Genomic DNA, 68,209 nt, shown 5'->3' with positions numbered 1-68,209 from the left:
GACTACACTCCATGGGGTCGCAGAGTTGGACACGACTGAGTGACTTACCCTTTCACACACACAACAGCATTCTTGACCTTTGTCTTTTCTTCTCCTCCTCTTCCTCTTCCTCGTTCTTTTCATTCAACAAATATTAATCAAGTGCTGCTGCTGATCTGGCCATCCGCTAGGCCTGGGGACACATACATGAATGACACAGTCTCTGGGCTCCAGGAACTCCAAGGCTGTGGTGGGACAGACACGCACGACCCACTTCAGTGAGGTTGGCTCTGCAGTACAAGTGTGTCCGCAAGGTGGATGTGGAGGGTGGGGGAGGGCATGGGTGGGGGAAAATTAGGAGGAGAAGTGACTGGGTCTTGAAGGTCACTGGGCGAGCATCCCAGGCACAGAAGCAGGGGAAGCTGCCTGGCAGCCAGGGCAACATATGTGAAGGGCAACCTTTCCAGTGTCTGACTGTGTAAAGCCGGTGGGTCTTTTGAGTAGTGGGAGCCAGTGTTGGAGGGTGGAGGCTGGGAGGATGGGATGAGCCTGGTGGGGAAGGATCTCTCTGGAGCTTCATCTATAGGGGAGTCGTGGAGAGATTGGCATTTCATGGTGTTCTAGAAAGAATTCTGGACGGTGGCAGAGCAGGGGATGAACTGGCAAGGGAGAGATGAATTCCAGGAGAGCATTCAAAATGCCAGTGGTCCCAGAAGTGGGGAGAGCCAAGGGCCCAGCTCCTGGAGGTACTTTGATGGTGGCCTGGGCTGACCCCTCAGGACTGCATGATTCTCAGAATGGAGCAGAGAAGCATCTGCAGTGAGGCTGAGGGCCCCATTCTGGTCATGCTGGTCTTGCTGCTGTTGCTGGCGACAGGGTTTGGGAAGAGAAGAGTCTAGGGACAAGCAGCAGTGAAGGGCGTCAGTCTGGGACACTTCTTATGTGTGGGGCTTAGGGAATCTTTGTGGAGACTTCTGCTGGGGGGTGGGGGCAGGGTTTCCTCTGAGAGTCTAGGACTTGTTTAGTTGCTGAGTCGTGTTCAACTCTTGTGCACCCCCACATGAACTGAAGCCCGCCAGGCTCCTCTGTCCATGGGATTTCCCAGGCGAGAATACTGTTCCCCCGGAGAATCTGAGTCTCCTGCATTGGCAGATGGATTATTTACCACTGAGCCACGAGGGAAGCCCCTAGAGCTTGTAGGTAGCTGAGTTTAGGGCATAGAGATCCCTTTCCTGGATTGTCTGTGGTTTGAAAATAGGAGCGGAGTGAAACAAGGGGCTCACCCTTTGATGAGAGGGCTGTGCCACCTGCAAGATGGTGCTGCCACAACCGAACTGCTGCAAGCGGAGAGCACGGTGCAGTGCAGTATGACGCCGGGAGGTGGCAGCATGGAGCTGCTGCTCCCCGGGATCCTCAGGAGCCCGTTTCCTAATGTCAGGTTGTAAACAGGACCGTAGCGTCTCCAGCTGCTGCAGCTCCCAGGAATCCCACAACGTTTGGCTGAGCCCTCTCGTTTGCAAACAAGTCAGCTTAACACAGTGTCTTCCAGAATCCAGGAGGTCAGAGTTCCAAGTTAAGTGAAGTGAAATGAAGTGAAATTCGCTCAGTTGCGTCCAACTCTTTGCGAACCCATGGACTATAGAGTCCATGGAATTCTCCAGGCCAGAATCCTGGAGTGGGTAGCCTTTCCCTTCTCCAGGGAATCTTTCCAACCCAGGGATCGAACCCAGGTCTCCCGCATTGCAGGCAGATTCTGTACAGTCCGAGCGACCAGGGAAGCCCTAGAAACGTGAAGGGGAGGTTCATTCAAGGGCTGCCATGTCACGCCATCCAGAGACCCCTCCTAGAGGCACCAGATTTCTCCCATGAAGCCTCCATCTTGCCGGGCCCTCAAGTTACTGCTGCTTTTGTTATCGTTATTTCCATGACAGTCACTGTAGTTCACGGAGGGCAGGGGCTCTTTCTGAAACTTCACCGAGGATCTCAGAGTTCACCAAGAGCCAGTGCAGCACAGCTGGGAGAAAGATGTGGCTTCCCAGATGGCGCTAGTGGTAAGGAATCCACCTGCCAGTGCAGGAGACGCCAGAGACGCAGGTTCAGTCCCTGCATCTGGAAGATCCCCTGGAGAAGGAAATGGCAAGCCACTCTAGTATGCTTGCCTGGGGACTTTCACGGACAGAGGAGCCTGGCGGGCTACAGTCCATGGGGTCGCAAAGAGTCGACACGACTGAGCACAGCAAGGGTGCAGCATATAAGTTGAGAACAGCGAGTCAGGCAGCTCAGACCCTCTAGCAGGAGGCGAGAGAAGAGTTCCTGGCTCTGAGAGCTCCTGGCTTTCACAGTGATGTCTTTACTCCCTTAGGGATGAAGAAGAGCATGAAAAATACGGCCCCAGGCAGGACGAGGAAGCCCCTGCTTCTCGGTGCCTCCGCTGCTGTGACCCTGGTACTCCCGTGTACCAGGCCATCCCGGTGCCGCAGATCAACATCACCATCCTGAAAGGTCGGGCACAGAGACCAGCCGAGGGCACCTTCCCCTGGGGAGCAGAGGGGGCGCTGCCCTGTCCTGATCGGAGGGCAGGGCAGAAGATGGAGTTAGGGAGGAGGAGGGGCAGGGGCAGATGGCTCCCTTGGGGCACTGAGCAGAAGCATGCTGTCATCCAGGGGGGAGGAAGGAATTCCGTTTCTGAGGCTCTGGTCCCCTTCCAAGAGGAGAGGTTGGGGAGGGGACCACGGGAGAAGGAGCCTCAGGGCAGCTCTGGGTCTCACCCCACCTGCATTTGCACCGAAAGCCTCGGGGTCATGGTCCTGCGGGCAGCACATCACCTCGCACAGCCCGGCACAACAGAGTTGGGAAGCCAAGTGGCCCGGGTCCTACATCCCTGGGGCCCTGTGTCTGCAGTTCGTCTGCTTCGATAGCGCCGTGGGCCTGGCCGCTGCTCCTGTTGCTTTTGGATAAATGCTTTACGTTGCAGGGATTTTCCAGAAGGAAGAAAAAAATTTTTTTGGTTGCTTCTGGATGAAAACAGAATAATCCTTGAGGTTGCTTGACACTGTGTGTTTTCCCGTCCTGTTCAGGTGAGAAGGGCGACCGGGGAGACCGGGGCCTGCAAGGCAAATATGGTAAAACAGGGTCCGTGGGTGCCAGGGGCCACACGGGACCAAAAGGGCAGAAGGGGTCCATGGGGGCCCCTGGGGACCGCTGCAAGAACCACTACGCTGCCTTCTCCGTGGGCCGGAAGAAGCCCCTGCACAGCAACGACTACTACCAGACGGTGATCTTCGACACGGAGTTCGTGAACCTCTACAGCCACTTCAACATGTTCACGGGGAAATTCTACTGCTACGTGCCCGGCATCTACTTCTTCAGCCTCAACGTGCATACCTGGAACCAGAAGGAGACGTACCTGCACATCATGAAGAACGCAGAGGAGGTGGTGATCCTGTACGCGCAGGTGAGCGACCGCAGTATCATGCAGAGTCAGAGTCTGATGCTGGAGCTGCAGGAGCAGGACGAGGTGTGGGTGCGCCTCTTCAAGGGCGAGCGGGAGAACGCCATCTTCAGCGACGAGTTTGACACCTACATCACCTTCAGCGGCTACCTGGTCAAGCCGGCCAACGAGCCCTAGCCACCTGCCAGCCTCCATCACCACAGGCTTACCTCCCCTTCTCCCCGTGCCCCGCCCTGCTCCGCTGGACCTTCCCTACCCACTCCGCCATCTGGAACCCCCCTCACCCACTCCTGATCAGCCCCTCCTGCACCCAGGTTTCCCAGGCACCCCACACCCCCCTGCTTTGGCATTCGACATGACGCCCCTCACGGGAGCGGGAAGCAACGTTGGCTGGGTGGTCCCAAGCCTTGCTGTGTCCGCACGTGCCATCATCACCAGGCAGGTGTGCCTACGGGAGTTCCCCTCTGTGTACACGTCCTTGAGTGAGACCCTCCCCCGACGTGCCCCACGACAACGACGCACCAGGGTGTCCCAGAGCAAGCCACCCTTGCTCCTGCTGCTGGGAATAATTAAGCCAGCTCTAAAGGTTGTGAAAGGAGCAAAGTAAACCATGAAAAGAGAGGGAGGCAGTTGTTATTTCTGTCTTCCGCCGGCCCCGCTGGCTCCCAGGAGGGCCCTCTCTGCTTGAGGCGGCGGAAGGCTCCTGGTAAGACAAGATCTAAAGCGGATGCCGAGGGTATCCACTAGAGAGGAAACCACTGGCTTGATATTTTAGGCCACATACAAACCTTCTTGGGGGACAGCTGGACTGATGTCCACGTCCTGTGGACATTCCTGTGGCTTGCCCAGGGGCTCAGCTGGTCTTTCTGAGCCACAGTGGTGAAGGGATTTGAACTGGGTGGCAAGTGTCAGCTCCTCAGAGGGGGCAACCATGCCCTCGGCTTCGGCCTCTGATTGGGGGAACAGTCGGCTCACTAGAAACTGTGGGCTTCTGGCAGCAGGTAGTTCTCCGAGCAGCAAAGGTCAGTACAGCCCAGACAAGCCGCGCATCCTTGCGTGGCTCTGCTCGCTGGCGCCCCCCACGCCCCACCCTGGCATCCTGGGCAGGGCTTCCACGCCTGTCACCCTAGCACAGGCTGTCTGTCCCTCTCCTCCAAAGGGTCAGCTAAGGAAGGCTCAAGGGTCTTTGGTTTTGTAGCAGCTGTCATGATTGCACAGTATTTTCAATAAAACCTGCTCATACACCATCTCAGAGTCCTACACCCCAGAGGGTTCAGCATTCAGCCTGCCAGGACCCTCCCCTGGGACCTCTTTGACCATCAGCCTAAGACCATGCAGGAGGGGGCTTTCCTGGGCCCCAGAGCAGGGGAGAGCGAGCTCCTGCACAGCTTAGCCTCTGAAAGAGGGCGTGTCCCCACCACCAGTGTCAGAGCCTCTGCTCTGAGTGGGGTGTGGGGGCGCTGCCCGGATCGGTGCTCTAGTTCTTGGCTGACTTTGGCCAGGCAGCCCTCCCCCACTTCCCTACATCAACCCCCCGGGGCGGGGTCACCCTGCCTGCTTGGGCCCTAGGCCCGACAAGAGGCCTCCTGTTCACGATCTGGTAATGCCCGATCTTGACCGATCCCTCTGCCCTCGCCGGGCCTGGCTGTGGGGTCTGGGGTCCCCACATCCCTCCCTCTGCTGGTCAGACTTTAAAAACTGTGTTTCTGCTCCTGCTGGTGAGCAGGGTGCCCGCCTGCTGCTTTGTGCTGCCTCGGTGCTCTTCCAGAAAACATTAAACTCGGAATTGTGTGTTTCAGCATCACAGCCTCATAATTTTTGGTCCTTGAGCTAAATCCTCCTCCTTTCTTTCTTTCTTTTTTTAAAAAAAATATTTAGTTATTTGGCGACATCATGTCTTGTTTGGACACATGGGATCCTGTGTTGCAGCGTACAGACTCTCTAGTTGTAGCCCTGAGCCTAGTTGCTCTGCAACATGTGGGGTCCTAGTTCCCTGACCAGGGATGGAACCTGAATTACAAGGCAGATTCTTAGCCATTGGACCACCAGGGAAGTCTCAAATCCTCCTCTTTTCTATCCCCTCCCTTCCCCCTCCGGAACCCCACCTACTGTCCATTGGTGGCCTGGGAGCCTTTAGTTTGGAACCTGGGAACATGAGTACCCAGTGGCCATAGGCTGGGCCATGAACTGCCTCATTTCTCACAGGAATGCATTTCACAGCTGGATGAGGCCCCATCGGACGCCCGGTAGGGGAACAGCCTTCCTTGCTTTTTCCAGCTTCCAGTGGCCCTACATGTTCCATGGTTTGTGGCCACCTTGCTCCAGTTCCTGCCTACCTCTGTCTTCACGTGGCCTTCTTTCCCGAATCTCTTAAATCTCCCCCTCCCTTCTCTCCCAGTTGTTGGAATTAGGGCCCAGCCTAAATCCAGGACCATCTCCTTCCTCTTGAGATCCTTGCCTTGATTACATCTGCAAAGATCCTATTTCCAAATAAGGTCACGTTCACAGGTTTCGGGGGTCAGGACCTGGATCTATCTTTTGGAAGGATGCAGTTCAACCTACGACAGCAGCTTGCAGGCTTGAATACACCCACTGACAGCACCTTTTATGCCTGAGTGGTGAAGAGCAGACGTTTCTTTTTCTCTCTCCATTGCTTGCCAACTGGGTTAGTGGCCAGTGCCCTTATCAGACTGCCAGCAGGCAGTGCCGAAGCTGCCTTGGTCCCGCTGGTGCCAGCATGCTGGCAAGCAGCTGCTGTCCTCCCTTTGCCTGGTTCTGGAGCGGGCCTGTGTGGCCATAATCAGTCTTGGGCTGGGGCCGGACCAGAGCAGGTGGACACTGCAATCTTGCTCCCTGAAGGACAAAGAGTGGGCCCCACCTCCACACAGCTGAGGCCCCCGGACAGAGGATGCAGCTGGGAGCAGGGGCTGAGCGCATTTCCCAAAGGTGCAAATGGAAAGAACAAGTCGGCTTGAGGCAGGTGCTCACTGCCCGCCCTCTCTCCAGGGACAGTCGCATGGAGCGTGTAATGCCCGATCCACAGCCGGCCATGCCGATATGGGAGAGGAGGCAGGCTTTGCTCTGGAGCTCACCCGATCCCCTTTGGCTGTCCCTCAGTCTTTAAGCTCGTCCGCACCCAATCTTCCAGTCCGTTCCTGCTGGCATTCCCATCCTGCTTGTTCTCTCTCCACTCCAGATATATCTCTGCTCTGTGCTAGCCCAGGTGCCAAGTGCTGGGGCGTGGCGACAAACAAGACACGGTGCTTGCTTCTAGAGGACTCTTCTAGGACTTTAACTGCAGGGTGACATGGATGCCACCTCCTCAGAAGAGCAGCATGCATGGCACCTAGTTACCGACCTCGCCTGACTCCCATCCCATGCGGTCTACCTTGCAGGGGTGCCTTTCACCATGTCTTGACCCTGGCTACTGAGAAATTGGCTAACCTTCCCCGGAAAAGGTCTGATAAACTCAGTTGCAATGCAAATATTAGTGTTTTCCCAAAAGGACTTAGAAACAGCTGATGACTCAGCCAAAGGAAAGAACTGCTTGTGTTAGGGCTTTCAGGAGTCTTTGTAGCCAGGGATGGGGGAAGTGAGGAGGGCACACCCAATCCTATGGGGGTTTAGAGAGGGAGAGACAGAGAGAGAGTGTGTGTGTGTGTACGTGCGTGCTCAAGGATAATTTTCAGCGGAGTTCACTATGGGAACACAATGGCATGATGGCAAGTTAGTTTTATTGGGCCATAGTAATAAGACTGGGATAAAATGATTTTCTTGGCCAAATCATGAAAAAAGCAGCAGGTTACAGAAAATATTAAATAAAACAAGATACCTCCATATGCAAAACAGTTGAGTTGTCTCTCAACCTCATACTGTATACAAACATTAACTCAAAATGGATCCATCACCTAAATATAAGAACTAAAAGATTCTTAGAGAAAAAAAAAACAACAACAAACCTAGGTGTTAATCATTATGACCTATGTTAGGCAATAATTTCCTACCTATGACACCAAAACACAAGTAACACAAAGAAAAATAGACAAATTGGATATCATTGAAATCTAGAATTCTATGAATTAGGGACTTTTCTGGTGTCCCAGTGGTTGAGACTCTGTGCTTCCACTTCAGGGGGCGTGGGTTCGAACTGGTTCATGAGCTAGGATCCTGCATGTTGCACAGTGCTGCCAAATAAAATAATGGAAAATCAAACAAAATAAAATTTTGTGCATCAAAGGACTCTGTTAAGAAAATGAAAAACAACACAAAATAGAAGAAAATATTTGGAAACGGTGTATCTGATAAGGAACTTATATCTAGAACATATAACGGACTCTCGCAACCCAGTAATAAAACGACCAGTTAAAAATGGGCAAGAGGTCTCAGTAAACACTTCTCTAAAGAAGATATACAAATGACCAGGAAGCACACGAAAAGATGCTCAGCATCATTAATTACCAGGAAAATGCAAGTCAAAACCACAGTGAGTTACAACCTCACAACCCACGGGACTGTTATTCAGTCACCAAGTCATGGCTGACTCTTTGTCACACCATGGACTGCAGCATGCCGGGCTTAAACTGGCCTTCACTATCTCCTGAAGTTTGCTCAGACTCATGTCCGTTGAGTCAGTGATGTCATCCAACCATTTTATCCTCTGTTGCCCCCCTTCTCCTCCTGCCCTCAATCTTTCCCAGCATCAGGGTCTTTTCCAGTGAGCTGACTCTTTGCATCAGGTGGCTCTTCGCATCAGCTTCAGTGTCAGTCCTTCCAATGAATATTCAGGGTTGATTTCCTTTAGGACTGACTGGTTTGATCTCTTTACTGTCCAAGGGATTCTCTAGAGTCTTCACCACAATTTGAAAAATCAATTCTTCAGTGCTCAGCCTTCTTTATGGTCCAGCTCTCACATCTGTACATGACAACTGGAAAAACCATAGCTTTGACTATATGGATCTTTGTTGGCAAAGTGATGTCTCTTACCAGTAGGATGGTTGCAATCAAAATGACAAAAGTTGGCAAGAATATAGAGAAACTGTGGCTCTTGTACATCGAAAGGAATGTAAAATGGTGCAGCTGCTTTGGAAAGTGGTCAGGTGCTTTCTCAAACATAGAGTTACAGGTAACCCAGCAGTTCCCCAAAAGAAATGAAAAAGTATATCTACACACCAAAAGTGGACGGATGTTCTTAACAGTATCGCTTTGTAGTAAAAAAGTGGAAACAACCCAAATGTTCATCAGCGGATGAATGGATAAATAAAATGCAGTATATCCATACAATGGAATATTACTCAGTCGTACAAAGAAAGCACTGACATGGGCCACAGCGTGGATGAACCTTTAAAACATCATGCTGAATGAAATAAGCTAGTCATGAAAGATTACATATTGTATGAGCCCATTTATGTGAAATTCCCAGAACAGGCAAGTCCAGAGACAGAAAGCAGGTTAGAGGTCTCCAGGGGCGGGGGCTGAGGGGATGGGGAATGACTTTTGACAAGTATGACACTTCTTTCTGGAGTGATGAAAATGTTCTAACATTGATAGCAGTTGTGGCTGCCCAGCTCTATGAATTTACTGAAAACACATGAATTGCACGCTTTAAATGGGTGAATTGAATGGCACATATATTACATTTTCAATATAGTCATAAAAACAAACAAATACACATATCAGAATACCTTGCTTTTCTCTTTTGAGCTGCAGAAACTCACATTACCCCAGGCCTGACTTAGCCTGGGGCTAGGGTCCAGGGTCCAGTGAGGTGGGATGGGAGTGTCAGGGTTAGTTCTTCCAAGAGCATCATTGAACAAACATTTTGGAATCAACTCATGGATGAGATCAGGCAAACACAGGAGACTGACTCAGGTGCCAAGGGAAGCATTCCAGAAGGAGCAGTTAATTGAAGACCATGCCTTTCTTTCTGAAGTCCCTACACAGCTGGAGTAAGGACTGGAAAGGCATAGTGACCTCAAATGCCCCTACCTCAACTGGCTCTGGTAACCGGCTCCTCCTAAGGAAGAAGAGAGCAGAGTCCTTTTCTCCTTAGGTAGATAACCAGGCAAGGACAAGAAATTTCCACCTTAGAGGTTTTTACAAGTAAGATTAGAATTCCACACACTCTAGATAATTTGAAAACATCCCTGCCTAAAGACAGAGGTCCAACTGTTTAATAGAGATGTCCACTAAGTTGTCCATTCAGTTTGACAGCCTACCTATGAAAAATATCTAATAAGCATGTATTAAATTCTTATCGAATGGGGGTAAGGGCTTCTCAGGTGGTTCAGTGGTAAAGAATCCACCTGCCAAGTAGGAGACATAGGTTCGATTCTTGGGTCAGGAAGATCCCCTGAAGAAGGAAAGTGCAACCCACTCTAGTATTCTTGCCTGAGAAATCCCCTGGACAGAGGAGCCTGGCGGGCAACAGTACATGGGATTGCAAAAGAGTTGGACTAAACAACAACAATATGGGGGAAATATTCATGGAATTATCGCAATCAGAAATGAAAATATCTATGCTTGCTATATTTGAGGAAATAAAAAACAAGACTGAGAATTGTGGCAAAGAATTTGAAACTAATGAGAAAAAGAAAAAGCCATACGGAAAGTCTAGAAGTGGAAAATAAAACAAGAGAAATGAATTCAGTGGGTGAGCATGACAGCATGTTATATAGAGCTGTAGAGAAAAATCAGTGAATTAGAAGATAAATCAGAAGAAAATATCCAGTAAGCAGCAAGGAAAGATAAAAGACTGAAAGGACAGAATAGAGGTTATATCTGTACAGAAGTGACACTGAGAAAGGCCTCCTGAGACCTAGGCTCAGAAGTCACCCCACAGGGACTTTCCTGGTGGTCCAGTGGCTAAGAATCCACATTCCCAATGCAGAGGGCTTGGGTTTGATTCAGGATCAGGGAACCAGACCCCATAGGAAATTAAGAGCCTGCAAGCCACAACTGAGACCTGGGATAGCCAAATAAATAAATAAAAATAAATTATTTAATTAAAAAAGGACAGTCTTTCCAAAAATCATGAATGACTGAGGGTCTGTGTGATAAAAAAAAACAAACTGTATATACAAAATAGATCAATAGCCATGTCCTACTGTATAGCACAGGTAACTATATTTAATATCTTGTTATAACCTATAATAGAAAAGGATCTGAAAAAGAATATCTATATATATATATATATATATATAATGAAAATTAAACATGTTAATCGCTCAGTTGTGTTCCACTCTTTGTGAGCCCATGGACTATAGCCCACCAGGTTCCTCTGTCTGTGGAATCTCCAGGCAAGAATACTGGAGTGGGTTGCTATGCCCTCCTCCAGGGGATCTTCCTGACCCATGAATGCTAGAGAATCTGTGTCTCTAGCATTGCAGGCAGATTCTTTACCATCTGAACCAGCAGGGAAGTATCAGTTCAGTTCAGTTCAGTCTCTCAGTTGTGTCCGACTCTTTGCGATCCCATGAATTGCAGCACGCCAGGCCTCCCTGTCCATCACCAACTCCCGGAGTTCACTCAGACTCATATATATAAAACTGAATCACTTTGCTGTATACCTGAAACTAACACAACACTGTACATCAACTATACTTCAATTAAAAAATGAAATAAAATAAAGCGTGACCTCCTCCCTACAGATTGTAAACAAAAATAATTCTGGATGGCCTGTGGATCTGAAAGGGGAGGGCAAGAAAATAAAAGTTCTAGAAAGTAACAGAGGGTGGAGTGTTCCATATTCTCATTAGTTTAGGGTATTGAAATACATTTTGAAAAAGACACAAAGCTACTAATCATAACAGAAAAGGCTGATTAATTCTACCGCAGCAAAATTAAGGATTGTTTTGGATGAGTTAGTGGGGGCCCTAACAGAAATGACAAGGCGTCTAGAACTTACTGGAAGTGAAAGTTGCTGCTATCAAAAACTGGGAGACAGTGAGTGAGAGTCATTCTCAGAGGGAAATGCATTCCTTCAACTGCATTCACAGAAAAACAAGAAAGATTTAAAAATAAGTGAACCGCACAGTCTACTTTTGAAACCAGAAAAAGAATAACAAATCCAAAGAAAATACCAGGAAAGAAAATAAAAGCAGAGATGAGTGAAATAGAAAACAAACAAAAACTAGAGCAAAATGAAGAGTTTGTGTTTTGAAAGGACTAATAAAATAGACAGCCCTTCAGGAAAAAAAAAAAAATAACATCAAGACAAAAAGGAAAAAGACACAAATAAGCAGCATCGGAACTGAAGAGAGGGCATAATCAAGAGATTTAAAAAATATGATGAGAAATGACTTACTCTCCTACATTTTGAAAACCTCAATGAAGTGCATACTTTTATAAGAAAACACTTATTGTGGTAAAATTGGCCCAGGAAGAAAGAGGAAAATCTGTATGGGCAATAACCAGACAGGAAGATGAAATATTAAAGGCCTGTCCTCAAAAGGCATCTGAAAGTTGTAGACATAAACAGCAAAGAACGAAACTCGATGATTATTAACTAAAAATGCAGGAAAGCATCTTCATGACCTTCAAGTCAGGACAGCCCTCCGAAACAGCAAAGCCACGGAAGACAGTAGCAATAAACTCGAGCATACGGGAATCTGAAAGACCTGTAGTAAAAATAGACAGACATACATTTGCTCCATTTATGTATGTACGGGGCAAAACATTAGTGTTTAGCATGTATGTGACTCTTACATCAGAAAGAAAAGACAACGCAGTAGAAATGGGCAAAGACCCCCCACCAGGACTGACATGGAAGAAAACTCGTTTCCAAATGGCTGACCAACACGAAAAGCTGCAACTTCAATTTAACGCAACAGCCAGACCCCTGTGGTTACCCACCAGGGGAGCAAAAATCTTCGAGTTTGATAATATCAGTATTTGAGAGGTTGTGGAGCAACCTGTATTTACCCCATGCTGCGGAGGATGTCGGCTGGTAGTTTGTTAGTGACTTAAAACTGAAAACGTGCATGCTGTTACTCTTAGCAACTCTAATCCTGTTTTATCTGAAAAAGGAAAAAAACGTTAAGTATGACCAAAACAGTCTACACAAAGATGTTCGTTTTAACATTTAAAAAAAAACAGCAAGCAAATATTTACTATTTACATGTCCACCTGTAGGTAGATAGCTAAGTAGACTGATGTGTCAGAATGATAGCATAGTAATAACAGTCAAAACAAATTAGAGTTATTTAAAACGAAGTGGCTTTAACATTTTATTTGTTTATTTGGCTGTGCTGGGTCTTAGTTGTGGCACGTGGGATTCTCAATCTTCACTGGGGGGCCTGCAGGATCTAGTTCGCTGACCAGGTTCCCACTCAGGCTCCCTGCAGCGGGAGCATGGAGCCTTAGCCACTGGACCATCAGGGAAGTCCCTTCAATGTGGCTTCATTTAAAAACTATTGCTAAGTGAAAAAAGCAAGATATAGAATAATGTGTGCAACTGATACCAGTTTTATAAAATGCAAACAATGTTATATAGTTCCAGATACATATAGATGTGTAAAAAAGTATTTTAAGACATCTGAGAGGATACAGGTCAAACTGATAGAATTGGGGGGGATGTTAAGGGGTCTCAGTAGGACAGGGGAGGCAAAGAAATCAAGAGGGAGGTGGATTAAAAGGAACATTAATTCTATCTGCAGGGCTTTAAATTTTTAAAAAGAGAAAATGAATGTAACCATTGTGCGAGTATAATAATACAGGGACCCAGCAAAGGCAGGTGCCCCAGGTTTGCTATGATTGTTGCGGAGTGTGTGTTCACAGATAGGCATCGGTGAGGCGCACAGGCAGGCATGAACCAGAAGGGGCTTGATATTCACCGTGCAGGACATTCAAGCAGGTGCCTGGGCACAGACTCAAGTGGGTGTAAAGGTGAGGCCAGGCCCAGCATCCTTTCATTCCTTGGCCTTTGCTGAGCACCTGGGAGAACTCTGTAAAAGGGAGTGAGAGTCCTGGGCTGCACCACACAGGCCTGCAAACCCTGGGCAGGCCTAGCTTCAAGACCAGAAAAAGAACCCAGCGTCAGCAACAGACACCTCAGTGATTTAATGGATAGAGGAGCTTCCATGTTGGAAAGAAGGTCCTGGAGCACAGCCCATGCTGTGCGTGCAGCTGATGGCTGGTAGGACCTGGATGCACCCTCACTTCCCGGGGGGAGGGGGAGGAGGAGGTTCCCAGTCATAGGGATTTGACACTGATGGACTCATTAGTTACTGGGGAAACCAGCAGAGGGGCATGCGCCTCAGTGTCCCTTAGACAAGCTGTCTGGTCTAGAATAATCTAGCTCAGGCTGGAGGGGAGAATACGTAGAAAGGTCAGTCAGTTGAGTAGGATGTGGGTGAAGTGGGCACTGGTCAAGCAGTGGATGTACAGAGAACAACATAACAGCCACCACGGGAGGCCTGCCCACACAGAGCTATAGTTTAGGAGTCTTTAATGTGATTTTTGCTCCCACCCCAGCTGGTCTGAGGCAGCTCTCTGAATGAAGGGAAAGTAGGATTTATTGCAGAAGGAATGCAGAAAGAATAAGCTAACAAGATCTTGCAAAAAACGGTGACGGCCTTGTAAGGCAGGCTATTATTTTGAGAAATTTTTCTAAACTCCTGTGTTCTCCCTCGGTTGTAGTTAGATTCAGCTACTATAAAAAATACCAAAATAGTATTGGCTTACATCAGACAGAAGTTTATTTTCCTTACACAGGAATCCAAACACCAGCATCCCAGGGCGATTCTGTGGTCTGTGCCGTCGGGAAAGTCAAGCCCCTTCTCTCTGGTTGCTCTGGGCCCTCTCCATGTGCCTTTTGTCTTACAGTCCCAGAAGGCTGCTGCAGCTCCTACCATCACATCTCACACCCATCTGGCCAGCAGCAGGAAGCAGGGAAGAAAAAGTGTGTGTGTGTTGGGGGGGGGAGTGGGTGGGGGGGTGTTCCTTTTTTTGCAGGCACAGCCAGAATTGCAAGTGTGACTTCCATTCTCATCCAGAAAATAGGACATGCTCGCCAGGCCCTTCTAAACTGTCAGGCCTGCTGGAGAAGCTGTCTTCATCCAGGCAGCCAGCAGTCAGCTAAGAGTGGGCTTTTCTCCCTAAAGTACAAGGGGGAGGAAGGGATACTGGGGACAATTAGCTGTTGCCTTTAGCTTATGAATAACCAAGCCTGTGGACCAGGTGATGTCCACTCATCTGGTTCTAGCTTCTGGCCCAGCGACGTTGTGGAGGCCAGAAGAGAGACAGTGGAGGAAGGAAAAGCAGGCAGATGTGAGTCCAGGTCTCCCCCAGGTCCAGCTGAGGGTCAGATGTGGCAGCCAGTCCAGGAAACACAAGGCCGGTGCAACACCACACCAGTGGCACCGTCAGTCGGGCAGGCAGGGAGGCCTCCAGGCTCAGGTCCCTGAGCCATCCTGGCTTCCTGTGCTGGCAGAGCCAGGAAGGTGCACAGAGCCAGGACACGTCAGCAGGGGCCCCCATGGCAGGGCAAGGCTGCAGTGAAAATTCACAGATGGGGCTGCCAGATTTAGCAAACTCAGCATCAAGTTCACTTTGCATTTCCGATAAATGAGAAATAATCGCTTAGTATAGTCATGTCCCATTTCCATTCCTTGTTTATCTGGCGTTCATGTTTAATTGGGCATTCTGTACTTTATCTGGAAACTCTACAAGGTAAGGACTTTAGGTGGCCAATCCAGGCTTTGGAGGGTCTGGAGCCTCAGGGGGACCAGCGTGAGCTTAAGGCAAATGTGGGGACCTCTAGGCTCATCCTGATCCAGGACGAGGACACTGAGACCGGAAACCACAGGGCCCTACAGAGCAGGCAGCGCAGCAGGGGCCGATGCAGAGGCTGCAAACCGGCTCTTCCTGGCCCTGCAGAGGGTGTGCAGGGCGACTTGAAGTTCCCTGACCCTGAGACCAGAGGCCAACACTGCGGAAAGGAGCAGAGAAGGGAGGTCTGAATATATTTTTTCCCCAGAGACTGAGAATTACCCTCAAGAATCTCTAAGAACTTTTAGTTCAGAGGATGAAAATTTATTTATCTTCACCACTAAGCTGCAGGTAAGTGGTTTAAATGCAGACTAAATATAGACCCCACATCTTCTGTGCTCACTCGAGCACAGCCAGAGGGGAATCGAGACCCTGCAACCGCCCCCTCTCCCCGGCCCCTGCCCCGGGGTCAAGGCAGACTTCCTAGGGTGCTGCAGTCCCGGTCCTCCCTGGGATCACTGTCGCCTGCTCTCCAGGGCCCCATCTTTCCCCGAGGCACAGCCAGGATCCATATTTCACAACTGAGTCATCTTCCCTACTCTATGGGTTTATGGACGCTTGGGACCTCATAAAGTTCAAAGTCTGCAGCCGTAAAAAAGAGGCCCACTCAGCTTGGCTCGCGCAGCAGGCCATTCCCAGGCAGCACAAATGGGTGTTGGGAACTGGTTGAGCAGAACTTCAGGCGGGCCCACACTCAGTCCTGTGGGGCCCAGCCTTGGGTCCAGGCCCTTCTCCACACTCCACACTCTGGGGACCCCTCTGTGCCTAAGATTCTGGGGACCTGCTATCTCTGAGATACCTCCTCGCACTGTGTGCTTTTCAGGGCCTTGCAGATTTGGGGGTGCAGAAAAAACTTGTGCTTCAATGGAAACGATGCATTCTCTACATGTTGCATATCCTGGTGTTATCTCATTCTAGCTTTTTTTTAAATTGAGGTATAAAAATATGGAGGCATAGTTGATGTACAATATAAGTTTCCATACAACATAGTGATACACAACTTTTAAAGGTTGTACTCCATTTATAGTTATTATAAAATACTGGCTATATTCCCTGTGTTGTACAATATATCCTTGCAGCTTATTTATTTTATACCTAGTGAAGGAGGAAACAGACAGAACAGGCTCCATGTTGAAAGCAGGATTCCATCTTGGGCCAGACTGTGGACTTTGAGCTCTATGCCCAGTATCTATGGAAATGACATACCAACTGGAAAACCAGGCCCCCTGGATGGAAGAGCCCCGGGGCTCGTACCTAGACTCTCTGTTGCCTAAAAGAAAACCCTAATTATCTGTGTAACCGAATAGAATCATACATTCTATTATGCTTATTGGGGTATGACCACAGGCCTGTTGATAATTGTCCACTGTTAACTACCTAGGCTTAAGGCATGTGAATAATGGGTTAACTTTGATTGTATCTTTCTTTTCCTTTGTTCAGACTAGTTTCAGGGAATTTGGGGAGGTGGGTTGGGCACATACACCTAGGGTATATAAGGTTTTCAGAAAAACTGGTCAGGGTCCTTGGCTAAGAGGAGACTCTGCCTTGGGCCCGCCGGTGTAATAAACTGCATTCCACTATCTGCATTGTCCTTCTGAGTGAGTTTGTTTCCTGGAACGAGTGGCTACAACAATAGTAGTTTGTACCTCATCTGATTATAGTTTTATTTTTTGTCATCTTTTTACGTGTAAATTGTGTTGTCCAGAGGCTCAGTGATCTCACTCACCCCCCACCCACCCAGCGGAAAAATTCTTTATGCCTCTATTTACGTACTCATTTCAATATTCCTGATCTATACACGATCTCTTTTTTGATTCGCTTTTGAACTGGTTATAACACCTGTCTGAATAACGAGTAGGACAGTCTTTAACACTTGTCCATATTTATACTTGAATGAGAATTATGATTTCACTTTTTCCAGAAAATTATCTTTGAAACGGGTTAAGCAAACTGAGTTCAGATATCACTTTCACAGTTCACTGACTTTGGGTTCTTCAGGAGATTGCTCACCTGAAAAAGAACTCACACAAAGGGGTTTTCCGGAGCCCTGGGCTAGGACCCCGCCCATCCCCACGCCCACCGTGTCACCCCCGCCCCAGGCCCCGCCCCCAGGCCTTCCTCCTCTACAAAGGCCGGGCGGCAGGTGCGCCAGCCCACAGAGCGAGCCGGGTGTCCAGCCTGAGCCTAGTAGGGGCGGGGCAATCACGCAGAGAAGTCCTCATTGGCCGGCGGGCGGTGCCGGTGGCGGGTCTCGGCCTGCGATTGGCCGGTGGCCGGCGGGTGGCGCGGGCAGGGCAACATCATGGAAGCGGCAGGGACAGGGACCCGGACGGCGGCGCGGCGGCAGCAGCGGCGGATGCGGGCCCCCACGACCTTGGAGAAGCAGAGGGATCAGCGGCCGGCAGGGCGGCTGACCCGGAGGAGGTGGGTAAGAGGTCGGCGGGAGAATTCTGCGGATCGATTCGGCGGCCGGGCAGTGGGCCGCAGTCGTTGGGCGCCTGGCCTTGGCCAAGGGAGGCCCTGGGCGCAGGGCAGCGATCTCCGGCCCCCACGCTCACTGTTCGCGGCGGGTTCTGTCCATCGTCCCGCCCGCCCCGCACAGCAGCAGGCACGGACAGAGTCTCGGAGCCTGGGGGCGACCCCAGCAGCGGGCGCGTCTGGGAATCCTGGAGCCCTGACTAGAAGCTCCGACATCCTCATCTAAGAAATGGGTTGACTATGCCTCCCTCCCCTGGCTTTGGGTCTACAGAGAGATTTTAATTGCTCAGTGCAGACCAGTGGGTGTAATTAGAATTATTAGTGTCCATGCTGGGGAGGACAGGCAGGATGCCTGGCGTCAGACATCTGAACTGGTCTTTGAGGAGGTGGAGGACTTCCGTAGGTGGAGACTGGAGAGAAGGGTGTTCTAGTGTGAGGGAACAGAATGGGCAAAGGCACGTTTCCATAGTTTGCATTAAAAAATGTAAACCAGAGGACGTCTCCCCCTGCACGTCTTCATGGGGTCTGGTCCCTTTGCTTCTACAGGTTCTTTTTCTTTACCCTTTTATTTAAAAACAAAAAAACAATTCAACTCCTTCTTTGCTTAGAATTGAAGAGGATCAAGAAGAAGCAGTCTTTCGAGAAGTGGTCAGTTTTACCGCAGACCCTTTGCCAGGTGAGAAGGACTGAGGCTCTGAACACTCTGTCCGTGTTCATTCTGGGGCTTCTGGGCAGGGCTGCCCCTTCCCCATTTCAAGTTCTCTATTATGAATTCCATAATTTCCACTGATTCCTCACTGTTTCCCTCCTCTGATCAGTTAGATATTATGACAAGGACACCACCAGACCCATCAGCTTTTACTTGTCTTCCCTGGAGGAACTCTTGGCGTGGACACCCGATGCGGAGGATGGCTTCAATGTGGCCTCGGGGCCCCCTGAGTGTCGGCAGCCCCCTCTGAGCAGCCAGAGGCCCCGAACTTTGATGTGCCATGACATGATGGGCGGGTACCTGGATGACAAGTGAGGACATTGCAAGCACATGGCCTGGTGTGACGGGATGGAGGGGAGGGGCTGTGCCCGGTGGTGGAAGGAGCACTGGATGTGGAGTCAGGAGTCAGCCAGCCCACCCTGCCACCTACTGGGAGAGGAACTCAGGCTTCAGCCTTTCATCTGTAAGAAGAGGAGGATGGGTTAGGGGATAGCTTATGCCTCCTTCAGCCCTGAAACTGTCTGATTCTGTGGACTGCCTGCACCTGAAGTCAGGGAGGCTGGAGAAAGCACTGTCGCAGGGACCTTCTTCAGACCACCTGGCCCAGTAACTTGGTCCTTCTGCTGATTTCTTCCTTTCACCCTCCTCAGCTCTATTCCATCTTGGCCCCCTGGTTCTGGAATCATTCCATTCCCTCCCCCACCCCACCCCGGCTGGGGGCATTTCTTCCCAAGATCCTGCAGGGTCAGCTTAGAGATCTTGTTGTTTAGTCGCTAGGTTGTGTCTGACTCTTTGCGACCCCATAAACTGTAGCCCCTTAGGCTCCTCTGTCCACGGGATTTCCCAGGCAAAAATACTGGAATGGGTTGCCATCCTCCTCCAGAGGATTTTTCTGACCCAGGGATAGAACCCAGGTCTCCTGGATAGGCAGGTGGATTCTTTACCACTGAGTCACCAGGGAAACCATTAGAGATCTTAAACATCCATAAAACAAGCTTGGACATCATAATTGATGGGAAGCCTTGAGTCGGAGCTGGCCATTAAGGTACAGAAGCGGGTGATGAAGCCGCTCATGTGGTTGTCAACCCCAACCATACCTGCAAGCCGGCTGTGTTGTAGGGAACTGCAGATGTTGGGATAGAGCAGAGCCCCGGGCACTTGGAGGTCTGCGTGAGCTCCTTCAGATCTCTTTCCTTGTGTTCTGTCTGTTCATTGAGGCTAAACACGCTCGGTCTTTCGGATCTGATAGCAGGTGCCTGTTGGGCCTGGTGAAAATGCTTCCCTTAAGACTAACCCTCTCAGGACTTCCCTGGTGGTCTAGTGGTTAAGAATCCGCCTTCCAATGCAGAGGGTGCAGGTTCGACCCCTGGTCGGGGAACTAAGATCCCACATGTTGTGGGGCAGCTAAGCCCACATGTCACAGGTACTGAGCCCATGTGCTCTGGGGCTCACACTACAACTAGAGAGCCCAAGGATCCCACCTGCTACAACTAAGACCCAACACAGCAAAAAAAAAAAGAACACCACTAACCCTCTTGACATCCGGGCTGTGACCTGGTGCTGCTTCTGAGCCCAGTCACTAGGCAGGGCCTAGCGCACAACAACCTTTAGCACCAACTAGATGGAACTAAAGGGAGTCTTCACTCGTGTCGCCCTCTCCTTTCACCTTGGGGGTGCCACGTCCTCGTCTGTTTCTGGGTCCTGATTTTGTTCTCTTTCTTCACCCAGGTTCATCCAAGGCTCAGCCACACAGACTCCCTACTCCTTTTATCACTGGCAGTACATCGACATCTTTGTGTACTTCAGCCATCACGTGGTCACCATCCCCCCAGTAGGCTGGACCAACACTGCCCACAGGCATGGGGTCTGTGTGCTGGGTAAGAGCCAAGGGCCCGCCTCCAACCCAACCAGACTCGTTGGCACACCTGCCTGGGGCCCCAGTGATAAAAGGGCTTGGGCTTGGGGTGCTGTTGGGTGGGTAGACCTCCTTACCTGCCTTGATGAGTTAGGACAGGTGAAGGCAAACTTGTTCTGGAAAAAGGAAATATCCTCAGCTTTCCAGGCCCCTGAGTCACGTACTGGGGCTGCCAGAGAGGCAACAGCTCCCACAGACAATAAACAAACAAATGGGCTTAACTGTGATCCGGTAAAACTGTTTTTGCAAGAAGAACTGGGGGCAGGATGTAGGATGTAGGTGGTCCACCCCTGGGGGAGGGGAGTGCTTCTCAAACTTTTCCCTGCATCTGAATAATTTATTGTCTAACGCTGATTTCGGGGCCCTGCCCCCAGGGTATCTGGTTCATCTGATATCTGGGGACACTGGGAATTTGGAATGCTAACAATGTTTTTGCAGGTGACAGTGATGCTGTTTCTGCAGGAACCACACCCTGAGAACTGCTGGGTCAAAGGGGAAATGATCCCCTGGCCCGACCTCCTTTCTCTCCTGCCCCACAGGGACTTTCATCACTGAATGGAAAGATGGGGAGCGGCTCTGTGAGGCCTTCCTGGCTGGGGATGAGCGCTCTTACCGCGCGGTGGCCGATCAGCTGGTCCTGATCGCCCAGTTTTTCCGATTTGACGGCTGGCTGATCAACATTGAGAACTCTCTGAGTGTGAGCACGCCTGCCCCTGGTGCCTGGCCCGCCAGCCCCTGTGCCCCACGGGGACCCTGAGCCCCACGGGGACCCTCTGCCATGCTCCTCAGCCTCACCCGGCCGGGCCTCTGCTACTGCAGTGCTTCCTGCATCCCAGCTAGAGCTGGCTCCAACCTCCAGCCCCTCAGCCTCTTCACAGGGAGATGGGCACTCTCCAGCGTGATGTCCAGGAACCTTGCCTGGCTAAGCCTTGCTTCTCTGGTCCCTTCAAGGCGGCCCTGTCTTCCTCCTCTGTCTCTGCTCTGCTTGGGCCGCATGTGCGCCTTCCTCTTCCTGGTGCCCTCCCTTTTCATTGGGTTTTATCTTCTCTTGATTGCGGAGCCCATGTCCTCCCTGCTTCAGAAAGAAAGGAAAGTCGGACCTCCGGCTGCACCCTCTGCTCGGCAGCTGTGGGGCCGAGGAGCTTCCAGGACCAGGACCTGTTTGCCCCTGGGGTTAAGTGTCCTGTCTGTCCGGGACCAGGGCGCTCCTCACGACAGGCCTCTCTGGGCCTCACGGAGGGTCTGTCTCCACCCCCTCTCCAGCTGGCTGCGGTGGGGAATGTGCCCCACTTCCTCCGGTACTTGACCTCTCAGCTGCATCAGCAGGTTCCCGGGGGCCTGGTGCTCTGGTACGACAGCGTGGTGAGCAGCGGGCAGCTCAAATGGCAGGACGAGCTCAACGAGCAGAACAGGTGAGCCTGTAGGCGGGGTCCTGGGGTCCTGGGCCCCTGGGCAGGGCCGGGAGCTCCCTCTGCCTTCCGGAGGTGTCACCTACACAGCTGCCCTGGGGGAAAGCGAGGGAGAGGGCAGAGGTGTTTGGTACCCTGACCAGCAGCAGACAGAATTAGCGCCTTGTCAGCCTGCCTGCGCCCAGGGTTACGGGCCACAGTTTGCGGTCTAGGTGCGGGCTCTTCGGCAGCAGACTCTGCTCGGTCCCAGAGGCAGGCAGCGTGCAGTCCGTGGGCCCAGCGGATGCAGGTGCTTGAGGGGAGAAGGCCTGGGCTTCACGGCCCACCCGTGTCGCCCCCCAGAGTCTTTTTCGATTCCTGCGACGGTTTCTTCACCAACTATAACTGGCGGGAGGAGCATCTGGAGCGGATGCTGGGGCAGGCCGGGGAGCGCCTGGCGGATGTGTACGTGGGTGTGGACGTGTTCGCCCGCGGGAATGTCGTCGGGGGCCGGTTCGACACTGACAAGGTGGGTGGTGGCCTTTGAGGCCGGGAAGGTGGTGGCCGTGGTCTGGGTGCCTCATGTTCCTGTGGACCCCTCATTCCCACCTGCAACTCACGGGAAAAAGAGGCAGCAATGATCCTTCCCCAAGTGGGGACACCGAGGCCCCGAGAACAGGCCGTGCCCTGAAATCCTAACTTTCAGCCCCTCTCTTCAGATGGTACGTTTTTTCCGTAGATGCTAATGGATAAAGCACCTGTTCCGACCATGGGTCTCACAGATAGCTCTTCTTCCTTCTGGACTCGGGGCTTTGGGGGGCACTGAGCTGGCCTTTTAGCGGATCATGTGGATGCGGGGGTGGGGTGGGGCGGGGCCAGAAGCCAGGGAGCATATTTTGGTGTTTCCTTAGATCAGGGCGAAGGACTGAGTTCACACACCCACAGTTTTGGGAACTGCTGGTTTGATTAACTAGTGAGGTTTTTCTGGCAAGGGAAGTCTTGTCGGCAGTGAAAAAGAGGAAGAGGGGCCGCGGGGGGGGGGGGCCCGGCGCACCTGGTGTGGGATAAATAGGGAATCAGCCCTTCCCCAGGCTGTCAATCCTGCCCTTCCCAGGTGCCGCGGGGACGTTCTCAACTCATTAATTAAGCTTTTAAGTGAATAAATTAATCCAATAACTGAAGATTTTCTCCGCCCCTCTGTGAGTCTGATAATAGAACGCGAAGTGTAGTGAGAGAGACTGTCTCCTGTGGGCGCCCCGCGTACAGACCCCTGCCCCTCGGATTTTTCCCTCCGCGCTTCCCCGCCGCCTCGCGCCCTCTTCTGGGCAGCTGCGGAACTTCAGGGATGAACCCTAAAGCCCCGGAGGTTGCCCCTTCCCTAAGCCCCTCATCCTGTGTGTGGACTGGTTGTTGGCACGGGGGCATCTCCCTGACTCCTGTCTCCCCAGTCGCTGGAGCTAATTCGGAAGCATGGGTTCTCGGCGGCCCTGTTTGCGCCTGGCTGGGTGTACGAGTGTTTGGAGAAGGGGGATTTCTTCCGGAACCAGGACAAGTGAGTCCCGAGCCTCCCAGGGCCTGGGTGTGGCCAGTGGCAGGGAGGGCCTCAGGTGATTTCCCCAGATTCTGGCCATGCTTGGTTGAGGGGTGGGGGTTAAGACAAGACACGGGGCTCAGCTGCCCTGGCTGCTCCTGGGGGTCCTTGAGACCAGTTACGCAGGAAGGATGAAAGCTGGGGACCCCAAGGGACCACTTCAAACCGACGCTCAGTGGGGGCTGAGGTCCCTTGAGAAGGGGTGCAGGAAAGCTTAGGGTCATGAGAGCGAGTTCGGGGCGCTGCAGTGCCTTTTTGGGGACCTGAGCCTCCATGCATTTCTCCGTAGGTTCTGGAGTTTGCTGGAACGCTACTTGCCCACACACAGCATCTGCTCCTTGCCCTTTGTCACTTCCTTCTGCCTGGGCATGGGGACTCGGAGAGTCTGCTATGGCCAGGTGTGTGGGTCCTGCACTGGGTGGCTGGGGGCCAGGGGCTTCCTGGGCGTGGCTGCTTCTGGCTGAAGGGGATGCCTTCTCTCGGGCCTTTGGGCCTCCCCTGGGACTGGCGGGAGGGGCGTTGGGTGTGATAGCTCCATCCGCCCCCAGCGCCCCTCCACCTCTGCCTCACCCTTCAGGAGGAGGCCGTGGGGCCCTGGTACCACCCGAGTGCCCAGGAGATCCAGCCCCTATTTGGAGAGCACAGGCTGGAAGGGGATGGGCAGGGCTGGGTGAAGACGCACTGCTGCCTGGAGGACGCCTGGAACGGGGGCAGCTCTCTGCTCATCCGGGGGCTGATTCCGCCCGAGGTTGGAAACGTGGCTGTGAGGTAGGTGAGTGAGGGGGGCTGGGACCTGGGGCCCGTCAGCTGCCCCCGTCATCCTTGTCAGTTGCTAAAACTGGGCAGGTGGGCAGCAGAGGCCAGAAGGAGGACAAACTGGGATTTTGCTTTACTGTGTGAAGAGCAAACATCCAGTTTACCGATTTCACCGCTCCGAGTGTCCAGGAGAGTAGCATCAGCTGCCTGCACGCTGTTGCGTGCCTCTTCTGCCCAGCGGCCCGCCCTCCTCCCCGTCCTGGAGAGAGACGTTGGCAGCCAGGACCTGGAGCAGCGCCCGCTTTCCAGCTGTCTCCCCACAGCCTCTCATCGCTGGACCTTTCTCCTCCAGGTTATTCTCCCTGCAGGTCCCAGTGCCACCCAAGATCTTCCTGTCCCTGGTGTACAAGCTGGAAGGGACTTCGGCTGTGGGGGTAGCTTTGGAGCTCACCACAGGGGATGCGGGCAGCTGTCACGTGGGAGGCATCTCGATGCTGAGCGGTGAGTGGACGTGGTTGGCGCCTCCCTTCCTTACAGGCTTCTCCCTTCTCAGGGGGTGTCTCGGGGAGGAGGAGGCTAGGGGTGTGGAGGCAGCTGGGGTCCAGGTGCTGCTCTGAGCCGGGCCTGGATGGGGGTCCGCCTTTGGGTGGGAGCCTCTGGGCCACAGAGGCCCTGTGGCGTGGGGTTGGACGTGTGGGTTCATGGCAGCTCTCCTGCCAGCAGTGCCCCAAGTGGGAGGAGGTCCTTGGGCCAGTCCTGGGCATCCATCCCTGAGCTTCCCTCCTCTCATCCCTGTTCTCCATTCCCCAAGGCCTCAGTCCATTGGGCTGAGTACCTGAGGCTACCAAGGTGTCTTGGGGGGCCCCGGCTCCCTGTTCAGTGACACCTCCCAGTGCAGTTTCCTTTGGACTCCCCTTGTTAAAGTTCTGTGTCTCTTCCTCCAGCAGAAACAAGCACAAGGCGAAGTCCCCGACCCCTCCGGGTGCCCCCAACCAAGCTGGCCAAATGGGTGGGCCGCTGTGGCCAGCAGCTCAGCGGGGGCTGGGTCCAGCGGTGAGTCCCCCCCCTTTTCCTGTTGAGTCCTCAGCAGAGGACGGCCACACTATGGTGAGGATTGGAGAGTGAGGGGCCCTCCACTGAGAAACTGCAGAATTGCAAGGATGTAGGGGCCATGGGCCAGTCCTCCCAGGTTTCAGGCAGCTCAATGACACAAGCCCAGGATGCTTGCTGGGGAAGGTCACGATCACAGTCATGGCTTAGGTCCAGGTTTCCCACGGATCACAAGGTCCACTTTGGGATGGACCTCCCTGTGGCTCCGGGCTTCTGTGAGCAGCCAGTCTGCAGGTGCCGGGCTGAGGCCCCTTATGACTGGTCTCTCTCTGTCTCTCCCAGCTGCTATGAAGTGAATCTGCGGGGCTGCCTCCTGCAGGACCTCTTCGTTAGTTTCTCCCGGCCTCCGGGCAGCCAGAAGGAGGAGAACTTCATCTGTCGCCTTGGAGAGCTCCAGGTGAGGCATCCCAGGGACCTGGCTGGAGCTTGGCCTAGGCATCTGTGCCCCTTGCAGACGAGGCCGGACACCCACCCGCCCCCTCCTCTGGCTCAGAGGGGAGCTGGGAAAGGGGTGCCAGGGCTGGGACCGTGCAGGGCCAGGCACCCCTCAACCTTCTCTAGGCTCCTGGGCTGAGCTTAGCCTTGTCTCTTCTGCCAGGTGGTGGATGCCAACAGCCTGCTGACCCCGCTCCCCCAGGTGCAGGCCCTGACGGTCTCTCATGTGCGCTGGCAGCCGGCTGCCTCCGAGTGGGAGGGTGGCCCTGCCGGGCTGCGGCTCAGCTGTACTCTCCACTGGGCCTACCTCCTTCCCCGTGTCCGGTGCTTCCGGATCCACTGCTGCCGAGGATTGGAAGGTGGCTCCCCCAGCAGCGGGCCTTCGGAGCCGGGGAGGCCCAGGCTGCTGGGCCTGGCTTTTGTCAACCGGTATCGGATAGTGGGCCTGGCAGTGGCAGCTGCGGAGCCTGGCCAGGATGGCCGCGTGGAGTTCCTGGTGGAGCCTGTCCCCAAAGAGGGGTTCCCGGTGCCTCGGGCTGAGTGGGGCAGGGTGGCCATGCTCTACTCCATGCCCCGCACGTGAGTGGACATTAAAGGAGAGTCTCCTATCTCAAGGCTAAAGGCTTCTTCTGTGCAGGGGCCTCACACGAGTGTTCAGGGAAGACCCGGATCCCGAGGGCTGGGCGAGAAGACCATGGGTGAGATGTCTGTGGCTCTTCATTCTTGGCATTGCAATAGGAAAGCTGAGAAGTCGGTTTGCTGAGTTGGTAATTTCCAGGGGTGAATGGACACCCCCCACCTTGGTCTCAATCTCTCTCAGTAGTATACTATACCAGGTACAAGTAAAAAGATTTGGGAACATTTAGCCTAGAAAATTCCATAAAGAGTATTGCCTAATAGGCTGAGAGACACTTATGCTGACAACGGTGACCTTTTATTCCTGTATTTGGAACAATTAGGAATGAGCTTCACTGTGGCAGGAGGGCCTCCGAGCAGGGCCCTGCGACGCTTCCTAGAGTGGGAATGAGATAGAGGGGTAGTGATGGGGGTGCAGAGCTGGGATTGGGGGGGTGGTAGCACAGGAACAGCAGCCCCTGCAGGTGCTGGGAAGGGGTCCCCGGGGCGCCTTCTACCCCACCAGTGGGAGTCCTCGGCCAGGCTGTGCCAGGTCACACCAGTCCCCAGCCGGGTGGGCACATGGGCCAGACCCACCTGGTGACCCGGCTTCCCTGGCTTCCTGTTCTCCAGAGCCAGAGCCACTTCTGGAACATCCCCACTGGCCTTGGGTCCTGCTTCGTCTCTTTTGGGTTGTAGGTGGGAGCTAGTGAGCTTGGGCAGCAGGTGGCCGGGCAGCACCCAGGCAGGCCCTTTGGGCTGCACCCAGCAGCCCCCAGCCCTGTGTGGGGGCTCTGGGTCGCCTCCTGCCTCCACACCTTCCTGCTCAGTGGGTCCCTTGAGCAGGTGTTAGCCCGGAGCATCACGATGTGGAGAGAGCTGCGGCCCCTCCTGCCTCCTCTCTGCAGCCCCTCCCTCCGTCCTCTGCCCAAGCTGAGGCTGCCTAGCGGTTCTGCATAGGGACGAGGTGGGGGTCAGTGAGCCAGAGATAGCTCCTCCTGCCACACAGCTCCCCTTTGACACGGCTGCTGCGGCGGCTTCCTGGGAGGGATCTTGACCCCACAGCCTCAGGGAACCCTGCTCCCCTCCCCTCTCCAGGCCCAGGTGGGCTCTGCTGTGGCCCTCTGATGAAGGCCGTTGGCCCCTCGTTCTTGGGGGTCTCTCACCTCCAGGCCGCACAGGCCAGCGATGGGGGTGTTACTTGCCTGTCCCCTTGTCCTCCCCTCTGTGCTACGAGATGTGGATGATACCAAGGGCCAGGACACTCTGGGGTGATCTCCCAGCTAGGAGGGTGGGCCTCCTATGCCAGCTCAGCAGACTTGATTTACTCTGCAGGGAAGGGAGAGGCCACCAGGCGGCAGTGCAGCCACATTGCATCTGCCTTGGCCCTCGACTGGGAGAGGACAGAGTGGCTCAGTGGTCAAGAATTGCCTGCCAAGCAGGAGACACAGGGCACATGGGTTTGACCCCCATGTGGGGGATCTCCAGGAAGATCCCCTGGAGAAGGAAATGGCAACCCACTCCAGTACTCTTGGCCTGAGAAATCCCAGACGAGGACAGGGGGGCTACGGTCCACAGGGTTGCTGAAGAGTCAGACACTCAGACTTAGCCACTGAGCCTTCACACACAGGACACAGGAGTCTCCTTCTCGGCGGACAACGGCCTCTGTCTCAACGTGCCCTGCTTCCCAGGTGCGCACGTGCCCCTTTCACAGTCTCATGCAGGAACTCAGGTTCCAGGTCTCTCCTAACTGGGAACATTTAACTCTTCACGTCCCACACGTGTGGCCCAGCTCAGTCCCAGGGTGGGAAGAGGTTTGTTTGGGAGGGGGATGATGGGTCCGGCGGGCCAGGAAGACACCTCCAGTGTCTGACCCTGAATAGGCCTCCCAGCGCCCCTGGTTTTCCCAGGACTGTCGGGGTTGGGGAACCGCTCCCTTGACTTTTCCTGGAAATGTTTTGAGCCTCTCCATTTTGAACTGGGGGTGAGGGCTCCCACCTGCCCCTGCCGCCCAGTCCCCAGGGATGGGGTTCGGGGTCGGGGGAACATAGCCAGGCACCCGGAAGTGGGCAGCACAGCTGTGATGCCCTGCCGCTCTTATTTCAGGAGCACTCCCCCTTCCTTTTTTAAGTGCTGGTTTTCCGAATATTTTATGCAGAGAAGGAGGGAAAATTTATAGTGGCAATTATTTTCGCACAGTCTGGTGAGCAAGCAATTAGAGGTAAGGGGGTTTAGCAGAGCGTGGCATGCAGAGGGATCGCACAGCCCCAGCTCTCCTAGAGCGCGGTCCCCAGTCCCACCGACGTAAAGGCTCGTATGCAGGAAAATTAATATGTCGGCATTTAAGCCCGTGCCCCTCTGGTGTGTGTAATCGCCCTGAAATAAATTATCTGGCGCTGTGAAAAATGAAGAGCGCAGGTCCTGGCGAGACATGGAGGGGGCAGTGTGGTTGGGTTTGGAGTCCACCCCCCCATCGCAGCCCCCAGCCCATGGCTTTCAGGCTGTTGGTTTGAATTCTGCTGCTTCTCCTCCCAGCTCGCCCTCCTCTCCCGGGGGTGGGTGGTGGAGGGTGGCGGCCACTCTCCTCCACCCCATCTGGCCAGGGTTGGGGGCTCACAGGGGTAGCGCATGGGGGGCTTACCTTTAAGCAGCTCTGTTCCTCGGGACCACGGCTGGCCCCGAGTGTAGCAGCCTCAACCGCCCAGCTGGCCCTCTCTCATCCCAGGGCGGGAGGCAGGCTGGGGACTGCCTGCGGTCAGGCCCCATCAGGGGCATCAACTGCTGAGCGGTGGCCAGTTGCAGGGGAGGTGGGGTGGGGCTGCCGCCTTAGACTCTGCCGCTAACTTCACAGACCTTACCCGAAGGCTAGGAGCCCTGCCTCCAGACTCCAGAGGCGGGATGGAGGAGAGGACGGGGGTGCTAGAATCTCTCCCAGAAGGGTCTTCTGACTCCCCCTGGCCATCTGGCTTCCTGGGAGAAAGAAGCTTCCTGTCCTGGTCCTCTGTGCCCTCTCCCCTCTGTGCCCAGGGGGCCGGCCAATCAAAAAGAGTTGTCCTGGTTTGAAGAAAAATCTTTATTAATAATCTTAATAATAATAATACGGTTGATTTAAATGGTCACACCTTGGAAGCATACAGAATGATAAGAAAGGAAGCCTGGGGCCTGGCTGCAGTCCTGGGGGTGGGGGGCGGGGGGCGGGGGGGCGCAGGGGTGGGGGGCGGTGGGGTGGAGCGGCTGCAAGAAAAGGGCCCAGAACAGCAGAGGGTAGAGGGGCCTGTACAGAGGACGAAGCCGGAGGCGGGGCGGGGCTATGTACACCGGGAATAGAAAAGGAGACTCATCTCAGTCGCTTCAGGAGCTGATGCTGAATATAAAGTGAGGTGGTTTTTTTTTTTTTACCTTTTAAGTTTCACGAGACAGTGGAGCCATGTTGGGAGCCTACATCTTTTGTTCTTTTCTGCTGCTTCCCCGACTCCAGCTCTCCCTGCCTGGCCAGGGGCTCCTCCCTGCTGCCCACTGTCTGCGGCCACCCTGGGACCTGATCTGGGAGCAGGGGAGAGGGCCACAGACCACCTAGGCCTTCCCCTACCCCCTCGCTCTCCCTGCTTGGACGTGCCGTCCAGACCCACAGGACCGTGACCCCAACCTCACCGTGCAGCCAGGCACCGGCCAGCTCTGTCCCTCTGTTCCAGCTGCAGCGGTGAGGCTGGCCTTCCCTCGCCTGGGCCAGACCCAGGGCCTCCTCCAGAAAGGGAACCAGAAACCCACCAGTTCGAGCCAAGTCCTCAGCCTTCAGGCCCCCAACCCCTGGCCGGGCAGCCGGAGCCCCCTGATGTGGAGGGGCCCTGGATGCCCCAGAGTTCTGGAAAGACATCAGCCCTTGGTGTTGGGTTTGGAGCCCAGGGCTGCTGCTGGTCGGTTGGACAGTCTCCGGTGCTGCCAACTCCTCCTCCTCAGGTTTGCAGGACACGGGTGTTGGCGGCGAGGCAGGAGGGGTAGCTGAGGCCCAGAGCGGAAGACACGGGTGGGGGGGTGACCGGACACAGCCGAAGCCCTGGGATGAGAAGCCGACCCCCTCCCCGCGCCCGTCCCTCCGTTGGCACCGTCGGCAGCCAAGGTCAAGTCCTGCTGGCTGCTCTTCCTGCTCGGGGCTGCAGCCTCTCACCACTGGCCCCACGCTGCCCCGAGTGGGGCCCGGAAGGAAGACTTGGTAGAAAATGAGGTGCCCCCCACTTCTCCACCCCCCATCTTCCTGCAGACTTGCTCCCTCGCTGCGGTGGGTGCGGCGGCTCGCGGGCTCACGGACTCGGACGTGGTGGATGCTTCTCAGTTTGGTTGGTTGGTTTTGTTGCTTGGATCTGAACATCTTTTTTTTTTTTAATTTTGTTTTTTGTTTTGTGATTTTTTTTGTGTGTGATTTTTTTGTTTTGTTTTTGCCCTTCATGGTCCAAGAAGGAAACGGCAGAAGCTTTCACTACAACAGAAACAGAAAGGCAGGACTTGCAGGTCACAGAAGCAACTGCCGGGCGTGCTATGGTGGGGAGGGGCGGCAGGATCTGGGGCCCTGGGTGCCAGGTGGGCGGGGGGAGGGTGCCCCACACCGGCCCCACTCCCCATCTTGCACAAGGGAATTGAATGCAGACCTCTGCCCTCCAGCAGGGAGAAGGGGAGGATGGGGTGGCGGAGATGGAAGAGCCACAGTGTACCCAGCTGGCAGAAGCTACTGGTGGACTCTGCTAAGCCCTGGGTGGGCAGGGCGCTCAGGGCAAATGAGGGCAGAGGTCAGGGCATGGTGGGTGGATGGTGCTGCACGGGCCATGTCGGGGGTCTGGAATGAGGCAGCTGAGAGGGTGTTCAGGCAGTGGAGGTGAGCTGGAGGGTACCTCTAGAGGCCTGCCACCCCACCAGCCGGAGACCATGTGCTGGTGGCTTACGCCCTGGCTGGCGGGGACCTGCACCCTCTAGCTGGCTGTCCATACCTCCGGAAGCCAGCTCTGGCACACAGGAGCCCAGGGCCTCCTTGGCCCGGCCACTTTCCCCTGTAACAGTGGCGACAGGGCCACACATGAAGCTTCCAGAAGCTCCCCCAGCCGTCTCAGCTTTACCTGCAGGCCCCAGAGCCCTGCAGCAGAGCTGAGCCCCGAGCTTCTCCAGACAGGAGGTGGGTGCTAAACACTGTCCCGCCAGAGGGGCTGGATGGTGAGCCCCACCTTTCCCTGCTCTCTCGCTCAGACTCCCCTTCCAGAAAGGTACCCGGAAAAGAACATTCCAAGCTTGGGGAAGGGAAGGCAGGGCTGCATTCAAATACAGACTGGGGTGCCAGGCGGGCAGGGACCCCGTCTCCAGTGTGGCTGGATTGGAAAGACTCACGAGTGTGGGCAGTGGGGCAGACAGGCTAAGGGAAGGCCCCCGGGGCACTGCAGGGCTGGACCACTTTAAGACTCTTTCATTTCTTGTAACAGAGGCTAAGGAACCCCTGAGGCTGGTGTGGCTCCCCCACGACTTGTGACAACTTCAGCAGGAAACATCAGTCAGATTTAATCAGAATTGTGAGTTTAGCTGAATGGGGACAGGGAGGGCAGACAGCTACTCCTGCGATTAGCTGGGTGAAGATCAGGAGTGCCCACTGTCAAGGCTGGGAACCCAGCAAGTGGGGCAGACAGACAAGAGCCCCTCGCCGCCTGAACCCCAGGGGCAGGAGCAGGGCTGTGGCCAGACTGGCTGGGGTGGCTTCCTGGGGAGGCTGGACTGGTGTCTTCCTTGGGGCCGGGTGGGGACAGGGGACAGGAGAGTGGGCATGGCTCTCTTGGGCTCTATTGCTAGTTCTTGAGAAGAGGTCTTCTAGTAGCCTAGCCCCTCCCACTCTGTGCGTCCTATACCTGAAATGGCTCAGGGCTGGGGGTGGGGTGGGGCACAACATCAACAGAGTCAAAATAGGAACCAAGGTTTCAGACATACAGGGGTGACCAGGGTCAAAGACACACACACCATCATGGGGGGAGACCAGCTGGCCGGAGGTAAAACCTATGGACTTAAAGAGTCGCGGAGGTCAGCGGTGCGTGTCGCTGACCGGGAGGGGTGCACTGTCCTCGGAGTGGCTGTGCCTGCTTTTGGACTGCTGGGTTTGGTGTGTACTAGGCAGTCAGAGTGAATGCTGTTAGGGGCTGGGCCTCTTGCTAGTAGGGGGTGAAGCGGCTGTACCCTCCTCGGCAGAGGCTAGCCTGCAACATCAAAGATGAAAAACAGCCAATCAGTACAGCCTTTCGGGAGGGGAGGGGGAAAGCAAAAAGAAAAAAGAAAAAAAAGAAAGAAAAACAAAAAGAGAAACAGCTAAATCCCCTCTTCTGCCCCCTCCCTTCCATTCTGCCTTGGGGAGAATGCGCGCTGGTTGTCATGGCAGCCGGAGGGGCGCTGAGCCTATTTCCGATGTGGCTGGTGGTCTTGGGGTCAGAGAGGTGCTGGGGTCACCAGCCACGGAGCTTCTGGATAATGAGGTCTGAGATGTCTTTTGGGCACTTTGTTGGCTCAGGCCTGACCCTTCCTTGCCTGCTTCCTCCATCTTCTGTCATCTGGGGGAGGTCAGAGCAAAAGCCCCGCCTCCTCCTTGTCCATCGGGGCTGCGGGGGGTGGGGGGCAGGCCTCAGCCCCTCCAGGCACCGGAGTGGGGAGAGGGGCCTCTAGACAGGCTTCCTGGGGCCTTGGCTCTATCAGGAAGGACTGTGTTTGCTCATCCAGCTCCAGGGGCCTTCTGGGGTCCCTGCGCCTCCTCCATCCAGCCGGGAGGACAGGCCTTTGGCACACTCTCTCCCATGCCCCGGGGCTCCCCGGAGCCAGGGAGCGCTACACAGGACCTCCTGCTCCACCCACCAGTTTCCCCAGAAAGGAATGGCCAGTGACAGAGCAGAAAAGTTGGGGCAGGGGGGAAAGAGAATCTTATAAAAATAAAAGAAAACATAGGAGGGAACCCTCTGTGAATTAACAAAAGCTTTTAGCTAACAGCTTTGCAGAGGGCCTGGCGATTCTGAAGCCAAGGAGCCTGCAAGCCAGTTTCGGGGCCTTCATCTGGGAGTGGGCCTGGGCCAGCACCCTCACCCAGAGGCCTGCGACCCATGGCTGCTTGGGATGTCTGAGGCTCGTTAAAAATCAAAAAACGACAAAACAAAAATTGGGAGGGAGTAATCAAAAACAAGGGAGATGAAAAAAAAAATCCATATTGTCTCTGAAGCTCCTCCCTCTTTACCCTGCCCAAAACGTTTTCATCTTTGATGCTGGATGCCAAGCTAGTTAAAAACCGACATTAATACCCCATGGGGTTGGGGGGGTTGGGGTGGGGCTGGAAGGTAGGTGTTCACTGGAAGCAGATTTTGGGGTACAGAGTGAGCTGGGCTGTATGTGTCAAGAGCTGGCCATACACACACACACACACAGACACACTGGCCCGTGCACCTCCGGGCCTCAGTAGGCCCGTCAGAAGTGCTCCTCCTCCGCCCCCTGCCGAAGCCCAGGGCAGAGGCCCCACCTCCCCAGGAGAGACCTGCAGGCCCAGCTGGGAGCCACGGAGGGGTCACGGGGCAGGGGCGTGGGCAATGTGAGGAAAGGTACAGCAAGGGGGTGACGACACAGAGGGACCGTGGCACGGACGCGCCCACACGAGGGGAAGTGGGGGCCCTGCCTGCCTCTGGAGCCCCCTCCAGGAGGTTCTGTTGGCTTTTCCGAGTCCAGGGAACGGAAGGCCAGGATGCCCGGACTTTAGTTACAGGGCAAGCAAAGCGGGCCATACCAGAAGGTCTCCCAGACGACGTTACCGGGCAGCTGCCTGTCTGGGCAGGCCTGCCTCCCTCTGACTCCACGGAGCACAAGGGGCAAGTCCTGCCCAGCTCAGATCCAGGCCCCTGTCCTGCCAGGCACCAGGCCGAGGTCTGGGGCGTTTCCCTAAGGGCCTGCCCGCCCGCCCCAGCCCGGCTCGGGCCTCCTTACCATGGTTCCAATGCTGTAGGTCGCCGCGGGGCCGATGGTGTGGTGGTAGGGGTCAGCAGCCGCGTAGACTCTGCCATAACTGGGGAGGTGAGCACAGGGAGGGGGGTGGGGGGGCAACGGGGCAGGTGAGGGTCTCCCGCCTCCCTGGAGACAGCACCCCAAGGCCCCGCCCTCCCCTGCACACCCCCTCTTCCTCCTTCCTGCTGGTTTGGAGGGAACATAGCTGGCCACCCTCTGAACACGTCCAGCGAGTGCTGACCATGAGTGCTGGCCTGCTGTGCCCCAGACAAAGCCCAGAGGCCAGACGCTGAAGGTGCCGCCTGCCCCTGGAAGGGAGGGCCGAGGGGCCTTCAGTGCCGCTGGCAAGAGCAACAGCTGCCCTCCACAAAGTGCCCACTGGACACCCAGCTCTGGAGCCTGTACGCTTCCCCAAGCTGCAGTCAGTGGCCAACAGGCTGAGTGCCCACAGGGAAAGGCATCAAGGCAGCCCCTCACCCCAGGACGGCCCTCAAAACAAGAGAGAACCCTCCTCGGGCCTCTGGATGTCCTTGCAGCGGAGCACACGCTCTGCCTTTCTTTCTTGGGGCTGAAGGGTCTCAGGCCTGGGAGCACTGAAAAGAGTCAGAGGTGTCCTGGGCAGAAACCAAGGCTCTGGAGCTCAGGCTGGTGGGGAGGGGGTGGTTAGGCCTCCAGGGCTGGGCATCAGAGGAACTGTCTGCTACCCAGATGGGGGGGGTGGGTCCCAAGGCCTCCCGTGTTGTGAAGGCAGGAAGTGATTACAGAAGTTTGGGGCTTGCGGGCTTGGGGTCTCCAAGCCCATGTAGACTTGCTCTCCTTTGTCCAGACTCTTATGTTCCTCCAGGGGGAAGCACCCCCAGGCCCGGAGTGGTGGGTAAGGCTTCTTGTCTGTTGCAGCCCTGCCCTGTGACCCGTCCATCTTCTCCTCCCCATCCCACCCAGCTCTCCACCCCTCCTCAGGTACCTGTCACTGTAGGCGGCTGCAGCTGCTGCTGGCTGAGCGTATCTGTAGGCGGCATAGCCTCCCTGCAAGGTAAGGGTGGGGGGAACACAGCACACGGGCTTAGTGGGGCAAACACAGCCTTTCAACCTTCACCTTGGGCAGGTGAGGGGTGGCTGGCGCACGCCTGAGAGCACCTGGCTTGTGGTCTAGTGCCATGGCTCAAAGTGGGGCAGGGTGTCCATACACCTCCTTCCTTCCTTCATTCATTCATGTGTCCATTTGTGCATTCAACACACATGGGTGGGCACCAATAATTATATGTCTGGCTGTGTTCAAAGTGTTGGCACACAGTAGATGTTCACAGACCTGCCACCAAGCCAGTGTACCGCCAACCTTGATGCTGATGGGCACAGAGAACCCACGGGTGACTCTGAGTGTTGGATGCTGGGATGGGTCAGGGGCAAAAGGCATTAACTCAGATCATATCTTAGCCCTGTTCAGTGGATGGCTGAATTACAGGTGACCACCACCCAGGATGGCAATGGGGGATGGGGGTCGTCAGCAAGGGCTCTGAGCTAGAGGAAACAGCAAGTGATGCCCCGTGAAAGAAGAGAAAAGGCAGGACTCCGTCCAGGGGTCTGCCCTGGAGCCCCTACCTCCCGGTCATTCTCTGAGCCTCTGCAACGGATCTGGGGTGCCCGCGGGGGCTCACTCAGTGACCCCAATGTGGTTAGGGATACAGGAGAGCCACCCATGGCCCCCATCATACAACTGACACCTTGTGAAATGGAGAAGACACGCCTGGCTCATCGTGCTGCTGGGAATCCTTTACTGCTGCCACCCTGAGCCGGGATAACCCAGGTTTAGCTGAGGCTGCCCTCCTGGGCTCCCAGGATGGGAGGGGCGGGGGGAGCGGGGCAGGGAGTGGGGTCACTGACTGTTCATTGAGACACATGAGACATCGGCTTCATCTACCCTCCCTCCCCCAGGGCTGCACTTACATAAATCTCAGCACCATAAAAGCCATCCTGATACACGACCCTGGAAGCAAACGGACAAGAAAGTGGTGGGAACGCTGGAGAGGTGGGGTAGGCCGGCTCCGGTGTCTGCTGAGGAGGGAGGGGGCAGGGTGCCAGCCCTGCCCATGGGACTGGCATTTTAACAAGCGTTTGCTCCAGTGCCCTGTTTTGGTATAACAATAGAGTAACACCCTTGCTGGTCAGCTCCTTTCTCCCACAAACCCAGGGGCCCATTGGCCCATCTTGCTTACTTACCCTCCCCCTGCTCCACCCCAGGCAACTGTACCCCACTATTAGGGTCGGAGGGCCCCGGACCAGGGAGGGCTTAGAGAAGGCCCACTGAGCTCCGGGGCCGACCGCGACCCATGAAAGCAATGGGCAAGGTGCCGGGGCTCTGAACGTCCCCCACATGCCAGTGACCCTGAGATCCCGGAGCAGGGTGGGGGTGGGGGTACTGATGTGGAGGCGACTGCAGTGTGACGGTTGGGGTTCAAGCCCCACCCCCCCACCCCCACGGTTCTGGAAAGGCTGCCTAGCTCCCCTGGCTGCACCACGCCTCCCTCCCCACGCCCCCTGGGCCTTTCTCCAAGCCTCCCTCCCTGTGCCCGCCAGGTACTCACGCTCCGTAAGTCGGGATGGGGGGCGGGGGCGGTGCAGCCCGGAACGTATTGTATACAGCCCGGCCCCGACCCCGTAGGTGCGCGCCCCTGTAGGCAACGGCTGTGCCGGTGGTGGGATAGGGGAACCCCGTCACTGCAAGAAAGGGGGCCGGAGAGGAGACCGTGTGAGAGGGACAGCTAAGAGGAGAGGAGGCGGGAGGGCTGGAAGCCTGACCACCGCTTCACCTGGCCACACCTCCTGTCCGGGCACGCCCTGCCCCGCCTCTGCCCGGCCACGCCTCTTGTCTGGCTACGCCCCTGGCCGCGTCCTCCCACGCAGGAAGATCTGAATACCCATCTAGGCCCTCCCCAAGCCCACGCCCCAGCTTCCAGCCTTTACCTGCATAGAATTCAGGTCCATAGACTGCCCCTACCACCGGATTTAGCTTCCAGCCTAGAAGAGAAGCAGAGAAACCCAATCACCATCTTCCCCATTCTCTCCCCACTTCCCATTATGTCTGGGAACCCTGGAGACTCCCGGATGGGCCCCACTGGGACAGTCCCAGGCTGTGGCAGCTGCAGAGAACAGGCAGGACCCCTCCTTCTGCAACCAGGGTAGACAGATGAGGCAGGAGCACAGACCCCAGGCCCCACTTAGGAGGCTGCAGCCTCACTGGCTGGGTGCCTTCTGCTCCCTAACAGGCATGCAGCCACTCCTGACCATCTGCCTAGTGTCTTGATTCTTTCCAAATTTTGGCCTTCCCCAGCCTGCCCCAGGCCTCCCCTTTCCTGGGACACTGGCCCCAGCAGTTTGGGGTCTGCATGTCTGCTGAAGAGCATTAAGAGGGAAAGTGGAACGTGTTATGCAAGCGTCTGTAGGTCGCAGCTGGGATAGGGGTGCTGGTGGTCTGGGTGCTTCGGCGCCTGACAGCCCAGCCTCCTGGGAGCTGTATCATTCATGCAGGCGCCTGGCTGCCTTCCAGGAGGGTCAGAGGCTTCGGTAAAGGTGCCTGGCCTCAGCCATGGCGACTTACTCCATCTCCCGCCCATGTCTGTCCTGGGCTGGAGCCCCTAGAGGGCTCCCTTCCCCAGGGCTGAGTTTGCTCTCCTGTGTCTGTTTTTCCCCAAAGCAGCCAATGGCAGGGCTGCTGAGGGAAGAGGTGGGAAGGCAGGGCTTTGGGATTGGGGATGATAAGAAGGACAGCTAGCATTCCCTTCACCACATGCCAGAATGTTCTAGACCCACCCAACAAGGAAGGTGTCACCCTCTCCCATCTTACAGATGAGCAAATAGAGGTTCACAGAGGCACGGCAGCCTCCAGTTACAGGGCTGGTGAGTGCAGTGTGCGTTAGTCGCTCGGTTGTGTCCAGCTCTTTTTCGACCCCATGGACTGTAGCCCACCAGGCTCCTCTGTCCATGGGATTCTCCAGGCAAGAATACTGGAGTGGATTGCTGTTTCCTTCTCCAGGGGATCTTCCCAACCCAGGGATCGAACCCCGGTCTCCTGCATTGCAGGCAGATCTTTACCATCTGAGCCATCAGGAAAGCCCAAACCAGCTCAGACCATGCTCCTGGCCACTCCCTGGGCCCCAGCCTCTTCCTCTCTGCAGTGGGCTGGTTCCTCCTGGCTGGTCTTCCTCTCCCATCAGAGACCCAGGTGCAGGAGTGAAGGACTGCTCCCACCTGAGGTCCCAGGGATGGGAACCAGTAGGCAGAAACTTCACCATCCCCAGGCGGTCAGGAAGTGAGGTTGGAGGGGGGGGTCCACCTGTTTGACCAGGCCCAGCCTCTGGCCCCTCAGCTCTTGGGGTCTTTGCAGCACTCCCTCCAGGTCCAGCTCCACATCCCAGAGTCTGACAGCCCCACTGCTGGGCTGACAGCCGAGAAGTGCCCAGGACAGAGTTTCCTGGCCTTGTTCCTCCCAGGGCGGCCTGTTCTCCACACTTTTTGTGAGACGCCTGTCCATCCCTGGTCCACCATCACATGACGTGCCTGAATGTTACTGTTGTGCTTCTGGAATCTTCTATAAATGCCAGGTCAGGAGGGAAGAAATAGTTCATCTTCTGAGAAGAACTCCAGTCCCAAGAACTGAGTCGTCATCTTTTCTTTTTTTTTTAATTCTGTATTTTTTTTGGCTTCGCTAGGTCTTCATTGGGCTTCCCTTGTGGCTCAGCTGATAAAGCATCCTCCCTGCAATGAGGGAAAGACCTGAGGGTCAGGAAGATCCCCTGGAGAAGGGAAGGCTACCCACTCTGGCCTGGAGAATTCCATGGACTGTATAGTCCATGGGGTCGCAAGGAGTCGGCCGCGGCCAAGTGGCTTTCACTTCGGGTCTTCATTGCCGCGCCTGGCCTTCTTTCCTTGTGGGAGAGCGGGGGCTCCTCTCTAGCTGTGGTGTGCAGGCTTCTTGTTGCAGCAGCTTTCCCTGCATGGAGCACAGGCTCTAGGGCTTCAGCAGCTATGGCACGTCGGCTCAGTAGTTGTGGCTCTTGGGCTCCAGAGCACAGGCTCAGTAGTTATGCACGGGCTTAGTTGCCTTGTGGCATCTCCCTGAACCAGGGATCGAACCGGTATCCTCTGAATTGCAAGGTGGACTCAGCCACTGGACTACAGGGGAAGCTGGAACTGAGTCTTCTCAGTAAAAATCCAGAGTGGTGCAGAGTCCTTGAGCCACCTACCCCAGTCCAGCCCCCAGGTCCCATCCGGCACCTCCTCTGGTCCCTTCAGAGAGTCTGCACTTCTGCTTCGGATGGTCCTGGCACTTCCCTCTACCAGTTCTGGAATCCTGCATGCCTCTGGGACCCCAGATGACGGAGGCAGCCTGACAGCCACCTGGGGGGATCCTTTGTTTCTTTTGCAGATAGTAACACCAGGTCAAACCTGGAGAGTTTTGTTTCCTGAAGTGGAAACTTCTGCCCCTCCGACCGAACGGTGAATTTGAGTCCTCCAGAGTGTTAAGCAAAGTCAAGCCTTGGTCAGCAGAGCCCACGAGCTGGGCCTCGCAGCCACCTGTGCTTGCCGCCAAAGTGGGCAGAGGTTTCTTCCTCTCTTCACTCTCTGTTGTTTAACTGGCTTCGGTTCTGTGCCCATCCGTGCCAAGGATGCAGTCACTGAGGGATGGGTTCCCTCCTGAATCCCATGCTCCTTGGCACCCTCAGGTATGCCAGACAGCAGAGGCGTGTGGCTCTCAGGAGGGGCTGTGCAGCCCCCAGGGTCACCCTGACCCTGTAAGCATGTCTATGGCTTCCCTTCCTGCACTGAGAACCGGGTCTCTAAAGTCACACCCAGTACAGGCCCAGCACAGGTGCAAAGCCTGGGAGCCTCCAGAGGTTTAGAAAGAATTTGAGCTTTGTTATCCTCAAAAAAGCACACATGTATACCTATGGCTGATTCACATTGATGTATGACCGAAACCAACACAATATTGTAAACCAGTTATCCTTCAATTAAAAAAAAAACCAGCATGGGAGTGACAATAATCTCGTCTAAATGGAGTCTGGCCAGAGCCCCAGCCCTACTCCAGGAGGTCGGGTGAGGGGCCTGGGCTGGTGGGTCAGATGGTAGGTCTGCCCACAGTCCTGGCACAGGCTTTCTGTGCTGACCCATTCCCCTGCTTCCATGCACAACTGATCAGACCGGGACAAGCGAGTCTTGGGGTGGCTTGGTCCACTCTTTCCTGCTGGGGGTTGGGGGATGGGAAGCAAAGCCGAAAGACCAATCCTGACGGAGCGAGGCTGCTGCTCCCTGGCAAGAGGTGCGAACTCAAAAAGGCTCCAACGAGGTGCCAGCTGCACTCAAACCAGTTCCTTGCCTGGTGAAGTTAAGGCACAGGGTGGCCAGCCGAGAGCTGTCCTTCCACTTCTCCCAGCTGCCAGCATTTAGCATCGGCAGTTTCTTTTCAAAGATGGGTCATCTCTGCTTACAGTCAGGTCCAGGTAGGTACGGGCAAGGCCGCTTGGCTAACTGGGCCTCAACCTTTCAGTGTTTCAAAGGCCGGGGGTTGGGGGAAGGCGACTGTCCGTCTGTCATCACACTCATTAAAATACTGAACACCTCTAGCCTGGGCTTCCCTCGGTGCTTAGAAAATAAGGAACAATCCAGGAAGTGGCCACTTTCCCCCTGCGTCTGAAGCCTGCCCTTGGCCTCTGGGTGCTGGACACCCCACGGGGATCTCACCAGCTGTGTGGGAAGAGGGTGGTCCCCAGTCTCCCTTGCCTCACCAACCCACCCCCTTCGGACCACAGCAGAGCACGAGGGGGTGCTTAGCATCCTGGGAGTCTGGCCTCCAGTGGCCTGGGCCCCCTGTCCCCACTGGCAGCCCCTGCAGCCTCCCAGGGGTCCTGGGCCCCCTTACCGTTGGTGTAGGGGTTGGCAGTCTTCTTGTTGGTCATGACCCGGGCTGTGGCGTTATTGACCTGCCCGGAGAGAGAGAGGGAGAGGCTGAAGGGGACATTCGCCTGCAGGCCACTGGCTGCCTGGTCCCACTCTGAACTTCTCCTCTGTGGCCACCTTGGAGGGGGCGGGGGCTGGGGAGGAGGCCCCCGGGGCTCCCAGGCGAGGCACGGGACAGCTTCTGCCACCAGCCTGGTCCCCCACCGACCACGGCCCGTGCTCTTCCCTCCCTGGGCACCCCGCCCTACCCAGGGGGCCGGAGCCACCACTGCTCCTCATGCTGCCCAGGTCCCCAGCCTTGGCTCAGACATCACGTCCAGCGCCCCTGCCCGGCTCTTGCCCTTCACACGGCTGTCCCTACAGCCCAAGCTCAGCCTATCTCTGGCGACCCATGGCCGTGGGAGCAGCTGACTGGTGGACTCTCCACAAAGTGCTCTCAGCGCAGCTAGCAGACCGGCCCCTAAGACTTCTCTGCCGTGGGCAGCTGCTGAGTCCTTCCTAGTCGTCGGCACCAGGTTGGCCACCTCTCTGTGGGGGCTGCATCCCTTCCCTCAAAGCCAGCAGAGAGTTTTCCTAAGGGGGGGCATACGTGCCTGTTGAGGGGGGCAGGGCCAATGTGGGAGGACCAGGTGGGCACCAAGTGGGTCCTACTGTCCAGACATCTAAGGCCCTGGTTGGGCTGCCCAGAGGGCCAGGCTGGGGTGTAGGAAGGAAGGGGAGGGCCTCTGCGGAGGGAGCAGAGAGCAGGCGGGGAACTTGAGGGAGGCGTCTGGGCCGTACTGCCTCCCCCCAAGTCCGTGTGAGCCCCAGGGGCCTGGGGCCACAGCCTCGAGTGTTGCCGGACACTGAGCTGGAGCCCAGCCGCGGTCAGTGCCTGTAGCATTCGTTCCGCTTCCGGAAGGCCCCCTTCACCCCTGCCCCCAAGCCTTCAACCGCCCTTCCTCTGGCTCTGCACTGGCCACTGAGCCCTCCTCTGTGGCCGCCCTCACTGCTGAGCCTGCTTGGGAAGCCCAGCTCCCAGCCATCAGAACCACAGCCCTGAGCAGGGTGCACACGGGCCCTGGGGAAGCTGGCTAAGTGTCAGGAGGACCCTGCCTCCTCGCCCCTCTGCTCCTCTGGGCTGGATCCATTCCTCCGCCTTGGCCGCACCTTGCTGCCCACTCTCTGGGGGACGAAGGCAAAGGGCAGATGGCAGGATAGGGCAGCGTGGGGAGGGGGCAAGTGGGGCAACTCTTGCTCCTTGGTGAGAGTGGCCGGCGGGGGGTTGGTTAATGATCCCCTCCCAGCTAGGGGCAGACTGGGCTGGCTGAGGTCCTTGGAGCTGCCAAGCCTCAGAGAGATGACTTCTGGGGCTTCTCCAGCCCCATGGGAAGGAGAGGGAGAGGGCAGGGTGCGGGGCCCTTGGGTGAGCCTGAGATCGAGACCCAAGAGGGGCGGCAGGTGGTCGGCTCGGCTCCAGCCTCAGCGTGGCCCTGCCCCGGGGACCCTGGCCCGGCTCTCTGCAGGGCAGTGGCAGGGCTGGGTGGGGGGCCCCAGGGTGACCAGAGGTGGTTCTCAAGGGCGTCCCTGCTGCAGCACACTTATCTGAGCACCTCAATTTTCCGGCCCTCTACGATCGTCCCATTCAGCTTCTCCCGGGCTCGGTCAGCATCTGAGCTAGTTTCAAAAGTTACAAACCCAAAACCCTGTGAGCGGAGAAGGACAGACACGGAGAGAAAGACATAGGATGAGAAAAAGGAAAAAAAAGGAGGTGTGCGGGGGGTGGGGGTGGGGCGTGGGTGGGGGGGGGCAGGGCAATGGGGGGTGGGTAGAGAGAGAGAGAGGGGTTGAGTCAGGTGAGTTGAAGGAGACTCAGAGGTCTGTCCTGGTACCACTGGCAGGATGCCCAGGAGGGGTACGGCCCCTGGCGGGGGCAGCTGCTGGCCTGGCCTGAGCCTGGCCTGAGCTGACCGCCTGGCACCTGAGGGGACAGGCCAAAGCTGAAAAAGAGATGCTGACCTGACCAGGGGCCAGAACTGTCGCCCTAAGCCCACCTGGGGGGGGGAGTGCCCAAGGCTGGGCTTCTGAAGGACCCAGAGTGGGGGCCGCCTCACCCATCTTCACCCCAGGGAGCCCAAGGGTGAGGGGGAATCCTCCCATCCAGGAGCTGGCACCCTCCCGCCTGCCCCTTGCCGGCCCTTCTCCAAGCCCCAGGCGGGGGGTGGGGGGCAGCTCCAGGAAAGCCAGTGGCCCCAGGGGAGCAGCTCGCAGGCTGGGGAGGGCCCCAGGCCCAGGGGTGGGGGCTCTCTGAGTGCAGACAGAGAGGTCCCGGCGGCTTAGAGAGAAGGAAGCGTCCGCGGCAGCGCAGCGACAACACAGACAGCAGGGTGGGGAGGGCGGGGCGGGCGGAGGAGCGGGGAGTACAAGCACCCGTGTAGCTCAGGGGTCCTCAGGCTCGGAGCTCTCCAGGGCGGAAACGCACATTTCACACGTTAGCCTGGCGGGACCTACAGCCGGGTGCTGTAATGGTGGCGGCCTCTGGGCGGCACCCACCTTGGAGCCCCGCTCGTTAAAAATGATCTCCACGTCTAAAATTTTTCCGAATTGCTGCAGAGACAGAGATGGGGGTGGGAGAGACAGGAGAGGGTGGGTTAAGACTGCCGGCCCGGTTCGCCGGCTCTCCATGGGGACCGCTGCCCACTGCCTCCGTCTGGTCCTCTGCTCCCGGGTTGGGGGGGGGGGCGGGGGGTGGCCCTTTCCACTTCCTGCAGGGATGTGCATAGCTTTGTGGGGGTGGTCCCTACCTTCCCGTGCAGAGGGCTTCTCCTGCCAGGACACCTGCCCCACCCATGTGTCACCAGTGTTCCTCTGTCTCCCTCCTTGGACTGTGCCCCTAGCTGCTGACAGCCGGCCCTGATTCACACACATGGATACAGGGCTGTGGATAAGCCCTTCCCCAAAGGTGGGGTGCCGCTGTGTAGAGGAGACCCCGGAAGAGACACAGGGCCCAGGAAGGACCCTGCGCTGCCTGCTGCCTGTGCTGTTTGGGGGCTGGGCTGTGTGGGGTGCAGAGGACAGTGACCCCAGGCCCCTCTACCTGCCCGGGACATACCAGTCAGCTGGGCCCAGACACTTTGGCTAACCCCTTCCTGCCCCGTTGCTGGCCTGGAACCCCCAAGGGGTAGCCCTGTCCTTCTCATGGCACTTGAGATCAGGAAGCTGGGGATTAAGTCCCCTAAAACTCCAGCTGAGGTCCTAAGGGGCCTCCAGTACATGCAACTGGAGTTTCCCCTCCATCCTGAAACGTTCAGGAGGCAGCACAGAGCCAGACAGCGAGGCAGTGCCAACCCTGCCGAGTGCTAGGGAGGGGGAGGTGTAGCTGGGATGCAGGCAGAGTGGGCTGATGGTTCTGCAGGGACGGGGGGTGCTCGTGGGTGGCCCGTAGGGACAGAGTGTGCTGAGACCCATGATGTAGGGACCAGAATGGCATCCGAGTGAACTGGCCCAACACCAGCTGCTTAAATTCTGCCTGACCCCACTGTGTCTCACCCCAATCTAATGGGCCCTGGCCCCATCCCGAGGCCACCTCCCGTTTACCTGACAAATCCCACCTGAGGGCGGCATGAAGAGAGGGCTGGGGTTCAGGGGTCAGAGTCTGCTGGACTTGAGGCAGAAGTGGGGAGTGGGCACAGGGAAGGCAGGGGAAGGAGAGTTTGGAGTGGGAGACGGGAGAGAGGGAGAGAACATAGCTGGGGTGCATGTGTCCTCCACGGCCAGGCCTGAACCCAGGCTGCTGCCCTCTTACCCGCCCACAGGGCAGCCTCAGCCCTGAGTGGGCATCAGCACCTGCTAGGGGCTCAAATCACGTGGCAGAATAAAGTCACCGCAGGACTTAAAAGCCTCCCTGTAGGATCTCATGGTGACACTGCCACTCGCTGGGATCCTACAGAGAGTCTAGGAACAGACCGGGAGAATCCAGGGATGGAATGTTCACTGGCTTCCCGTAGTGTGGGCTCCTTGTTGCCCCAGCCTGTTGTCTGGGCCTGGGGGCTGCAGGCCCAGAGATGTCAAGTACCTGGGCCGGGCCCCAGGCACACCGGACAGGCAGGGGCTGTTGGGTGTGAGGCCAGGAGGCTGGGTGCCCTTCTGGGCACAGAGGTCTCTGGAGCCCTCAACAGCAGAATGATAAACCTAACTGGCACCCGCCTGGGCCTGAGGGGCAAGGGTTTGGGGTGAAAGTGAAAGTCACTCAGTCATGTCCTACTCTTTGTGAGTATACTTTTTTCTATACAGTCCATGGAATTCTCCAGGCCAGAATACTAGACTGGGTAGCCTCTCCCTTCTCCAGGGAATCTTCCCAACCCAGGGATCGAACCCAGGTCTCCCACATTGCAGGCGGATTCTTTACCAGCTGAGCCACCAGGGACACCTGGGGTTGTGGTGACAGTCACTCAGGTCCCTCCCTGGAGCCTGCGTCCCGCCTCCCCGCTCCCATCCCGCAGGCTCGGGTCAGAGAGGGGCTGGACCCAGAGGGCAACGGGAGGCGGGAAACCGGGGGGCCGTTCTGACATTGGGGCCGCGCTGGGGGTGGGGGGGCAGATGGAGGGGCTGCACGCACTCACCCCGAACATTTGCCGCAGGTCGGGGTCCCTGAACCGGAAGGGGATGTTGGAGACGTGCAGCCGCTTGGGCTGCTGCTTCTCTGTGGGGTCGGAGGGGTGGAGTGGCTGGCTGTCCGTCTGTGCCGCCTCGTCTGTCTGCTGTGGGAAGAGGACCCGGGCTGGGAGGCGCCCCTCTTCTATGCCCACCCCATAGTAGGGGAGGATCTAGACACCAGGTCTTCCCCCCGCCCAGGATTCACAGGATTCATAGCAGCACTTCAACCTCAGCGGTCCCACGTCCGGGCTTTTCCCCTGAGCAGTGTCTGTGATGCCATCACAGAGCAAGGCCTCCCTGGCCCAGTGCGCTCTCCCACCCTGTGGCTCAGCTTGTCCACTGATGCCTGACCTCAGTGGCCCCTGGGCTATCCCAGTTCTTGAGGTCGTGCGGTACCTCCCCGACAGCCTGAGCTCTGGGAGGACAGGGAACGTTCGGGGTTTCCAGCCTGATAAGAAAGTGGAGGGCTTTTGGAAGCCACTCGTGGCACACACACCAGGAGGGATGTGGCCCCTGGGGGGCCCACCCGGACTGCCTCTTCTAGCCCTGCTCTGGGGTTCTGCATTGTCCAGGGCTCAGGGGTGGCAACCTCCAGTGCCTCAGAGCTGGTCCTGATTCTGGACCCAAACACTGATCAACAGAGGGATTCTGAAAGACTTGGGTCTCTGGGAACAAAGCTGCCACAAAGCAAGGACTACCTCCCCGCCCTGTCCCCCAAACCAGCTCCCTGAGAGGTCAAGGCCATGAAGAGGCCTCGAGGCAGTGCGGTGCAGGGAGTGGGCTGGGCACACGTGTGAGGTTCCTCACTGGGGACTTCCATGGGGACAGGCCACCAGCTCACAGCCAGGCTGCCCTTCAGCTTGGTGGGTCCCGCTGAATACCCAGGCCAAAGGCAGGCTGGGCATGGTGAGTGCAGGGCGGGCCCACCGAGGGGCCTCATCACGACCCTGGGGCTGGCATCTCCGGTCCTCTGTGTGTCACTTAGTGTTGGTGTCCAGGAGCAGAGCCGATGACAGACCGGGTGACTGGACAGATGCCATCCTCTCACTTGGGCCTCCTCTGGACCAGCTCCTCTGGGGCTCTCCTCTGATGCCATGTCCCCATCCCCTGTGGGCACAACCGGCTGAGAAAGCATCTTTTACTGCTTCTTTTCTCTTCCTGTCTCAAGTCCTGGTTCCCCTCCCAGGTTTTCTGGGATCACCTCCCCAGTACACTGCTTGGACTTGAACCTTTGTGGGGGTCTTCCTCTGGGTCAGGATTCCAGGTGACAGTCGGGGGGCTTGGCTCCTGTCCGACACTCCTACAGAGAGCGAAGGGGGAAGGACAGGGTCCTCAAGGCTGGGGTAGACTTTGCACAAACAGAAGTCCTGGTGGCTGTGGCCTCCCACGTGGCCGGCGGAGAGAGGCTGGGCTGCAGAGACACGCTACGAGGACAGCTGAGAGGAGAGGTGCTGGCGTGTGCCTCCCACGGGTCACCGGCAACTGCCTGCTTGCTTCTGGTGGGTTTTGTCCACCAAAGGGGTACTGGGCAGTACCACAGCCTCCCGGAGCCAGGATGGTAAGCAGGGCGAGCTCACTGCACCCGAGCCTTCATGCTGTGGCTGAGGACTGGCCCTCGCCAAGGCCACTGGCTGGAGGTCTCTGGACTCCTGAGTGGCTGCTCTCAATGGCCACCCGGGTCATCCTCTCTGGAAGGACAGGGCCGCTCCCCTATCTCCTGCGCTCAGCCAGGCCCCAGAGCAGCAGATGCCACAGGGGACAGGAAGGGAGGGGAGGAGGGTCAGCTCCTGGGCACACTTCCTGGTGGCAAGCCGGGAAGGGGTCTGGAGGGCTGCAGGGGTGCGGGGCTATCCTGCTCAGCGGCCCCGTAGACTCAGCTCTGTATTCCTGTGTTGAGAGGAAGCACAGGGCGAATGATCCTACACATGGGTTTGAAACCATCATCCTCTCGTGTGCCTGTGTCAGGTTGGGTCCGGTGTCCCATCACCCTCCCCCCACATGCCTGTCACACATCTGTGCCCTTGGCTGCTCTTGGGTACAGGTGACTCATGGACTCCTGATCTGGGAAACCAGGGGGAGAGGAGCATGCAATGCTGACTCTGGGCCAGCAGAGGGCAGTGGTCAGTGCGACCTGGTAGCCAGGACTACGGTGGGTGGTGGCGTCGCGGGGTGGGAGGAAACCTAGCTCACACTCAGAGATGGGGAGCCTTGGGCAGGAGCGGGGCACCATGGGATGGCACTGATGAAGCTGGGGCATCTGGGGCCAGGCTAGGATGTCCTTTCTGCAACACCTTGGGCCTCTCCTAATAGCAGAACTGAGCCCACTGTGTGTCTCCCTGCTTCTTCCCACCTCAAAGGCCCTTAGGGGAGCAGCTGAGGGTGAGGTGGGAGAGATGGGGTGATGAGGGGGGCCAGGAAAAGTAAGAAAAGCCCCCCTCGGCCCCAAGCACAGCTGCAAACAGAGGCAGATAAATGGGTTCAATGACTGTGAAATTGTAAGATGTGTGGAGAAACCCCAGAGTGTAACAGCACACTGGCGGCCCCGAGGGGAGACGGAGGCCTTCCCACCATCTGTCACAGCGGTCTGGGCAGCTGGCACCACCTTCTGAGGGACTTCACTTCCCTTTTTCTTCTTTAAAGCAATCTTTGCCTTTGGTCCTCAAGTGCAGGGAAACGAGAAACAGCAGCAGCAACACCCCTTCCCTCCCCAGCTGCTCTCGGCCGTTTTGCTTCTGCGTCCTCCTCATTTCCGTGTCATCTTAGCCCACGTGGTGACACGATCCTTGTCCCCCTTTCAAGGCAGCATCCCGTCCCTCTGCATGGGACAGCACATCTTCCATCCTTGTACCCTCCAAAGAGTCTGCAGCCCCCTTCTCCTGGGCCTCCCCAAGCCCAGCACTGGGAGAGGCCGAGAGGGCCCTGGGCAGGGTCAGTAGGTCCAGTGGGGTGGGAGGCAGCAGGCCAGGACCCGGGGGCTGTCACTGGGACAGAACCAAGGCTGGGTGATGCCACACAGAGGAAGCAGCTCCAGGAAACCCTCTTTCTCTGCGGCCCCCTCTCCCCTCATCTTCGGTCCTCCAAGGCCTCCTAGTCACCCATGCAATGACCATCGGCTGCTCACCCGACATGGCTCGCCCCCGGTGGGTGGTGAGCCAGCTTCGGAGGAGGTGTTCTCCCCATGAGGCCTCGAGCCATCCACTCATGAAGCCTTCTTCAGGACCTCAGGTGGAGCTGTGTGTCCTCTTTGGACTCTGTGAATGACACCATGCTCTGGGAACTCTCTCCTGGCCGCCGCTCGTGGTGCATCGATGCTGATGGCGCCGTCTGCTCGCACCCTGCCTGAGTGGGGGCAGCACCCTGGGGTGGTGTATTCCAACCACAGTCCACCCCCAGGAGCCAAGAGCACAAAGGACCGAAGGCTGCCGCTCCAGTTGGAGTTTCCGAGGATGTCCCTGTGGCTGCCCCACCAAACAGGGTGGACGGGTGGGTGGGGAGGACCCCTGCAGGGGACCCCGTAAAACCTTGCAAGAATGAGGTAGCTCCGGGAGGTGGTCCCCAACCTGTACCCCAGGGTGTCCTGCAGAGTAGTGAGGCAGGCCTGCTCCACTAGCAGCCCCAGTCACTCTGCGTCCTCTGCTGCCTTTTGATAAAAGAACAGAGATGACGCTGTGGTGACAAATGGAATCCACAGGCAGGAGAGGGCAGGTTGGACACAAGCTGGAGCCTACACTTCCTGCTACCCCGTACCTCCCGATTCTAACACCAGGCCGCTTGGGGAAGGCCAAGGGGAGGCTCTGGGAAGCGACGCAGGCCTGATCTGGGATGGACATAAGAGAGCTGAGCAGCAGGGCTAGGAGGACCAAGAGTTTGCTGCAGAGAAGTGGCTCCTGGAATCTTCGAGCAGGACAGGCAGTGACCACCCTCCTCAGCTCCTCTCAAGGTGCGAAGCGTCTGATGGAAGAAACACTCCAGATTGGAGCATCCACGCCCTGCAGCAGCAGCAGCCAAAGTCTTCGCTGGGCAATTCTGAGTGTCTTTGAGCTCATCCGCTAGTCCAGTAACTTCCACCTGAGGGGCCTCTATCTCAGCGTCCCAGGGGAAGAGCAGCAGACTCACCCCCTCCCAGGACCTGAAGAGCTCCCCGCGGAGAGAGGAAGGCCGAGGCTGCCTGGATCAGGCTCAGCAGCTCTCTGGCCCAGGCACTTTCCTGGGAGGGGGGCGTTCAGTCGAGCAGTGAGGCTCTCACATCTCAGTCGGCTTCTCTCTGAGACTCCCCGGTCCTCTTCGGGGCCGCAGACTCTTGCAGAGTGGAAGGGGACTATGTAATGTCCGTGACTGGTGGGAAGTGACGGCCCCCGAGGGGTGGGGTCAGGCCCTTCTTCCTGTGCACGCCCGTGCTGGTTCGGGGCCCGGCACAAGCAGGTCCCTGCAGAAGTCGGCCAAAGGAAGATGATTCTGTACGGGTCGCGGTGAGGCTGCGTCAGGCAGCCCAGGAGGCCTGTCTGTGCTGTGGAGGTGTCAGTGGTCGGCCTCAGCCTCCTCTGTGTCAGCGGCCAGTCTGGTCATCTTGTCTCCTCGGTTTGCTTCTAGGGGGGTCAGCATTTGTTCCCAAGGAGGTCATGAGACGTTTCCCCAGATTGACCCCATCTGCCGTTGTCCATCAGAAAGAGACCGGCCAGCCGTTGGTCTGGACTACTGTGACCTGCTCACAGGGACCCCGCTGGCTACCTTACTCACCTCTCTTTTCTGAGCACATCCAGGTCACAGTCTGAGGCATGAGAAGCGGCAGTGGCCAGGGAAGTATGGTTTGGCTCCCTGTTCTGAGACCCATGGACATTGCCCTTCTTATCCGTGGAACCCTTGGGGGGCATCTGTGGCGGACACCCTGTACCAGGGACGCTGGGAGAATCGAGAAGACTGGTACTTTTGGCGCAGACTCAGGTCCAGCAGCACTCCAAGAAGGCAGGAGGGTTTGTTTGGTCCAGCCCATGGTGGGCAGCGTGAGTGGGCGCTCTCCCCAGAGTTTGGACAATGCTGCCCACACAGTGAGGGAAGGTGATATCCACATCTAGGGGTACACCGTGGGAGCCAGGCTGGGTTAAGGGGCTGAGGTGGCACACGGAGCGGGGCACCCATCAGGCGAGCGGTGCAGGGCACGCTGGCCTCCTGCCCGGCCCCCACCAGTCAGCACTGGCACCAGGCCAGTAGGGCCAGCTCGATGAACCCAGAGCCCTGGAGCTCAGCGGGGCGTGGGTCCACAGAGGGGGCTGGGAGCTCGGACGCAGCAGCCGGTCTCCGGAGGGGCTCCCTCCACAGGGCGCCCACCCCAGGCGGGCCAGGGGCAGCAGCCACTCCTGGACGTGACCCTTGGCTCTCAGGAAATCTCCAAGAAGTGCCGGGCTCAGCACTTTATCCTTAGAACTGCGTCACAACCACATAATTGAAGTTATCGGATTGGAGGGCAGCCAAGCAGATAGATTACAAGTGATTAGAAATGATAGGAGGGCCTGCAACCCGAGACAGCTCTGAGGGGCTCCGGGCCTCTGCTTGCTGCCGCCAGCCCTCCCCTCCGTTCCCCGCCCGCCCCAACAACCACCGCTGCTGAGCCCGCAGGGACTCCGGGCGAGCCCAGCACCCCCCCCCCCCCCCCGCCCTGGCTGTTTCCCTCGCTTCCCATTAACAGGTCACTGCTGGTTGAGGTCACGCTCCATCTCCCAGATAAGGTGAGAGCTGGCCTGAAGTTATGGCTCGGGGCCCCTGCGTGGCATCTGCCCACCGGAAAGATTCTTGGGTGTCGCACGGTGAAGAGCGGGAAGGCTGAGAGCACCTTCCTGGGGGCGGAGACACCCCTGCTATGGGCGGGCTCTCCATACGCAGGCCCCGAGGCCCCGCCCCCTGGAGTTCCGAGGCTGGGGGGACCCTTACCGGCACGGTCTGGGCCCCTGTGATGGGCTGTGGGCTGGTGTCACTGCTCGGCTGCTCCGGGTGGGTCTGTGCTGGTGTGTACAGAGTCATGCCATGCTCTGGGGGGACCGGGGTCTGGCCCGAGTAGTCCGGCGTGGGGTGCGGTGGGGGTGGGGCGTACTCGGCAGGGATGCCGTTCTGTGGCGGAGGGGGATACTGGGCCGGGGGGTAGGGCTGGGCCATCGCTTCAGGCGGAGCCGTGGCGTCCTGATTGCCCTGCGGAGAAGAGAGCAAGGCTGGTTAGACCGCGGTGTGGCCGGGACTCTGCCTCCTTTCACTGGCCTCTCTCCAGGAGGCCCTGTGGTCCTGAACTGGACTTTCAGCAGCATTGTCCAGGCCGCATGGGGGCGGGGCTCCCCCAGCACAGGGCAACCAGCTCACAGCTGGGCTGCCAGGGGCATTCAGGGGAGCCCAGGTCTGTGACGAGACACCCCTGGGTTTGAGCCCACTTGTGTGAATTTGTCAGGTCGGAGCACACTAAAGGTTTATTTTTAATCCACCGAATTTTAAAAATAATTAAACATTTCCAGATAACTGTAGACAGACACAGCTGTAAGAAATAGCTCAGGGTGGCCCCGTGTACCCTCTACGCAGGGCCCCCCAGCGGTGACGGCTTGTGAAACCTTCCCCACCAGGAGACTGACATGGGCCCGGTCAAGACACAGAACCTTCCAGCAGCACCAGGATCCTGCCTTTGGCCCTGGATGGCCACACCCCTGCTCTCTGGCCTGAGAAAGGCTTTTAAGCCTCGGTTTTCTCATCAGTAAAGCAGGTGTGAGAGGACACGATTCACAGCCTGCAGAGGGGAGGACTGGAGTTGATCGTGAAGACATGGAGCCTCGTACAACTCAGCTTCATGGTGGCCATAGGGTGAGGTGCTGTCCATGGGGCACAGAGGGTTCTGGCCTCCGTCTCAAGGATCTCCAAGATGTCCCAGTGAGCCTTCCCACCCTCAAAGGTCTGCTGCCCAAGGGGGAAATGTTTTCCCTCGATGCTGACCCCAGCCAACCTGGGGCTCTGAGAAGCCCTCGGTGAGGCCCGGAAGCGCCCCGGGACAGTGGTTCTCCAAATGGGGTGCTGGGATCCGCAGCATCAGCATCATCTGGGGTCTGGTCAGCAGTGCAGATCCTCGGCTCACCCCAGACCTCCTCCCCAAGTCTGGGGACCGTGAGAACCACTGGTATTGGGTACAAAGAGAAGCCCTGGTAGAAAGTCTCTCAGCCTCAGAGAAGGGACTGGGGTCTCTTGTGGGTTCGGGGGAGGGGACTAGTGTTCTGGCCGACCCTCCCTGTGGACACACACTAGGGGGCAGGCTCTCAGCAGCCACTCTGAGCAGGGGAGGCACCCCTTGGCCTTCTGAGGGTGCCTCTGGGGGAGAAGGGGCCTCACCACCTGGAAGGACAGGGGTCACCTCTCACAGGAGGAGCCCCCACAGCGTGGAAGGACCATTGCACGCACGGGGACGGTCGACTGCTTTCCCAGTGCCCTGCCGACGGGGGACCTCAACGTGTGCTCCCACGCCCACTCCCATCAACCTCCGTGTGTCTGACCTCAGTTTTAGAGTCTCCCCACCCTGAGACAGGGGCTTCTCCTCGCAGGCACGCCAACTTGCTCATGCTGTTCCTTCAATTGGTGACTATTTATTCACCCCAAACTGTGTGTTGGGAAGCTGGGGAGCCAGGCTCGTGGTTCTGGTGGGGGGCAGGATGGGTAGTCCCTGCCCTGGTGGGGTCTGCTGTCCGATGGGAGAGTTAGTTCAACTCCCCAGATGTTGAGTCGATCGTGAGCGGGGGAGGTGGCCCAAGGGGACTGGCCACACGAGGCCAACGGAGACTGGACGGAAGACATGTGTTCTGCCTGCAGGCCAGAGCCCTGCCCCACCGCCATGGTCTGCTTGCCTGGCCCCCTCCTTTCTAGCCAGCGACTGCAGGCCCCCACATCAGCCCAGGGCCCAGCTCCACCCTGCCCCCAACCCCCCTAGTGCCAGCCTCTGCCTCAGTGCTGATGGCCCTCACTTCTGGGCGACCTGACACGAAACAAGAGGTCTCGTCCCCGCTTCCTCCTTGGGGAGCCCCCAGGTCCTTCCCCTCTCTCTGCAGAAACTGGGGCAGACCACGCCCCTGACAAGTGGACAGATACAGGCGTATGCACACACTCACGAGGGCCCGCCTCTCACTGGAGGGTCCCACCTCATTGCTCCCAAGTAGCCGAGAAGCCCCATCACCCAGTGGGCCAACACACTGGTCCGTCCTCTGGCTCTAGCCCAGCGGGACCCGGGGTGGTTTCACGAGGAAGGAGGAGCGGCCTGCGAGGCTGGAGGCTCCCAGGGGTGGAGGAGCACCCAGGCTCCAGGATGGCGGAGGAGAGGCAGGGAGGGAGGGGAGGGCGAGGAGCGGAGAGCCAGGCAGGAGTGTGGAAAGGCCCGGGTGAGGGGGAGGGCGCTGTCCGCAGCCTCCGGAGATCAATTAACTGATAAATATTTGATTAGAACCTTCGCTAACTTACATCTTGCCAGCGCCCCCTCTTCCCCACCTCCTCCGAGGCTCTAGGAAAGGGGGGCTGCTCTCCTGTCTGCTTCCTCCACACCCCCACCCCCGCGGTGACACTCCCCAGTGCCCTCCTCTCCGTCCTGTCCTGGCAGAGGGACAGCTGCCAATCTCTCCCTCTGCAGGGCTCCCGCGCTGGAGCCCGGGGCCCAGGCTGTCAGGGGAACCTGCGACACGGTGGGGGTGGCGGGAGGGGTGTTTGGGGTCCTGAGGGCCAGGGTCTGGAGGGGTCAGGGGCGGGCAGGAGGCAGCTGAGGGACCTCGAGCGACATTGTGACATCATGAAGTCAGCGTATCTGAGCGCATGGTGCTGTCTGCTCTGCAGACGTGACCTCATTGAATCTCCAACCTGCCAGGTGGACAATGTGCCTCCATTTCCCAGCCAATAAAGTTGAGGTAGGGGGACCTGTGTGGCATGGGCTGCCAGCTCCTAAACCTGGCTCCCTGCTCCTCGTGCAGAACTGTAAGCCATTCCTGGGGGGTCCAGGGGGAGGTGAGGTTCCACAGCCCTGTGAGAGTCGAGACCCTGGAGAGCACATGGAGCGCTCTGATCCCCCCTCTTATCCAGCGACTGGCCCCAGGTCACTGCTTATCTGCTCTGAGTACGTCTCCCGTGTGCAGTGATCACCTCCAGTGTGCCGGTGGGTCTTAGGCAATTCTCGACACGCCTGCCCTGCATCTCCTTCACGCCCATGCATAGTGGCTATGGTTCCATGAATGGCCTTTTCCTAGGCTGCACAACCCATACCTGGGACGCACACTGGGGCAACGAAACTTCACAACCAAACTTTCCCACGAGATTCTGAAGTGCAGCCCAAGCTGACAGCCCCAAGAGCAGACTTGGGTGGAACAGCAGAGGGTCAGGCCCACCCGAAGAGGGCGTCCAGGTGCCCTGCATACAGAGGCTTGCACAGTGTTTATCACTTCCGTTTTCTTCCTTCTTCTCGGGTCTGTTGGGGCCACAGCGAAGGGCTTGGGCTTGGTGGCGTCAGCTGGGCAGAGTCCCCCTGCCGGGCCAGCTCTCATGGCTTCAGGTGGCTTTAGAGCAGTTTGTGAACCAGTGCGGCTCCCCAGGGATCGTGAATTCCCTCGCTCGCCCTCCATCCCCACATCCCTGCACTCAGCACAGCACTCTGCTGCACTTGGAAGTTTGAACGCACACTGGATGGGTGGATGGAAGGATGGGTGGGTGGATGGATAAATGAAAAGACAGATGGAAAGATGGCTGGCTGGATAAAAAGATGGCTGGATGGATGAAAGGATTGCTGGGTGGATGGATGAATGAAGAATTGACAGAGGGGTGGATGGGTGGATAGATGGACAGATAAAAAGATGGATGGAAAGATGGATATAAAGATGAATGGAGAATGGATGGATGGAAGGGGAACGGATGAGTAGATGGACAGATGAGTTAAAAGCTTAAAGACCATGGTCAAGTCATTTATTCCCACCCCCTCTGCAAACCTGTCCCTCTCCTGTCATTACACTTGCCCGACAAATTGCTAAGAGCAGCTCTGCCCATCCCACTCCGTGGCTCACACTCTGCGAAAAAGTACAAAATCAGCCCAATTTCCTTCGATCACTGTCCTCTGCCTGGATCTACCATTCACTCTCGGTGGCCATTTCCCTCTTCCTCCCCCACCCTCCACCACGCTCCAGTGTTCTTCTTGGTGATGACTTGGGGATGCTTTTATTTCCTGTGGAAATGGAAGGCCATGTCCATGCTCGCTTGTTCACCTTCCTGCCTCTTGTCCCACCCCTGGCCTTCCCTACCATCTCTGCTCCCATCTCTGACTGGTCACTTCCATGCACACAGGTGTCCAGTCCTTCTCACCAGCATGTGCTCACAGCTCTGGCAATTTGCTGACTGGCTCCCATGATAGGGAAAGAAAACCCTCCTTGAGCACTCAGCTTTGTCAGCTACAAACCCCATGCACTGCTTCCTTACAGAGCAAAGGCTCTTGAATGAGTCGCCTACACCTGCAGCCTAAACTCCTTTATTCCCGTTCCCTCGTCATCCCACCCCCAGAAGACTCTCCCAGGCACCATTCCCTGAAACTACCCTGGGCAAGGTTCCCACCTGTGCCATGTTGACCATCTAAGGGTCAGCTCCCAGTCCTCATCCGACCTGACCCTCTACAGCACGCAATGTGCTGACCCCTCATCTCTCTCCAGACATACTCTCTTCTCTTGGTTCTCACTCACCACTCTCTTCATTGCCATGAGGGGTTTTTGGCCCAAGAGGAACTGACCATTCTAAGTCAACAGTAATGATGGCTGGAAGGCAGTAAGTTCTAGAGAGCAAAGTTCGCTCATCTAACAAAGGGGAATTGAGGGCCACGACACAAGAGGAGAGGCGATGTCAGGGGAGGGTGTGTGCTTGGCCATGAAGGCGGGGCAAGGGCTCAGGCCTCTGCTTTGCAGAGTCTGGGGTATTTATTCCCCTGCCCTCTCCCTGGGAGGCTGTCTCAGGCTGGATCTCCCCCAGACCAGAGGGGATCCAGACTCAAGGGAGAGGCCCCTCCAGGACCTCCAATCTTCTACTGCTGCTTCCTCCTTAGGCCTGAGGTGGTAACAGCTCTGTCACTGTCAGTCTGGGGTCCTGCACTGTTCCTGGGGGTCCCTCCAGCCCATCCTCCAGGTGTTGCTGTTGTTGAGTTGCTCAGTTGTGTCCAACTCTTTGCAACCCCATGGACTGCAGCACGCCAGGCCTCTCTGTCCATCGCCAACTCCTGGAGTTTGCTCAAACTCATGTCCATTGAATCGGTGATGCCATCCAACCATCTTATCCTCTGTCGTCCCCTTCTCCTCCTGCCTTCAGTCCTTCCCAGCATCACGGTCTTTTCTAATGAGTCGGCTCTTCGTATCAGGTGGCCAAAGTATTGGAGCTTCAGCTTCAGTCCTTCCGATGAATATTCAGGGTTGACTTCCTTTAGGATTGACTGGTTTGATCTCCTTGCAGTTCAAGGGACCCTAAAGAGTCCTCTCCAATACCACAGTTCAAAACCATCAATTCTTCAGTGCTCAGCCTTCTTTATGGTCCAGCTCTTCTCCAGACATCTCTGGAAAGTCTCCTTGTAAATAAACTCACATTATCCTAGAGCCGGTGAACCACCCGCTCCCTGCTGGGTCCTGATGACACAGTGGTATGAGATGGAAGGGCCTGTCCAGCCCCAGGAACGGGCAGCAAGGGGCTTTGACCAGGGAGAGCCCAGCCAGCCTCTCGGGGAGGCCCTGCAGCTAATGGCCTTTTCTCTGCTCCTGTACCTTGGGTAGGCCTGCTTTCGGCACCAGACCTTGAGTGCAAACTCAATGCCTCCATTTCTAGGTGACCCTGGGCACAGCCTAACCTCTTAGTCTGTGGGAAGGGGACAGGGACTCATCTGCCTGGAGGCGGGGGGTGGGCAGGAGGGCCCTTCATCTTTAAGACCTAGAGTTAAGACTCCCCCAAGTGTCTCTGCCCACATCACTGGCCCAGTGGAAATCTGTGCACTCAGGCCTTGGCCAGTGAGCTCCTGTCTTCCGGGGGGGAGGGTCCCCTCTGTGTGGGATGCACTGGGCAGGATGTTCAGGGAGCAAGGTGCTGGGGGCAGGGAAGAGCCGAAGAGGCCGCAGAGGCCCTCCCAGCCCCTCCCTGAACAGTCCCCTAGGGGATCTCGCTGCTCCCAGCCCCTCCACGACAATTAGGCTAATTGCCTCCCAGACTCCTCACCCCGGGAGGGAGCTTGCGGTGGGCCTGGTCCGCAGGCCAGGCTGCAGAAAGAAGGCAAGCTGGTGGCAAAGGCTGGGCACCACGCCAGCTCTCCACCACCTCTGGGCAAAGTGGCTTCCAGACAGGGCGGAGGAGGGGAGCGTGGCAGAACCACTAGCTTCAAGGACCAGACGGGTAGGTGTGTGATCTGCTTGTCCCACTCTGGACATGGCTCACTTGTCCTGAGAGGAGAGGGGACCCCCACCACCACCTTCACAGGCACGACTCCCCCCCAATACCAGTCTTTACCCCGGTCACTGACATCAGTTGAGCCTCTGCTGCCTGGCACCGGGGACACAGGAGGTGCACAGGCTGGACTGATGCTGTGCCTGTGTGCCCAGGGCACCACCCTTGTTCCCAGGACAGCGGGGACAGATGTCGCCTCCCTAAGCAAGGAACAGGGGCCAAGCCTGAGCCTTCATGCTGTGTTGGACAATTCACAGGACCAGGAGAACAGGACAGTCGGTTTCCAGAAGAGGCCCGTGCAGAGGACCCCCTGTGAGCCTCGTTGGGTCATTTTCGAGGCATCCCCGGTGCCCATCAGTGTCAGAAGAGGAGGCAGCTGACTTAGGGGCTGACTGCTGGCAGGCAGGACATGTGGGTTCAAGTCACCAGTGATGGCTGAGCCAGGGCACCTCAGGGGTCTGACCTCCCAGCCTGGGAGCAAGATGGTCCTGCCCTCCCCATCCCAGGGCATGCACGTGTGAGGCCGTGCCCCAAACCTCTGAATGCTGAGAGGTCTGCATCCCGAGCAAACATGAGACTCCTTCAATCCCCGAGCCTTAGATGGGAAGTGACCACAGGTGACACCCAATCCGGCCCGCCAGACAGTGACTCTCATCTCTGTGCCCTTACTGGTACCCGCCTGGCTCTGTCCAAGTGAGCCCAGCGATGCATGTTCACCAGCGTGGAGGCTCCTTCCCTCCTGGGGCAGCTCTGCCGGGATGCTCTTCCATGGGCAGAGCTGAAACCTGCCTTCTGGAAACTTCCACCTCGTGCCTGCATGACTGCAGCCCGTGGACTCGTCCGCCCCTTGCTGACCCTCCGAGGATGTGAAGAATCCACAACATTGTACCCACTTTGGTTGTTCCTTGGTGCAGCTCCAGGAATATGTGGGATGGTTGTCCCCCTTTTACAGGTGAAGAAATGTCGGTCTGTGGTTCCACGCAAATCTGAATCCAGGCTGCATTCTGCTTGTCTCCACGACCTCTGCAACTTTCCCGATTGGGGAGGGGGTCTCGGTCGACACCCACCTGCTCAGAGGGAGTGTCCCTCTGTCCCTGGCTGCCCCAGGTAGGCTGTTTTAGGAGCAGAGGGATGGCGTTTCCTGGAGCGAGAGGGCTGCCCGCGATCACGTGATGATAGCAGTGGGGAGGGTGGGGGCTCACAGAGGGGAAAGGCCTGGGGTCAGGGGGGAACACGAGGAGCAGGAGAGAAAGGGGGTGTTACTAGACTAATGCATTCGGTTGTCTTCTTGGAGGTGATGTCTCTATTCTATTTTCTTAACGTGCTGGTCACAGGGAGGTGAGGTTTTGGGGAGAAAGAGAAGATGAGATTATTGAAGAGGAACGAAGATGAAGCTGGGACATGCGATGATATCAAGGGAAGGGGCAAGAGACCCCCAGCCCTTGTGCGGGCTTGTCCACATGTCATGGCCTGTCATGTTCCTGCTGCCAGGTGTGGGTGAGTTTGGTTGATCTAGCAAGTCCTCCCAGGCAGGAATAGCACACATCCTCTGACTTTCGCCAAGAAGGGTGGATCCTGGCCCTGCCTCCAGAGACCCAGGACCACTGCGATCCCGGAGAGGGACCTCTGAGGTGGAGAATGTTCTAGCCACTCAGATGAGGAGGAATCGGCCCCGGGGAGGCCCAGCTGGTGGGTGCAGGCAGGGCTGGTGTGCTCGAGTCTGTGCCAGCAGAGTGGGAGTGATGGCGTGTGTGAACCTGCTCACTGAATAGACACCCAGCACCCACTAGGTCCACCTTCTGGGTGCTGGGGTGTGCCAGCCAGCACAGAGCCCTGCCTCTGGGAGCGGACACCCCAGGGGACACCCTGGGGAGGCCCAGGAGCATCAGCTAAGTCTGAAGCACGTGACATGACTTTTGGGGGACAACCAATTAACTCCGCCACGGTGTTTGGTTCAGGCTGATATTCCAATTTCCTAGGGGGCCAGCTGATAGCAGGGGCCAGGTGGAGGCGGGCATGGGCTCGGCAGGGCTGTTGCCTCCGAGTGTCTCCTGCGTGACTCGTGGCAGGGGCTCCCCATTCCTGGAGGGGAGGGGACTTGTTCTCCCGGGAGCATCAGTGCGAAAATAAATAGACACAATCGAGGTTTCCAGGACCTGCCAAGACCCAGAGCAAAAGGAAGAGCGGGTCCAGGTTCAGCGGAGGCTGTCTGGGCTGGAGGTCAGCCGCGGGAGGGAGGCCGGGGGTGGAGCGCCAGGACAGCACACGGTCTGGCCACACTCCCTCACTTTCCTCTTGCCTCAGATACATTTGCTTTCTCAGTCCAGAAACAGGCCACCTCCACGGCTCACAGGCTCCTGCCCCCAAATTTCATGGGAGAGTGGCCCTGCCAGATGGGAACGGAGGCCGCTCCCAGCCCAGGCACCCGAGGAAAGTCCTGGCTCATGGAGGGGGAGTCCTGGAAACCCAGCCCCCACCTCCATGTGAGACCCCTCCTGTCTCCTTCCAGCCCACCACCCCAGAGGCACAGCAGGGATTTCTCCCTCTTGGAATCTCATGCCTCCTCCCTTCCAAGAGCTAAGATGTCATCCCAGTGGTGTGCAGGGACTTTGGGGCATGGTCTTGGCAAGCAAGGGTGCTGGTATAGATGCTTCGACAGAGCGGGGCTGCAGTCACGGTGCCAGGGAACTTGCGTGGGAACTCCCGAGGGCAAGGGCTCACCACTGAGTTTCCCAGCACCTGACACAGCCCCGGCATACAGCAGATGCTCAGTGCATGTCGAGTAATGCTGACGAACGCAGGAGTGACAGTCATGGGTCGCTTGGAGAGCCCAACACTGCATAAAGCAGTAAAAAGGCATTAGTTCATCTAATTGTTCAACAGCCTGTGAACTGGCCTTCTCCACGGAGGAGAGAAACAGAGAAGGAAGTCACTTGCTCAGGAGCACACAGCGGCACGTGGCAGACCCAGACCTGCCTGACTCTGGAACCACTGGACACAGCATGGCAGCTATGGACTCTTGTAGCTGGACTCTTGTCCACAGCTGTGGACTCTGGTCCGTGGGAGCAGAAGAGGGCGGTCCCTCCACCCACTGTCCCCAAGACCCCAGGGCTCCGTCGAGCAGGCTGACCCAGCCTCACGGAATTCCTTTTAACCCAGCAACCAACCAGGGCACCTGAGCTCGTAGGTGCCCACCCCTGGCCTGACACCCTCCTCCAGCATTCAGAGGATGGGCTGACCTGGCGATCCACTCCCCGCCCCCAACCAGAGGGGGACGGAGCAGTGTGCTGGTGAGTGTCAGACAAGGGTTCTGTTGCGGGGAAAACGTCCTGCGTTGTGGTGGCTGCACATTTCCATGGTGTAACACTCCCCCCTCCACTGATTTCAAGCTGCCAGCTTGGAGTCCCCGAGTGAGGAGCCGGAAAGGGATGCACACAATTCAGGGCTTGGACAAAGGACTCGGCCCGCCCCTGGGGAGAGGGGGCGCCGGCCCCCGCCGGGCTCCAGTTCACCTTTCCTCGTCCAGGCGGCTGGAGGTCGGGTTAAGGGCGGTGATGCAGGCAGTAGGTGTGAAGGGGGCTGTGAAGGGGGCTCTGAGGGGGGCTGGGATGGGGCTGCCCTGGGGTGGAGGGGAGACCAGGGGTCCCTGGCAGACACCAGGTGGAACTTGAGTGGAGGGCGAAGCAGCGGCTCCAAGGCCAGGGCTGAGAATCTGACTGAGCAGTGGCCCTTCCTGCCTCATCCAGTCCACTCTTCCCCGCAGCCAGTGCAGTATCTTCTGTTAAGTTAGGGCTGTTGGGAGGCCCGTCACACCCTGTACTGCTTCATTCAGGGCCCAAGGGGTGGCGGGTTCTCCAGCCTTCGGCTTTCTTCCCTTCCTCTCCCACCTTTTCCATGGGGCGTCTGGCTCAGCGGATACTCCAGGGACTACAGGGTGCATTGCGTGTCTGCCTCCACCCCTGAGACCTAGAGGGACTTCAGGGGAAATCCAGGCAGAGCCCCCAGAAGTGAGCGCCAAGGACTCCGAGCTGAGGCCCGTATTTGGCTATTCCTGGTGGCAGTGAGCTGCAGGCCTGGCTGGGTTCCCACCAGCCCCGACCCCTCCCCTCCAGTATCCCAGGTCTCCTCCACCTTATGTCTCCTTTTCCTCTGCTCCATAGACCCTCCTTTCCCAGAAGGCCCCTCCTGCCTTGGCGGCTGCTGAATGGTTGATGAGCCAGGTCACCCTGGCAAACAGCAAGTCCTGGTTGCAGAGCCCTGCTCTCCATGCGGAGCACATGTGGGCCCGAGCCTGGGCTCCCACTTAGTCTGCAGCACTGGGGCCAGTCTCTTGACACGGCTCTCTGGGGTGCCTTGGGCACCTTGCCCTCTGCCCAGGCTTTGCACAGGGTGGGTGAGCCTGGCCACACTCTTGCTCGAGTCTCCCTGCTGGCGGCCTGGTTTCTGCATCTGCACTGTGAAGGCCAACAGAGCTGACCCAGAGCTGCCGTGGCTCGAGATCAGCACACACCGATTTGGTGTTGTGCCCGGAAGCAGCTTGGTCGTGCTCCGCCTGTGCTCTCTGCCACTTCCTTCTACTGGGGGCAGAGCTCCGGGCACCTGAGAGCCTGGACAGGAAAACGCCCTACCTCTCCACCTTACCGTCCGCCAACTGGAATGTCAGCATCCACGAAAGCGGCTGTAAACCCAGGGCGTGGGCACCGCCCGAGACCCCGTCTCGAACAGAAACCATAGGTCCCTCGTACCATGCTACGCTTGCACTCGCCCCAACTCCAAAACTAGGGAGTGAGCAGACCCCACCCCTAAATGGTTCTTTCACACATTTGTAAAGAAGCCGCAGATTACGACTTCACCTGTCTTCTCTCTTTGGGTAAGTGTATTCCCATAAAATAGTTTCTTTCATAATCCTAATGTATTTTATCCGTTTAAGACCTTTTTTTGAGAAGGGATCCGTGTGCCTCAACGGATGCTAAGAGGGTTCAAGGCACAAGAAAGAGTAAGAACCTCCACCTGAAGGACCCAGGCGCTTTCCCGATCTACTGACTGAGATGTCACCCCAACCCCCACAGAATGGAGCCCCACCACCTGCCAGAGCCTACCGCTGTCTCTCAGCCCAGACTCAACCCCTTCCTGCATTAAGCCAGGCCCAGATCTCAGCCGAGAAGCCCCAGGGGAGGGGACGGATTTTCGCACGATTAAGCCGTAATTCCCTCCAAGCTCACTGCATACAAATCATAAATAACGTGGCCCCATAAATCCCCCTCTCCCATCAGCTTCACCTCCACTGCACTCTGTCCTGCCGGGGGAAATCAGCAAGGAGCTGGCAGCTGTTGTCTGGCTGAAGGGCCCAGGAAGGCAGGTGTGGGGTGGGGGCCCCTGCTGTGCATGAGGCTGCTGGGCCAAGCAGGGACCCCAGGGGTTGGGTCTCTGCAAAAGGGGGTGTGGGACTAGAACACAACTAAGGGTCAGCTGGGAGTCTAGGGAGCTGGGGCCAGTCACTGTCCCTCAGTTAGTAGGGTCCTCACCCCATTTCACAGATCCTCTAGGGTGCTGCCCAGCCCTGAATCTGTAACTCACTGTGTGTGTATCCAGCTTGTGTGTGCATGTGTGTCCACATGTGCGTGAATATCCACGTGTGTTGTGTGTCCACACGTGTGTATCCACGGTTGTGTGCCTGTGTCCACACACGTGTGTATATCCACATGTGTGTGCATGTGTGTTCACACACGTGTCCATGTGTATCCATGATTATGTGTTCCTGTGTCCACGCACGTGTATACATCCATGAATGTGTTCACACGTGTGTGTCCATGTGTGTATCCATGATTGTTTGCCTGTGTCCATACATGTGTGTATATCCACACGTGTGTGCGTGTTCACACGTGTCCATGTATATCCACGATTGTGTGTGCCTGTGTCCATATGTGTGTATGTCCATGCATGTGTGTTCACATGTGTATTGATTGCTTGTGTCCATACACGTGTGTATATCCACACATGCATGTGTCCATGTGTGTATCCACACTTGTGTACCTGTCATGTGTTCACACGTGTGTTCACACGTGTGTCCACGTGTGTAGCCACCCTTGTGTGCATGCACATGTCCACACGTGTGTGTACCCACACTTGTGTGCACATGCCCTTACATGTGTGTGTATCCACACTTGTGTGTGTGTCCACACGTGTGTGCAGGTGCCATGAAGAACCAGCAGCTCTGGGGAACACATGCTGCTGCTGCTGCTAAGTTGCTTCAGTTGTGTCCGACTCTGTGCGACCCTGTAGACGGCAGCCCACCAGGCTCCTCTGTCCCTGGGATGGGGCTGTAGTTAACCGGAAACGGCGGCTGTAAAGGGACGTGGGAGCGGTGGGGGCGGAACCTCTCTGCCCAGGGGGTGGGCCGCCCGTCACCCGATGGGCTTGTCTGCTGAGCCTGGAGGCCCCTCCCGCGGGGGCACTGGGAGGGTGGCAGTGCTGCTCTGCTGCCCCCAAGCAGTGGGAGAACCCCCAGGACCTTTCAATCGCTGCTCACAGGCTTCCTGACAAAAAAACATCAGGAGCACTGGGAAGAGACACTCTTTGCTCCTCGAGGTGAGGGAGGGGCTTGGGGAAAGCAACCCTCTTCTGGGCCAGGGACCTTCTTCAAACCAGGTGGGAAGAGAGAGCCAGGAGGGCCGGGAGGCTGTGTGCTGGCCCCAAGGGGTGCTGTGTCCGGGGACAAGCCCACCAACCTGCTTCCCCTACCTCACAAAGGAGCACAGTGAAGCTCCTGGGGGCTGGCTTGAGGCCACGCAGGTAGGGCTCAGACCCCAGCACGGGCAATCCAATGCTCCGCTCTCACCCTTGGAACCCATCTGCCTCTGGGAAGAGGAGGAGCCCACCATGGTCTTGTACCCCTGCCCACAGGAGCCCCGGGCTAGACCAGCGGGAAGCACAGGGCAGTTGAGCCATCTGCCCGGGCCCCGGGTGCTGGGGGAGCAGGGGGCAAGGCACTGAGACACCTGTAGGCTACCAAGGGCAAGGATGAAGGACACTGTCAGGGAAGCCTCACGGAGGAGGGAGATGGCAAGAGGGGAGGGTCCCTAAGGAGGACCCAGGCCCAGCCTACCAACCACAGTTACTTGCCAACTCCTAGCAGCACCCACTGAGGCTCCCACACAACTCCTTCTGTCCCCTATCTTCACCGCTCCATTCACTCAGTAAAGAACTGTTTGCTGAGCACTCCCTAAGTTTGCTGAGCATCTCCCATGTCTAGAGATATCAAAGTGAAAAACACCGCCCCAGTGCTGTGCTCATGGACAGGCTTTGTGCAGAGAGTCTGCTGTGACCCAGGGCTCTTCCCTCCTCCAACCCTCCCGCTGCCCTGGAAGTGTTCAGACACCTCCTCTGGGAAGGCTTCCAGGTTATTCCCATCCCCCGTGATCTCCATTTTGCTCAGTCCCTCCTCTAGCCTTCTCTGGGGTGCTGAGATGCCACTGTGAACTTGTAAGTGGGCAAGCACATGTGGCGTCTTCGTGTACACCCGAGAGAGGACCAGCGGACACCAGGCTGCTACTCAGCGAGATGGAGAGGAAGTTCCCTCTTGAGAAAGGTACAGGACAGTGTCAAGGTGACCCCACAAGGAGGGGTGCCACAGAGAACCACTCATTCCAACCACAAACAGACAGCAGCCTGCGGACCACTCTCCCCTGAGGGTCCAGGGCAGCGGCCTCTGCACTCCCAGGATGAGCACTCCCCCACATGCAGCCACATCGTACATGTTTCCTGCATATCCATTCATTAAAGAATATTAGCATGATGAATGGCACATGGTTTCTCTTAGCAAATGGAACAGGATATTAAGCACGGTGCCCAGGACATGACGTGGGCAGGCAGGGGTGGGAATGGCGGATGGTGGGGGCGGCACCCACCCTTGGGTATAGCTCAGCGTCTGTGCCCTCCAGCCTCAGGTCTCCGATGTCCACCCACCCCTCGCTGCCCCCTACCACACGCATACCACGGTGTGCTTCTAGTTATCGTGAGCCCTGGGAAGGCAGACTCAAATGAAGACTCGCAAAATGCTATTAGGAAGGTAAATTTCCTGGCAACAAAGATTACATAACGCGTCCCACAGTCAAACACCCCTCAAGGGATCCAGGTTGAGAACTGAATTCATTCGTCGCTTGGGCGATCCTTCTTTCGTGGGGACGTTTGTGAGTTCAGGACAGCATCTCCGGGACAGGGGATGTCATGGGGACAGAGCTCACGCCTGGTCACGTGTGGCCACACACGGCGGGTATCCGCAGCCCTTCAGCCCCGAGTCTGTACACAGTAAGGTCCTCCAGCTGGGATCTGGACAGCAGCACTGTGTGCCCTGGGCACTGTCAGCAATGCAGGTTCACGGGCCTTCCTGACCTGCCAACTCAGAATGTGTGACTCAAGGGAACAGCTGCTACCGATCACAAGCCACAGCAGCCCTGGGAAGATGTCCTGAGTTTGAGCCCAACCTGGTGGGCGTGGGACCTGGGCTGGGGTCAGGGGTGTGAGCTGATGCTTATGGAACTGAAAGTTCCCATCTGGGGGCCAAGTGGCAGCCTCAGCTGGTCCTCAGGTTCTGCTGGGGGCACTGTTTTTTCCAGGGACTGCAAGACCTTGGTGTCCTGGTAACCAGGACCTGGGGAGGGGCACTCCCACCCCCGGGCCTGGGCTGGGAGGACACCTGCTTAGGCTCATCATGGGACAGTGCTCATGGTGCCAGAACAGAGAGTGGGTCCGGAAGAGAAGCCGGAGGACGACATGGGATGGGGGCTCGTTGCTGCGTCTGGGGGACGAGGGACTGGGACAGGGCTTGAAGGGGGAGCAGAGATTATCGCTGGTGCCTGGGCTCTGGAGGCCCTGCTGAGAATACACGTGTGTGGCTCTGTTTGAGCCTGCGGACACCGAGGTGGGGACACTCAAGCACATCCCAAGAGTGCTGACTCCCCGAGGTCACAGGCATGTCAGTGGCATCATGTGGTCTAGAATCCAGGCCCCTGGGGGGCGGCACGCTCCTTCACCCATGTGTGCCTTCGAGCGCCTGCTCTGCCCACAGCCCTGTGACGGGCTCCCCAGGCAGCCAAGGAGATGGAGGCAGCACGCCAGGTGCTGGACCAGTGAGGAGGGGCAGGCGCGGAGGTGGGGCGCCCCCAGGAGATGAGCTCCTGGGGAAGGAGCCGGGGCCACCTGAGGAGCTGCCCTTGTCTATGCAGCCCAGGCCGCCGCCTCTCCTAAGAAACCTGCTCTGATCTGCCCCCACATCCGTCCCAGGATCACCTTGGTGCTGGAAGTGGAGACTGTGCCCTGCTTACATGGGGACCTGGGCAGCCTGAACCCCCAGACTCACAGAAGGCCCCCTCAACACGAATAGCGCTGCCGACAGGAGTGTCCAGGCAAAGGCCTGGGCCCCTCCTTACTGGCCTCACCCAGAAGGATACTCCCCGGTACAAGAAGGCCCTGGGGGAGGGATCTCGGGTGCACAGGAGTGGCGCTGCCAACAGGAGAGTCCAGGCAAAGGCCTGGGCCCCTCCTTACTGGCCTCACCCAGAAGAATGCTCCCCGGTACAAGGGGGCTCTGGGGGAGGGATCCCGGGTGCTTTGTCTCCGTCCGTTTTTCCTTTCTTTCTTTTTACTTTTCTTTGTGCAGGGTCTTTGTTGTGGTGCAAGGGCTTCTCCAGTTGCGGCACGTGGGCTTAGTTGCCCGACCAGGAATCGAACCCGTGTCCCCTGTATTGGAAGGAGGATTCTTAACAACTGCACCCCCAGGGAAGTCCTGTCCCTATCTGTTCCTCACAGTGTCTCTGTGGGGCCGTCTGCTTGTCACTTCCCAGGATGGGGTGGGCCTGGCATCCAGGGCCCCCTACCACCTCCCTGTGATGGAGGCAGACACCCTGCCTCCAGACTGGACAGGGTGAAAACCTGCTGAGAGCTGTGGGCTCAAGGGTTCCATACTCTCTCAGCCTCCAAGCTGGTC

At 57.1% G+C, this 68,209-nt stretch overlaps 3 protein-coding genes across 4 annotated transcripts in view; 2 read left to right on the top strand and 1 right to left on the bottom strand.

Moving 5' to 3' along the window:
* The window catches only part of C1QTNF1 (C1q and TNF related 1), a 23,415-nt gene extending 18,192 nt beyond the window's left edge, over nucleotides 1-5,223 (top strand). Inside the window, exons 3-4 of the mRNA XM_052658034.1 lie at nucleotides 2,342-2,481; nucleotides 3,057-5,223. Of these exons, the coding sequence (XP_052513994.1) occupies nucleotides 2,342-2,481; nucleotides 3,057-3,607 (691 nt within the window). The 3' untranslated portion in view covers nucleotides 3,608-5,223. The remainder of the gene's footprint in view (nucleotides 1-2,341; nucleotides 2,482-3,056) is intronic.
* A 12,272-nt stretch (nucleotides 5,224-17,495) lies between these two features.
* Nucleotides 17,496-26,181, top strand: ENGASE (endo-beta-N-acetylglucosaminidase). Of its 2 annotated transcripts, none has more exons than XM_052657892.1 (14): nucleotides 17,496-17,620; nucleotides 18,283-18,350; nucleotides 18,493-18,694; nucleotides 20,112-20,260; nucleotides 20,838-20,995; nucleotides 21,562-21,710; nucleotides 22,050-22,215; nucleotides 23,135-23,238; nucleotides 23,567-23,675; nucleotides 23,855-24,045; nucleotides 24,386-24,534; nucleotides 24,981-25,086; nucleotides 25,426-25,540; nucleotides 25,742-26,181. In XM_052657892.1, the coding sequence occupies exons 1-14, from the start codon at nucleotides 17,499-17,501 to the stop codon at nucleotides 26,159-26,161; spliced, it is 2,208 nt and encodes a 735-aa protein (XP_052513852.1). In that variant the 5' UTR covers nucleotides 17,496-17,498; the 3' UTR covers nucleotides 26,162-26,181. The 2 variants fall into 2 exon arrangements, with proteins under 2 accessions (XP_052513852.1, XP_052513851.1); XM_052657891.1 differs by having other exon boundaries at nucleotides 24,978-25,086.
* A 6,188-nt stretch (nucleotides 26,182-32,369) lies between these two features.
* Nucleotides 32,370-51,924, bottom strand: RBFOX3 (RNA binding fox-1 homolog 3). The gene is made up of 11 exons (XM_052657538.1): nucleotides 51,703-51,924; nucleotides 45,744-45,881; nucleotides 43,675-43,728; nucleotides 42,735-42,827; nucleotides 41,105-41,165; nucleotides 37,150-37,203; nucleotides 36,771-36,903; nucleotides 36,133-36,172; nucleotides 35,153-35,214; nucleotides 34,171-34,249; nucleotides 32,370-32,414 (listed from the first exon to the last, which is right to left on the bottom strand). Exons 1-11 carry the CDS (start codon nucleotides 51,922-51,924, stop codon nucleotides 32,370-32,372), a joined length of 981 nt encoding a protein of 326 aa, XP_052513498.1.
* Between the last annotated feature and the right edge of the window lie 16,285 nt (nucleotides 51,925-68,209).

This window comes from Budorcas taxicolor, chromosome 19 (assembly GCF_023091745.1).
Source record: "Budorcas taxicolor isolate Tak-1 chromosome 19, Takin1.1, whole genome shotgun sequence".
Classification (NCBI taxonomy): Eukaryota; Metazoa; Chordata; class Mammalia; order Artiodactyla; family Bovidae; genus Budorcas; species Budorcas taxicolor.
Note: the sequence above shows the minus strand (reverse complement) of the source record. Positions and strands in the feature narration are given on the sequence as shown.

What these genes read in the sequence shown, in the direction of transcription:
- ENGASE (XM_052657891.1), top strand. Translation starts at nt 17,499, where the DNA reads ATGGAAGCGGCAGGGACAGGGACCCGGACGGCGGCGCGGCGGCAGCAG. An exon ending in GGGCGGCTGACCCGGAGGAG is followed by an intron (nt 17,621 to 18,282) that starts GTGGGTAAGAGG and finishes TTCTTTGCTTAG; the next exon opens with AATTGAAGAGGATCAAGAAG. An exon ending in AGCGGGGGCTGGGTCCAGCG is followed by an intron (nt 25,087 to 25,425) that starts GTGAGTCCCCCC and finishes TGTCTCTCCCAG; the next exon opens with CTGCTATGAAGTGAATCTGC.
- RBFOX3 (XM_052657538.1), bottom strand. Translation starts at nt 51,924, where the DNA reads ATGGCCCAGCCCTACCCCCCGGCCCAGTATCCCCCTCCGCCACAGAAC. An exon ending in TTTATGGTGCTGAGATTTAT is followed by an intron (nt 35,215 to 36,132) that starts GTAAGTGCAGCC and finishes CTTACCTTGCAG; the next exon opens with GGAGGCTATGCCGCCTACAG. An exon ending in CCTACAGCATTGGAACCATG is followed by an intron (nt 32,415 to 34,170) that starts GTAAGGAGGCCC and finishes TTGATGTTGCAG; the next exon opens with GCTAGCCTCTGCCGAGGAGG.